Source organism: Nicotiana tabacum, chromosome 1, assembly GCF_000715075.1.
Source record: "Nicotiana tabacum cultivar K326 chromosome 1, ASM71507v2, whole genome shotgun sequence".
NCBI classification, from domain to species: domain Eukaryota; kingdom Viridiplantae; phylum Streptophyta; class Magnoliopsida; order Solanales; family Solanaceae; genus Nicotiana; species Nicotiana tabacum.
The window spans coordinates 192,796,188-192,868,276 of record NC_134080.1 but is presented as its reverse complement, the minus strand read 5'-3'; the positions used below and the strand labels follow the sequence as shown (position 1 = coordinate 192,868,276).

Sequence of the window (72,089 nt, the reverse complement as noted above, 5' to 3'; positions counted from 1 at the left end):
AATGAGCCATACTTGAGGTGTTTTTCCTATCCACAAGGAAACCTGCATAGTCAGCATCAGCATATCCTACTAGATTAAAGTTGCTACTTTTAGGGTACCAAAGAAAAAGATCAGTAGTGCCTTTCAAATATCTCTGTATCCTCTTGACAACAGTCAAATGGAATTCCTTAAGATTTTCTTGAAAACGAGCACAAAGCCCTACACTGAAAACTATGTCAGGTCTGCTAGTAGTAAGATACAAAAGTGAGCCAATCATACCCCTATACAACTTCTGATCAACAGATGAACCAGGTTCATCTATATCTAATTTAGTAGCTATTGCAATGGGTGTGTTTATTTCTTTTGATTCATCCATTTTAAACTTCCTAATCAACTTCTTTGCATATTTTTGCTAATTGTCATGGTTCTATTTGGGGTTTGTTTGATATGTAAGCCTAAGAAAAAGTTAAGCTCACCTATCATACTCATTTCAAATTCACTCCCCATTAATTTGGAAAATTCCTTACTCAGTTTGTCAGTGGTTGCCCCAAAAATTATGTCATCAATATATATTTATGCTACAAGAAAATCCTTACCTTTTTCCCTCATGAGTAGAGTACTATCAATTTTACCTCTCTTGTAGCCATGTTCAAGCGGGAATTTGGACAGTCGTTCATACCATGCTCTAGGAGCCCGCTTGAGTCCATAGAAAGCTTTGTCTAATTTGTACACATGTTTCGGACACTCCTTTATCTCAAACCCTGGAGGTTGTTTGACAAACACTTCTTCTTTTTGTTAGCCATTTAGGAAGGCACTTTTGACATCCATCTGATGAAGAGTAAATTCCATGTGTGCTGCAAAGGCTATGAGGAGTCTTATTGCCTCCAGCCTTGTAACTGGAGCAAAGGTCTCATCATAATCTATGCCCTCCTCTTAGCTATGACCTTGGACCACCAGCCTTGCCTTATTCTTTGTAACTGTTCCATCTTCATCAAGCTTGTTTCTGAAGACACATTTAGTGTCAATTACTGATCTATCATTGGGTCTTGGAACTAGATGCCAAACTTGACTTCTTTCAAACTGATTGAGTTCATCTTGCATTGTATTTACCCAATCTCCATCTTGCAAAGCCTCAACAACATTTTTAGGTTCAATAAGAGATAAAAAAGCATCAAAAGCACACAAATTCTTTAATTGTGATCTAATTTTAACTCCAGATGTTGGATCAGTAATTATATTCTCAATGGGATGAGAACTTTGATACTTATAAGGTTTCACAACCAATTGGTTTTTATTTGATGTTTCTCCTATGGTCTGTTGCTGAGGAACGGGCTCATGGACAAGTTCCATTAGGGGATTGGTTTCAGTTCTTCTTTGTTTAGTTCTCCCTGTCAGGTGCCCTGGATGGAGGAACATGTTCCATTACCTGTTCCTTCTTTTGGTGCATCTTCAGGTTGAGCTGTGATTTCACTCAATTCTTTTACCAGCCCAATAGCTTAATCTTCATGTTCCTGTCTCTCAGAAAGAATGTTAGTTTTGTCAAAAACTACATTTATACTTTCTTCTACACACAAAGTTCTTTTGTTGTACACTTTATAAGCTTTACTATGTGAAGAATATCCCAAGAATACTCCCTCATCACTTTTGGGATCAAACTTACCTAGGGAATCCTTTCCATTATTGTGCACAAAGCACTTGCATCCAAATGCCCTAAGATGGGATATATTTGGTTTTCTCCCTTTAAGTAACTCATAAGGAGTCTTCTCTACAAGATGTCTAGTCATACATCTATTAATGATGTAACATGAAGTATTTACAGCCTCTGCCCAGAAGTTATGGGGCAGTTTATTAGAAAGAAGCATAGTCCTAACTATATCTTCAAGAGTCCTATTCTTTCTTTTAACTACTCCATTTTGCTGAGGAGTCCTAGGGGCAGAGAAATTATGATCTATACCATGCTCATCACAAAATTTAGCAAACTTAGCATTTTCAAATTTAGTTCTATGATCAGACCTAATTGATGCAAGTTGATTACCTAGTTGTTTCTGAGTTTTTCTAATAAAGGCAGTAAATATGCCAAATGCTTCATCCTTAGATGTTAAAACAATACCCAAGTAAACCTAGAATAATCATCAACTAGTACCATCACATATTTCTTACCACCTCTGCTCAATGTTCCCATTGGACCACAGAGATCCATATGAACCAATTCTATCATCCTGGTTGTGCTTACCATTTTCTTGCTTTTAAAAGATGATCTTAACTGCTTCCCCCTTGCACAGGCCTCACAAACTATGTCTTCCTTGAACTTGATGTTAGGTAATCCTACCACCAATTCCTTGGAGACTAATTTGTTGAGTTGATTCAGACTTGCATGACCAAGTCTTTTGTGCCACAGAAGGGGATCATTGTCCAACACACTCATGCAAGTGAGTTCATTTTCAGAAAGAGTGGACAAATCTACAATGTAAATATTGTTAACTATTTTTCCCTATTGAAAAGCTATGGTACTTTGAGTTTTGATGATTTGCCAAACAGTCTTGAGGAACGAGTTGTGATCAATTCGTTAGGTTCGGCTCTCATGAGGAATATGGCTGATTCGTAGGGGGAACAATGTAGAGATCTGGTTCTCAAGGGGAATATCAATTCTACGTTTGTCGTCATCAAAAAGGGGAAAATTGATAGGTTTTCAATATCTTTGCCTTTTGTTTCGATGATCTAACAAACTTAATGCCAAGAACCAGATAGGGAACCTGACTCACTTGGATTTCACTGCAACTAACGGATTCCAGCCAAATGTGAACTTGCTACAACTTCAGGAGGTAGGAACCCAGACAAGGACCTGATACTCTTGTGGGTTCCTCACGACAGTACAAAGTCAATTGGACACAACTGGAAATGAAGATTCTGCCGTACTGCACTGCTTCCAGTGCCCACTCATTCTCCGGTCAACTAAAGTACAATGATTCAAGTTACTCAACTCAATATAATCTAGGCAGTGTGCACAAGTACCATATTAGGAACCTGATCCCTTAGTGCTCTCCTAATAGAAGTACAAGTCAACTATACAGCTGGAACACAACCGAGTGACTGTCTGCAACTGCACAAAGAGGAACACAACAGGGACCTGGTCCCTTAGGGTTCTCTGACAGAAGTACAAAGTCAACTACAGCTGGAAAGCAACTGCAAAAAGTCACTGCCTACAACAGTACAACAGATAGAGCAACAGACAGTGCAACAGTCACTTTCCATTAAGATTGGACATCACCATTGTGAATTGACATCACTAAGGTAATATCTTGTGTAGTATAAACCTCATGCAAGGCACAAGATTCTAGTTCAATGCTTGCAAAATCAAAAAGGAAAATATTCTCTCAAGTGTTCAAGAACCTCTATCAAGAACAAAGCTGTTGCAACCTCAAGGACCTGATCCAAGATCGAAGATATCTTAAGTCCTTAGGTTTGTAGAGTCTTTGTAATTTGTTCTTCATTGTAACTCCTATCCAACTTTCTTAGAAGCATTGATTAGGTTGAGTCATAAGAAAAAGCCTTTGTAACCATAGTGTGACAAGTGGCTTGTGGTGGAAACATCACAAGTTAGTCAAAGCCTTTGTAACCGTAGTGTGACAAAGTGCCTTGTGGAGGAAATACCACAAGTTAGTCAAATTCTTTGTAACTATGATAGTTGTAAAGTGGCTTGTAATAAGGAGATTGCAAGTTAGTGAAGTAAAAGCCTACAGGTGTAGGTCGTGGTTTTTTGATCCCCTTGTGTGGGATTTTTCCACGTAAAAATTCTCAACCTTATTTACATTCAGCTTTACTAGCATTCACTGCAGAACCAGATAAGGAACCAGGTACTCTACTATTTGGTGGACTCACACAAACTTATCACTGTACCAAACTGATATAGGACTAGATCGTTATATAGTTTGGTTCATCAGTACTTTCAGAGGAAACACATAGAGAACCCGGTTCTCTATACAGTCTGGTGGACGCACAGTCTCTAACAAGTGGTATCAGAGTAGGTTCTTCCTATCAGGCTAACACCTAGGAAGGATCCTCATGGCTGCTCCACCAACTCTTGAAAGGAGAAAACCAAAGAAGGAAAAGTATCGGGTACTTAAAGCTTCTAACAATGATTCGAGTGAGAAAGACAGTTACATAGCTTACTTAACCAAAAGGTTTCAGAAGATGATCAGAATAAATGGAGAAGTGGTAAAAAGGGACAGCTCTAACAAATCAAAGAACGATGATCTTTGCTACAAGTGCAGAAAGGGTGGACACTTCATGAAACATTGTCCTCTCTTGAAGCAATAATTCTCCAAGAACTTCAAGAGAAACAGATCTTCAAAATATGAGTCAATTTTGCACTCATGACCAAATGTGATGATGATGATAAGGACAAAGAGGAAGATGGGGTAAGTTTTCTTGATGTTCAAAGAAATTTGAAAACTTACTCTAAGAAAAAATTTATGTCCTTAGCAAATATGTTGATTGATGCCTTTCACAACCTTATTAATGAGAAGAATTCTTTAATGGAAGAAATTGGTGGCATTGAACAAGAGAGGGATTATATGAGAGTTTCCATTGTAGACTTAGAGGAAACCATTGAGAGTATGAAGAAATAAAAGAAGTTTTTAACTGAGACTAATGCTAACATTGAGCACGAGAGAGATGACCTATTGGCGGTAGTTGTAAACTTAAAGGGAACAATTGGGGAACTTAAAATGAAAAGTAGGCCTGAGAATTCTGAAAAGGGAAAGGAAGCTGCAAGTGAGGCACACATTAAGCTTGAAAGTGAGTTGAAGTCAGTGAAGTCTAGTCTGTGCACTGAGCTTGAGAGAAAGAAACAACTTCAGGAAGAACTAGGAAGAGTGAAAAGTGATCTTGAAAAATCACTTAAGTGGACCTGGTCCTCTGATGCTATCACTACCTTGTACATAAACAATGGGGGAAACAGGCAGGGAATCAAGTTCCAAAGGGAAAAGATTCCCTACAACACTTATAGCAAGTACGTCACTGTACCTGACAATTGTCTTTGCACTCACTGTGGCAATACTAGACACTTTAAAGAAAATTGTAAGGTCAGAATTCAGTCGTTGCAGAAAAATAAGGTTTTTGCTGAAAAAGTAACTGCTGCTACGGAACCTGGTCCTTCACGCAAAAAACGTATAATGCCTACTTGGACCAAAATAACCCTTATTCACCTCTTTTCTCATTGCAAGGACTCCTATAAAGTTAAAATTCAGTCGTTGCTGAACAATAAAGTTTTTGTTGAAAAGAGGCATATTGATGAGGAACATGGTTCCCAGAAAAGAAAATATTTGTTGCCTGCATGGGCAAAAAGAAGTCTGATCCACCCGTTCTATCATTACAAGGGACCCAAACTTGTTTGGGTTCCTAAATCTAACTCTTGATTTTCTAGTGCATGGAACAGTGAAAGGGAGCAACCTACAATGGTACATGGATAGCGGCTGCTTAGAGCATATGACTGGAAGTACAAATGAACTCCTTTCACTTAAGGCCCTGCAAGGAGAGAGTGTACCCTTTGGAAATAACTAAAAGGGGTACACTCTAGAAGTAGAAAGGATTGGGATGTCACTCACTCACTCAACTGAAAACGTGCACTCTATCAATGGCCTAAAGTAAAGTCTCTTGAGTGTTTCTCATATATGTGACAAGGGAAATAAAGTGGAATTCTTGTCCAAGATATGCACAGTCACAAATCTTGTGACTAGTGAGGTGGTGTTGTGGCCAAAAGATACAAGAATGTCTACAATGCTGAATTTAAGTCGTAGCATGGTGGTGATCTAACATGCCTAAGTGTCATTAATGATGATGCTGAATTAAGGTGAAGATGACTGGGCATGTGAGTTTCTACTTGTTGAACAAGTTGGTTATGGAGGACCTGGTTCATGGGCTGAAGCAGTCAACACTGCTTGCTACTTAACAAATGCATGATTAGGTCCCTCCTCAAGAAGTCTCTCTATGAACTGCTCAATGGGAGAAAAGCCAAGTTGACCTACCTGAGAGCCTTTGGATGCAAATGTTTTGTTCTCAACAATGATGGAAAAAGGGTCACAAAACCAAACAGATAAAGATGGAGAATTCACAAATGCTCCTGGTAAATCTATAGATATTGCAAATGGAAAGACTGATTTGATGAGTCAAGTCAAGCAGAAGGATGAAGGAGATGCGGTAGAATCTCCAAAATGGCATAGAGGAACCTGGTCCCTCGATGATTGGCTATGTTAAGAAGGAAAGGTACAATTCTAAATAGTGTTTTTCGGTGACATCTAACTCAAATCTATACTATTACACGTATACACATACGGCAGTTTCAGGACAAAAATAAGTAAGAGTGACTTTGCACTTCTAGGAGTCTTTGCTCAAAATTTTCAAAAACCGTCAAGGAACCTGGTTCCTGTGACTCAAGTTTGTAGTCTCTTCATTACTTATATGCCTTTTTAGCTACTGAAGTGATATGCAATTAATTTGTTTCTGCCTTTATCCTTCCTCTCATTCTACCTTTTGAAGTCCAAAATGTTAAACCTTTCTGAACTGACCCGCTACCCCAAAAAGGAACTTTTCTATCTTACACCCAAATAAAATCTATTCTTTTTCTTCAAAACCAAAATCAACCTTGTCTCAAAATAATCATTCTTTCAAAATATTCCAGGAGTGAACCCAACTCTCTCACTTTCCAAAACAAAAACCTAACTCCATCAGAATCAAAACCCCAATAAGTCTTTGGTAGATTTTGATAAAAGATTAACTGAAAGGGAACATGGTAGATCTAATATTCTAGAGCGTGAGGCTGAAGTTGTGGTTGGATTTGTGGAAGTCTTGAAGGATAGAGAAAGTGGTAAATGTGAGGACTAAATTAGGGACCTAATCCCACAAGTCCTTCTCATGAAGTCAATTTTAATGATGATCTCTTTCTCTTTGAGTTATGTGTTTAAACGAACTTCTGTTCCAGTAAAGAGGATTGAGAAAAGTAGGCTGATTGATGATGAAGTGGTGTAACCTACTGATGTGGTGACTGTGGAAAATAGAGAATGAAGTGAAATAAAATCTCCTTTTGTGAGAAAGAATTAAAATTAAAAAAATGGAGAAAAGAAAGTTGGCTGAGAAAGATGCAGCAGATGATAAAGGTAAACAGATTGAGAAGATGAAGAGGGAGACATGGCTGCTCAGGGATAGAAAGGGTAGTGTAAGGGAGGAACCTGGTTCCTTACAGAAGAAAAAGGTTGAGCTGTTAGGTTTGGAGGGAGAAGACGTTGAAGTCTCAAAAGGTGCTATAAGGAAGAGTGTTGACTCTAATACCGCTGAAAAATGGAGGAACTTCTCGACATTGTTGAGTTCCAAAAATTGGAATCACCTTTTTGTTCCTACAAGTCCCAATGTTTCTGAAGAAGAAGTAAACACTTCTATGTTTTATGTGATACTATGATGCTATATGTGCATAGGACTGAGTCTGATCTTGATGAGACAAAGCTTGGGGAGATTCTTGGTGATCTGATTGATGGCTCAACATACTCAGATAGGTTGAGAACCTGGTCCTCGAGGACTTTTTGACAGAATAGAATGCTAAGTTGAAGGGTGAGAATGAAATATTGAGGAAACAGGTAGAGTAACTGAGAGATAAAATGATCATTGATAAAAGGAGAGTAAATGAACGAATGGACAAACTCATCATGGCCTTAGCCCCTTACTTTTCCTCCTGCCCAGTGATCCGTGTCTTTCACTCCTTCCAAATTCCCTTGAATTCTTATCCTCTTTTGATCCCTATATTTGATGTTAAGTGGTTTAAATTGTCATATTATGTATTGTTGAAGGTACTATGCTTTTATTATAATTACTCCACTATGGGCAATCACTCTATTTTGTGCATTGACATTCACTTGTTGTTCTTGTTATTATTTATGTTGTGTTGCCCAAGTGGCCTGAGTTAATGTTGCTGAACTTCTTTTTGGTGGTACTTCTTCTATTATTCTTTTCGATGATGCCAAAAGGGGGAAGTAATATAGGTGTCCACATGGGGGAGGAACAGAATCGAATTGATATATGTGTTGTGCATGAAAGATGGTTCTGCTTCGCAGGGGGAACGTGTTGATAATATGTTGATTATAGGTCTGATCCACATGGAAACATTTGAGGAATATAGTTCTCAAGAGGAATAATAATTTTAGGTTTATCATCATAAAAAAAGGGGAAATTGATCTAAGTTACTCTATGTCATATTTTGATGATGACAAACGTTCTCAACATACTGGGTACGGACCGGATGTGATCAGTGCAGATAAGTAACCTCATTCTCAAGGGGGAATAAATCTAGGTCTCAACATACTGGGTACAGACCGGATGTGATTAGTGCAGATAAGGAACCTGATTCTCAAGAGGAATAATTATGGGTTTGTCATTCATCAAAAAGGGGGAAATTGATAAGCTATGGTACTTTGAGTTTTGATGATTTGCCAAACAATCTTGAGGAACCAGTTGTGATCAGTTCCTTAGGTTCAGTTCTCGTGAGGAATATGGCTGATTCGTAGGGGGAACAATGTGGAGATCTGGTTCTCAGGGGGAATATCAATTCTAAGTTTGTCGTCATCAAAAAGGGGGGAAATTGATAGGTTTTCAATATCTTTGCCTTGTGTTTTGATGATATAACAAACTTAATATCAAGAACCAGATAGGGAACCTGACTCAACTGGATTTCACTGCAACTAACGGATTCTAGCCAAATGTAAACTTGCTACAGCTTTAAGAGGTAGGAACCCAGACAAGGACCTGATACTCTTGTGGGTTCCTCATGGTAGTACAAAGTCAATTGGACACAGCTGGAAATGAAGATTCTGCCACACTGCACTGTTTCCAGCGCCCACTTATTCTCTGGTCAACTAAAGTACAATGAATCAAGTTATCAACTCAAGACAATCTGAGGAGTGTGCACAAGTACAAGATCAGGAACCTGATCCCTTGGTGCTCCCCTAACAGAAGTACAAGTCAACTATATAGCCGGAACACAATTGAGTGACTATCCGCAACTGTAAAAAGAGGAACACAACAGGGACCTGGTCCCTTAGGGTTCTCTGACAGAAGTACAAAGTCAACTACAGTTGGAAAGTAGACAGAGCAACAGACAGTGCAACAGTCACTTTCCATTGAGATTGGACATCACCATTGTGAATTGACATCACTAAGTAATATCTTGTGTAGTATAAACCTCATGCAAGGCACAAGATTATGGTTCAATGCTTGCAAAATCAAAAAGGAAAATATTCTCTCAAGTGTTCAAGAACCTCTCTCAAGAAAAAAGCTAATGCAACCTCAAGGATTTGTTCCAAGATCGAAGATATCTTAAGTCCTTAGGTTTGTAGAGTATTTGATATTTGTTCTTCATTGTAACTCCTATCCAGTTTTCTTAGAAGTATTGATTAGGTTGAGTCATAAGAAAAAGCCTTTGTAACCATAGTGTGACAAAGTGGCTTGTGGTGGAAACATCACAAGTTAGTCAAAGCCTTTGTAACCGTAGTGTGACAAAGTGGCTTGTGGTGGAAATACCACAAGTTAGTCAAATTCTTTGTAACTAGGATAGTTATAGAGTGGCTTGTGATGAGAGCATCACAAGCTAATTGAAGTCTTTACAATAGGGTTATTGTAAAGTGGCTTGTAATAGGGAGATTGCAAGTTAATGAAGTTAAAAGCCTACAGGTGTAGGTCGTGGTTTTTTGATCCCCTTGTGTGGGATTTTTCCACGTAAAAATCCTCGGCCTTATTTACATTCAGCTTTACTAGCATTCACTGTAGAACCCGATAAAGGACCAGGTACTCTACTATTTGGTGGACTCATACAAACTTAGCACTGTACCAAACTGATATAGGACTAGATTGCTATACAGTTTGGTCCATCAGTACTTTCAGAGGAAACATATAGAAAACCCGGTTCTATATACAGTCTGGTGGACGCACAGTCTCTAACACCTGCAAAACAATCTTGTTAGTGGTAAGATTAATCTTAAAATATTTGGTAGAGGTGAATGCTACCAGGTTACCTCTGTCACATAGTTTTGATACACTGATTAGGCTATATTTCAAGCCATCTATCAAGTAGACATTCTCAATGGAATGTGAGTCTGTCTTACCTATCTTTCCAACCCCAATGATTTCAGCTTTCTTCCTATTTCCAAAGGAGACATTACCTCCTTTTAGGTCCTCACGTGAAAGGAACTGGTTCTTACTTCCAGTCATATGCTTGGAGCAACCACTATCCATGTACCATATTTAGCTATTTCCCTTCACTTGGACCTACAAAACGAAATCAGGGATTAGTCTTAGGAACTCAAACTAGTTTGGGTCCCTTTCTATAGGCAAATGGGTGAATTAAATTCCTTTTGGCCCATTCAGGTAGCCTATTTTTCTCTTGAACAAAGGTTTTGTTCTTTTGACTGTCCTTTTCTTTTACATTACATTCACTTTTGTAATGACCAGTCTTGCCACAGTGTGTGCATATTTTGTTTTCAGGAAGTGTGATGTATTTGCTTTTAGGATCCCACTTAGGTGCTGGGGTCTCATAGCCAAGTCCTCTCTTGTTGCTACTGTGGTGCTCTTGTAGCCAGGATAATGCATCAGAGGACTTATTCCATTTGCAAGTTCTATCTAGTTCATGTTTCACCTTGCCTAGATCTTCTTTAGGACTCTTATCTGCTCATCTTTCTTGAACAACTCATCTTTCATTTTTCCTACATTTTCTTCTAAGGTGAGATGTGTGTGATCAGTTTTCTTCTTAACTATTCCTCATTTCAGTTTTAAATTTCCAGATCTAAGTTCTAAGACACTGGTAAGTTCAAGAACCTGGTTCTTCAACTCAACATTTTTACTATCACTTTCACTAGCCCTAAATTCCAGATTTTTGCACTTGGCTTTTAGGATCACACATTCCCTAGACAGTCATTCCTTCTCATTGTTTATGACCTCAGACTCATCAATGAAGTCTAGAAATAATTTAGATAGCCTTTCTTTAGACAAAAATTTAATCATGTCTTTGAGATGAATAACACTTACCTCTTGTTCATCGTCTGATTCTCTAATGGCCATAAATGCTTGTTCATCTCCAGCTTCATCTTCTGAATCCTCATTTGATGTTTCTCCCCAAGCAGCAACCATAGACTTTGTTGATCCTTTGTTCCTTAGTGGTTGAACCTGTTCCTTCTTCCTGTTTCTTCGTTCAGTCCTTTCCTTCTTCCATTCAATTCCCCACTGGGGACAATTCTTGATCATGTGGTCAGTCTTACCACATTTGTAGCATCCCTCGTTGGTTTGTTTTTCAGGAGCCCTTAGTTTGTTGAAGGTTTCACCTCTTAAAGAACCCTTTCCTTTCATTAGATACTTCTTGAAATCCCTTGTGATCATAGCCATTTCATCATCCTCTAAGTTTGCACCTTCAGCTATTCTGAGAGCCATGCTTCTTTCCTTCTTGGGTGCATCCATCTTCATGGTTTGCCTTCTCAGTTCATAGGTAGTGAGATTTCCAATCAGCTCATCCAACTTAAGAGTAGCAATGTTCTTTGATTCCTGAATAGCCGTGATTTTTCTTTCCCAAGTTACTAGCAAGACCCTAGTCAAGATTTTCTCAACCTTGTCTTCTTCAAGGATAATTCTTCCAAGAGACTTAAGTTCATTTGTTAGTGTTGTGAACCTTGTGTACATCTCTTCGAAAGTTTCTCCTTCATTCATGGTATAATTCTTATATTGAGAATATAGCAGTGTTCCTCTTGATCTCTTTACTTGAGGAGTACCTTCATGGACCACTTGTAGAATGTCCCATATCTCCTTAGCAGTGGTACAACTTTTAATCTTGTTGTACTCATCTGGACCTAGTCCACACACAAGCCATTTCTTGGCCTTGGCATTATTTTCCCATTTCTTCAAATCGTCAACAGTACAGTCAGCTCTTGTTTTTGGCACGTCCACTCCTTCAGCATTCTTCTTTGTAGTAGCCAGGGGACAATCAGTAACTATGTCCCAGAGTTCATAGTCTTTTCCTATGATGTGGTCTCTCATCATGTTCTTCCACCAGGAATAGTACCGTCACTTAAAGAGTGGAGGCCTAGCAGTGGATTTCCCTTCCCAATTTCCAGGTGGTGCACTCATCTTGATCTGTTCCTAAGGTGTTAGCCTCTTTAAGGATAACCCGCTCTGATACCAATTGATATTTTAGACTTCAATAACACAAGAGGGGGGTGATTTGTATGGTACCCAATTTTTGCTTAACTTGATTATAGAAGGACCTGATTCTTCTATGTGTTCCAACTACTACTGTTGCGGAATAATAAGTACAGAAAATAAAAAACACAGAGATTTTTACGTGGAAAACACCTGGATCAAAAGGTGAAAAAATCACGACCTATTTTCCAGTAGGATTTTCCCAAACTCTCTACTAAAATCACTGAGCCAAAATCTGCATTTACAAAAACTTTTTTTTAAACCTAGGATTAACTCTAATCCTGCTGTGGCACAGAGCCTCAACTTTTGCGACAACTTCAAGTTAAATCTAACTTAAAAACTTTAAGTACTTAATACAATTGCTTCTATAAAAGTTGAAAGGTACAATGTAAAATCACCTACTATTTGAACTAGAGTAAAAGATAGACACTTGGAACTGGTTCTTCTATCTGGTTCAAGTAGCTTCAGGATTGCATGCTTGAATCACACATAAATTGCTTGCAAAATTGCCTTGCTATTTTGCTCTCAATTCACGCTTAACTTCTGCTTATGTGCATTACCTGTAACACTGATATTTAAGGAGTTAGCAATCAGAGATTGACTACGATACAATTGCTACTCTTCCATGGTTGAAGAGTTCTAGTTGATCTCATACTTTAACTTTATCATTTTCCTAAACTATGTTCTCTTTGTGTAAGAAGTCTTTCTCCCTATCCAATATGCAACTTTTTCAATCATGATTAGGAGATATTACTTTTGATAAGTTAGATTTATCTCCTTCACGTACATCTCACATGTTTGGGTTGATCACGACTGTGCTTCACAAGATGGACATGGTCCATGTTTGAGTTCTTTTGTCAGTTTTCAAAACTTCACATTTACTTGGGCCAACACTTTTCCAGTACCATTGGCCTTCAAGGGCCAACACCCACTCCGCCAAGTTCTCACCATGTACCTCTTCTAGGTTCATCAGGCAAGCTGCTAGGGGGTCTTTTGTATTCAGTGCCTCATCTTCCTCCTCCAAAATCACATCCACATCTTCTATCAGAGAGCAGTTAGAAAACTCACTGGTCGTCGCATAGACTTTTGCACATTGAATGTTATCTCTTGATCGTTCAGTCTCAACTTTAGTTCCCTAGTTTCAATATCAATTAGAGTTCTCCTAGTGTCCAAGAATTGTCTTCCCAATATTATGGGAATCTCCTCATCAACCTGGCAGTCCATAGTGAGAAAATCTAGCAGAAAAGGGCATGGATGTGGGTCTTGCTTTTCCAATGACTAACCTTTTATAGATAGAAAAAGGCATCAAGATTATGCTCGCCTCCAAATCACACAATATTTTTGCAAAAGCATAGCTGCCTATTATGCATGTATTGTGGAACTTCCTGGGTCGGATAGCTTCTCAGCTATGGGTCTTGTCATGACAACATTACATGTCTGAGTTAGTGTAACAGTTGCCAAGTCTTGAAAGTAGAACTTGCGAGACATCAAGTCCTTCATCATTTTTTCATAACCATGCATCTCCCTCAAGGCATCAATCGGTGGAATGTTTACCTAAATCTACTTCAACATCTCCATTAATTTCTTATAATCCTCGTCCTTCTGATATTTGGTCAACCTCTGCGGGAAGGGTGCCGGCGGTCGCTTATTTCTTGTGACTTGAGTTCGATCCTGCTCAGGCACTTTTTCTAGCACCTTATCTTGCACTTTCCTTTGCAACCTCTTTTTCCTTGTTCATTTCCTCCTAGGCTGGCTGGACTCTTACTTCTATTATCTCAGTTGACTCATCTACCTTAATTGGTACTGCCCCGAGTATCTTAGTTGGTCGGCTTTCGCGAGAAATTTCTTGCTCTAGATCAAGATCTCTACCATTTCTCAGACTCACAGCCATCAACTGCTTTGGGCCCTGCTCTTTTGGGTTAACATGTGTGTCCGCAGGTAATGTCCTTTGAGGATGATTGTTAAGGGCCATGGATATTTGCCTTAGTTGAATCTCAATGCCCTTGATAGCTAAGTCGTGTGGTACTACCTTTTCGTGCATTTGGTGTGCCTTTTTTTGCATCTGGTGGACCTTTTCTTCCATTTTCCCGCTGGACCCAATGCGTTATTGCAATGTTTCAGCTGGTTTCTGCGTGAAACTTAATATCTCATCAACTTTCTTGGCAATCTTATTGGGTGGGTAGAACTTGTTCAAGAACTGCTTGACTAATTCCTCCGAAGTGTTGATAGAGTTTATGCGGAGTGAATTGAGCCAAGTCTGAGCCTCTCCCGTCATTAAGAATAGAAACAAAAACAGTCTTATTGCTTCCAATGTCATAATCGGTTGCCTTTTTGTGACACAAATCGACAGGAAATCTTTTAGATGATACTGTGGATTTTCAATATAAGACCCCGAGAACAGTCCCTTGCTCTGCAACAAATATAGCATGTTGCTTGTAATTTGAAATGATTCCGCATATATCGGAGGGAATGCAATTGCGGTTGCCAGGTTTTTAGCGGTGTGTGCCCAATCATACAAGGCTGCTTCTGGCAGAAGAGGTTCCACACCCTAATTATTCGGGTCATTCACATTGTTTTGGTTGTTTATTATGTCACCCATGTCTAGTTCGATTTGTTCTGTTGAGTTCTATTTTCGTTTGTCTTTCTTGTTTGCTCGATTTAGTGCCATGAAATCTTTCTCAGGGTCCGGTAATGCTTCATACAATTCACCAATTCTTGGGGAGTTTCTAGGCATGCACCTGTAACACACAAGACTATAAACGTTAGAGTTTCAATATAATGAATTTCAAGTCGAGAAAGCTGAATAAACTACAAATTCTAGCAATTATTTTAGCCGTAATTAATAACACCGTGAATTCCCCTACAACGACGCCAAATTTTGATCATTCAACTATGCCTCCTAAGAGGTCTAGCGGTTTGCATATTTAATCTGGTTTACAAGTCCGGAGTCGAATCCCACATGGAATTAACCTACTAATTACAACCAATAGATTCACACGAATTCAAGTAATCAACCTTCAAAAATATTAAATAATGATTTGAATGTTTACTAAGTAAGAGAAAAGTAATTAAAATGCAGTACTAAGTTATAACTAACAGATGAAATGTTGTGGACATGATTTGGAAAAGTCTAGGGTTATAATTTTCCCTATTGTCGGAATCCTTCCCGCTACGTTTTCTATAAATTTGCCTAAGTATTCTCTACCGATTGTGAGTACTTTGGGTGTCCTAATTCTCTTCAAAGTAACTACCATAACTTACTAGACGTATTCTTCCAAACTACGCTAGCTAGCTCTAATTCACCACTCACTAGGATCGCACGAAAGTTTCGTTATTCCTAATCCCACCTTTAAACCCTCTGTATTGATTCCTCACATATGTTAGGAGTGATATTGTTCAAAAACTACCTAAATATGTACCCTTTTCCAAGCAATACACACTAAATAGGCACAGTCGGCTGAGAGCTCTTCAATCAACCACAATGTAAACGTACTTGAACAAGTAGAGAAAAATCAAAGGCAAATCTATATTAAATGTAGTAGAAAATCATCTCACAATAGGTTCCATCAAACTCTAGATTAGAAAATTTAGCTACTCATAAATGTATCAACAATTATCATAATGTTCAAAGACATTAAACTATAAAGTACAGAGATAAACGGAGGGAAACTCGTTTGATTCTTGCTCCACCGTGCTCTGTAGCCTTTTTCTTCTCCAAAATAGTGTCCCACCCTTGCATCACTCGTTTGGGGAGTATTTATATGTTAGGGCCGAAATCCCTCAGTCTAAATCCGAGTTGGAGTCTTTTAACCAGCGACTTTTAGTTACCGGTCTATAGACCTCGCGAAGCCAGGCATATAGTACGGTCTACCTGGCTAAAGAGTTGGCTCTGCCTGGCCTGTAGCGCGGTAAAACCGGCTATAGAGCTGGCTTTACTTGGTCTGTAGCGCAGTAAGGCAGGCTATAGAGCTGGCTTTATTTGGTCTATAGCACAGTTTGGGTACTTGATGCTTTTGTGCTCTATTTTTGTGCAACTTTCATTTGGCTCTTTCTTCCGATGCTCCTATACATAAAACAACATAATTTAGCTCAAATGTCGCACAATTAATCACTAAACCAACAAAATATAGGGCGAGTAATGTACTATAAATATAACATTTTGGCCGAACATCAAATATCAACACAAATTTTTTTTTTTCTATTTTATGACAATGTTTATTACTGAATACGGTGTTTATTATTGAATACATGTGACCACATTAAATTTAATACCACCCTTTTATTTAGCACGGTGCTTAGGAATAATACGATGCATTCACATCACTATTAGTGGCTCATTTTGTTGTGGTGTAAACTCAAATTTAATTGTACTTGTGTTTTATGCTAGATTCCTATTGAATAAATCCTTGATTACATTCACCTTGCTGGAAAAGAAAAAATATAAATAAAGGTATATCGTATGGCATTTATGAAAAAATCATCTTATATTACACGAAAAAAAATCAAAAAATAATAATAATCCACAAATAAAAAATCAATCAGCCAACAATGACATTTTCTAACTCTGAATTATACAAATAAGCTTCAAGAGATTTAACTTCATTCTTTATAAGGTGTTGGATTTAATAAAAAGATTTAAATGGGTTTTCTTTCAATAATATAAGTAAGAAATAAAAGAAGATAAAAACAAGAAAGAGATAAATCATTTCAGAGGGAACCCGCCATAAGGAGAACTGAAGAAGAAAATTAAAAAAAAAAAAAGGTGAAAAAATGAAGAAAAAGCTTAGAATATAAAGAAAATAAAGAAAAAAATTAAAAAAAAGGGTAAGCTTAATTAGGCATTATACATGGTTTGGTAGGGCCAATTTGATCGCTATTATTATCTTTCACGCGCCATTTGGCGAGGTACTTCACACATTTAGTCAGATAAGCATCAGAGGTTTTTAAGGAGAATATAATTGAGGGGGTTTTGAGAACACTGGATAGTTAAAGCAGAAAACTAACTAAAGTTTAATAGTTTATAGTTTAAGGGAGTTTTATGGTATTAACACTATAAATTAAATTTTGAGTGATTTTATGGTGTGGCTCACACAACTGACATTAGTTGTGGGAGACCTCTTTTTATCTTCCAAATTTGTGAATGCATATCTTGCACATTTGGGTCCACAACAATTTGGGACCACAAAATTGTGAGACAAAAAGGAGGTCTCAACTAGCCTCAATTGTGCGAGGCACAAAATAAAAAATTTCATAAATTTTAAGAGAGCTTATTTTTGCTATTCTTTACTGTTACTTTTGACTTTTCAGTGAAATTTTTGCAAACAGGAAATATTGGAATCGTCCATCCCAATGTTTATGGGAGTATTATCTCCGTTTTAAATTTCCAAAAACCGAAGTGACAGTTCACCTCAAATATCCCCTTGTTGATCCATTTACACGCAAAACCTCTTTTATCCTAATTCCTGTTAACAGTTATTTATCATAACAGAAATTTCAAAGGTTTTTATCTTATTTCTATTATAATTGTCGTTGGTTAAAGAATACGGCGGGAAGAAAATAATAATGATGATCAACACCCGCCACCATCAACCACCACCCCACCATCTTCAATCACTCAACCTTCAACTCCAAGAAAACATTTTTTTCACCTAAATCTATCATCTACAATTCTTCATTTCCAATTTTTTTTCTCACAATAGACCAAATTTTTCCCTGTTTTGTTATTGTAGGAAAATATGGCTATGGTTTCAAGATTATTGGTACTGTCATTGTTTATCATGTTAGTCTCTTTGGAAAGAGATGGTAAATTGGCACAGCGTAAAGGAATTGTTATGGCTATTGAGGAAGATGGCAAAGCGCTATGTAGTAGTGTAAATCTTGCCGAATTTCTTCCTCCTCCTTATGGTGGTCTTGAAAATATGGTTTGCCAACCTGTTTGGAATTCTTTCCTGCTTCGTGTAAGTTCTACTAACCAAGATTTCCGAAAGGATTTAAGTTATATAAACTAACATGATATCTTTACATACTACTCCCTCCGTCCCAACTTATGTGAAGGTATTCGGATTTCAAGAATCAAAGGAATTATCCTTTGACCGCAATTTTCTTATGTCTTTTAAATATCTTGAATTATTAATTATTACTATGACTTATTGTACTTTTTATGTAGTTTCTAAATATGTACGGCCTTCGTTTCAAAAAAATTGTTTTTGTTTGATTTGACACAAACTTTAATAAAGAAGAGAAGAATTTTGAGATACGTGGTCTTAAATAAGCCATAACATTTGTGTGGTTGTAAAATTTTTGAAACTTATCGTTTGAAATCTATTATATCACTTGTGCAAATATAAATGCTTCTTATTAAGAAAATATTGAAAGGTGCCAATCTTTTTTAGATAGAGAGAGCCAATTTTATTCAAAATACTGAAAAGTTCATATATCCTAATGAATGGTCAAATTTATGAAGTTTGAAACTATTGTATATATGATACTGAAATTAGTTCACCTTATTTGAAATTTGATTAATATAGTACCAGAATTCATATATGTTTGGTACTTTCTAGATTTTCATTATTTATGCGCTTCACTTTCAAGTAGCTTGTACTTCACTTCTCGCTTTTCATTTCAAGCCTTATGCATTTTATAAGAGACGAAGCCATGATTTGAAGTAATTGGGTGGGATTCTAGCCTTTTTATGTATTGGGTTCTAAAGTAAGAATTTATACATATTCAATGGATTTCTTAAGACAAATATAAGGTATACACATAAGTTTCTAAAGTAAGAACCCGTTAACGAAGCTCTAGTTCTGCCCCTCGACCTTAGCTTGTTGCTTTTTTGCGAGTACTGCTTTTGTTAGTCAATCGTTTTATCATGCTAAATTGGTTGCAGTAATAACTTCTGCATAAATTGTTACAGTACTCACAGACTAAAGACAATGTCGTCACAATCATATTATCAACTGTGTACACAAGTGGATGGGTAGGAATGGGATTCTCGCGCGATGGAAAGATGATCAATTCTAGCTGTATGGTCGGGTGGATAACTCCAGGAGGACAGGGAAAAATCAAGCAATATTATGTAGAGGGCTTAACACCTTCAAAAATCAAACCTGAGAAAGGTGAGCTGCCATTGACGAGCATTCCACCCATCGTATATCTTCAAGGTGCCACAATATACGTGGCCTTCCAATTGAAGTATCCAAATCGTCTCAAAAACCAACCGATTTTACTAGCTTTTGCAACCAAGTATCCTCATCATCACCATCTTACTGTACATGATGACAAAACGACTAAACTGTTCGACTTCTCTTCAGGTTCGTTCATATCTTAGTCTCTTTACTCGAGCAAAATTTTCTTTTACCATTAGAAATAGCGACAAGAGGGTCAAAACAGAAGTAATTAATCAATTGTGGTTCTTGGAGCTGCACCTTTGAACACCTTATGTTGTCGAGAGTTTGCTTACTAAACACGCCTTGCTGACATGGAAGAGCGCCTGTTTCTCACCCGCCTGTTTCTCTTCTTTTTTTCATTTCCACTGAAATGTGTATTTTTCATTGATGGGAGCTTTGGAGCAATGGTAAGGTTGTCTCCATGTGACCTATAGGTCACGGGTTCTAGTCGTGGAAGCAGCCACAAATACTTGTATTAGGGTAGGTTGTCTGCATCACACACCTAGTGGTGCGGCCCTTCCCTGAGCCTTGTGTGAATGCAAGATGCTTTGTGCACCGGGTTGCCGTTTTCCTTTTTTGTATGTCACGCCAAAAACGAGTGAACATTCACACACTTTTGTTGGCATTGTTGAAGTTTGGCAAAATACCAAAGTCCCACATTGGTTGGGAGTTAAGTTTGGAGGGGATTTTTCCCCTATAAAAGAAGGCCTAATGTTTAGGATTGAGACACACCTCTCATTTGCCTTCTCATCTGTTTAAGGCATTTGTATCTTCTCTCTTTAGTATTATTTCACTTGTATTTTTGGAGTGAAATAAAATATTGGTTGTGTCCGAGGAGTAGGCAAAATTAGCAGAACCTCGTAAATTCTGGTGTTCCCTTTATTGTTGCTTTATTGTCTTATTTATTATTTGGTGGCTGTCATAATTTTGGTATAGTAGTTGTGACTTATTCACACTTTATGGGGGACAATAAACAATTAGCCGAACCTCGTAAATTCTGGTGTTCCCTTTATTGTTGCTTTATTGTCTTATTTATTATTTGGTGACTGTCATAATTTTGGTATAGTAGTTGTGACTTATTCACACTATATGCATTTGGCTTCCGCAACAATTGGTATCAGAGCCAAGGTACTGTCTAAGTATGCTCTGTGGTTGCAGCATAGTCTGATCTTCCACATCAGAAAAGATTTATTTTGGTAACTGAGTCAAGGTTCTGTCTGAGTATGCTCTGTAGTTGCAGCTTAGTCTGATCTTCTACATCAGAAAGGAAATAATTTTGATTTGTGTCGTCAGCTATTAAATAATATTTGTGTCAAATATGGGGGACAATAAACAAGAAGAATCTACATCAAGTGTCAACAATACGTCATCATTGGCATCTTCGCTTATGACAAGAATTGTGTCAAATGCGAAATTTACGGTAGAAATTTTTGACGGGTCCGGACATTTTGGGATGTGGCAAGGCGAGGTTCTAGATGTCCTTTTTCAACAAGGGCTAGATCTGGCCATTGAAGAAAAGAACCAGATGTTATTGGAGAAGAAGATTGGAGAATTATCAACCGTGTTGCTTGCGGTACCATTCGATCCTACCTTGCTAGAGAGCAGAAATATCCATACACAAAGGAAACTTCTGCAAGTAAATTATGGAAAGCACTGGAGGATAAATTTTTGAAGAAAAACAGTCAAAATAAATTGTACATGAAGAAGAGACTGTTTCACTTCACCTATGTTCCTGGTACCACGATGAATGAACATATCACCAGTTTCAATAAGTTGGTCACAGATTTGCAAAATATGGATACAACTTATGATGATGGTGACTTGGCCTTAATGTTGTTGGCGTCACTTCCTGATGAGTACGAGCACCTTGAAACTACTCTACTCCATGGAAATGACGAAATTTCTCTCAGAGAAGTTTGTTCAGCTTTGTACAGCTATGAACAAAGAAAGCGAGAAAAACAGAAGGGCGGAGAAGGAGAAGCACTGTTTGTGAGGGGTCGTCCTCAAAATCAAACGAGGACAAAGAATGGAAGATCCAAGTCAAGATCCAGACCCAGCAAAGATGAATGTGCCTTTTGTCGAGAAAAAGGGCACTGGAAGAAAGACTGTCCGAAGTTGAAGAATAAGGCCAAACATAACAATGGAAAGGCTATTATGGATTCAAATGTAGCTGATTGTGATGATTCAGACTTCTCATTAGTTACAACAGAGTCATCAACATCATCAGACATATGGTTGATGGACTCGGCTTGTAGCTATCATATGTGTCCCAACAGGGACTGGTTCGTGGAATTTCAAGAAGGAGAATATGGAGTCATCCACCCAGCAGCCCTCTTACCTCATATGGCATTGGTTCAATACGATTAAGGAACCATGATGGAATGATCAGAACATTGATAGATGTTCGATATGTACCGGATTTGAAGAAGAATCTCATCTCTATGGGAGCCCTAGAATCAAAAGGGTTCAAAATCATTGCAGAAAATGGAGTGATGAGAGTATGCTCCGGTGCAGTAGTGGTAATGAAGGCTAATCGGAAGAATAATAATATGTACCGTTATCGTGGCAGTACAGTTATTGGGACAGCGACAGTAACATCCAGTGACGACAAAGAGGCAGAAGCAACCAAGCTATGGCACATGCGCTTGGGACATGCTGGAGGAAAATCCTTGAAAACTCTATCAGATCAAGGATTGTTAAAAGGAGTAAAGGCTTGCAACTTGGAGTTTTGTGAGCATTGTGTTAAAGGGAAACAGACAAGGGTTAAATTTGGTACAGCGATCCATAATACTAAAGGCATTTTGGATTATGTACACTCTGATGTTTGGGGTCCTTCCAAAACACCTTCATTGGGTGGGAAGCACTATTTTGTAACCTTTGTTGATGATTTTTCCCGAAGAGTATGGGTGTATACAATGAAGAGCAAAGATGAAGTGTTGGGAATTTTTCTCAAATGGAAGACGATGGTGGAGAATCAGACAGGCAGGAGAATCAAGTGTATTCGCACAGACAATGGAGGTGAATACAAAAATGATCATTTCAATAAGGTCTGTGAAAATGATGGCATCATCCGACACTTCACTGTTAGATATACACCACAACAGAATGGAGTGGCAGAACGTATGAACCGGACCTTGCTGGAGAAGGTACGGTGTATGTTGTCCAATGCTGGCTTGGGCAAAGAATTTTGGGCTGAGGCAATTACATATGCATGCCACCTCATTAATCGTCTACCATCTGCTGCTATTGATGGCAAAACACCATTTGAAAAATGGTACGGAAAACCTGCTGTAGATTATAACTCTTTGCACGTGTTTGGCTCAACTGCATATTATCATGTGACGGAGTCAAAATTGGATCCAAGGGCAAAGAAGGCTATTTTTATGGGAATTACTTCTGGAGTCAAAGGATATCGCTTATGGTGTCCTATGACAAAGAAAGTAATATTCAGCAGAGATGTTACCTTTGATGAATTTGCTATGGTAAATAAGGTAACAGAAGATACCAAACAAAATGAAGGTGCTTCTAAGCAGGTGGAGTTTGAGGGAAAATTTATTTTTCCTACACAAGAAGCAGAGGAGGAAACAAATGAAGATTACCCTCTGGAAGGAGAGCCAGTAGAGGAGATTCCAACTCAGGAATCTCAACAACAACTTGAATCAATAGCAACCAGCAGGCCAAAAAGAACAATAACGAAACCTGTTCGTCTCATAGAGACGGTTGCTTGTGCAACCTCAATTGTAGCTGATGATGTTCCTACTACTTATAAAGACGCTGTCCAAAGTTCAGAAGAAGATAAGTGGAGAATTGCCATGAATGATGAAATACAGTCCCTTCATCAGAATCATACATGGAGATTGGCCAATCTCCCGAAGGGAAAGAAAGCAATTGGGTGCAAATGGGTATTTGCAAAGAAAGAAGGATTTCCTAACCAATTAGATGTTCGCTACAAAGCAAGATTGGTGGCCAAAGGATATGCTCAAAAGGAGGGAATTGATTACAATGAAGTGTTTTCTCCAGTTGTAAAACATTCCTCCATTAGAATTATGTTGGCTTTGGTAGCACAATTGGATTTGGAACTAGTTCAGATGGATGTAAAAACTGCGTTTTTACATGGAAACTTGGAGGAGGAAATCTACATGACTCAGCCAGAAGGATTCAAAGTTGCTGGAAAAGAAAATATGGTGTGCAAACTTGAAAAATCGTTGTACGGATTGAAACAATCTTCTAGACAATGGTACAAGCGATTTGACGAGTTTATGTTGCGGCAAGGGTACAAGAGAAGCAAATACGATCATTGTGTGTATTTGCACAAGCTTAAAGATGGTTCCTTTGTATATCTTCTCCTATATGTTGATGATATGTTGATAGCTTCCAAGAATTTGGAAGAAATTGATAAGTTGAAGATTCAACTGAAGAAGGAGTTCGAGATGAAGGATTTGGGTGAGGCAAAGAAAATTCTTGGCATGGAGATAATTAGAGATAGACGTTCAAAGAAACTCTGTTTATCTCAAAAGGAATATTTGAAGAGAGTACTTCAACGTTTTGGCATAGATGACAAGACTAAGCCAGTTAGTACTCCACTTGCTTCCCATTATAAGCTAAGTACTACTATGTCGCCAATGGATGAAGCTGAACGAGAGTATATGTCAAAGGTACCATACGCAAATGTTGTTGGTAGCTTGATGTATGCAATGGTTTGCACAAGGCCTGACATTTCACAAGCTGTTGGAGTTATTAGCAGATATATGCACAATCCAGGGAAGGAGCATTGGCAAGCTGTGAAGTGGATTCTACGGTATATTCATAATACTGTAGATGTCGGGTTAGTTTTTGAGCAGGAAGACAATCAGTCTGTAGTTGGATATTGTGACTCAGATTTTGCAGGTGATATGGACAAACGAAGATCAACTACTGGTTATGTGTTTACTTTTGCAAAGGCACCAGTTAGTTGGAAGTCTACTTTGCAGTCAACAGTTGCTTTGTCTACAATAGAGGCAGAGTACATGGCTATTACAGATGCTGTGAAAGAGGCAATTTGGCTTCAAGGATTGCTAAAGGAGCTTGGTGTTGAACAAAAAGGTATCACAATTTTTTGTGATAGTCAAAGTGCTATTCAATTAGCGAAGAACCAAGTTTATCATGCAAGGACGAAACACATTGATGTTCGGTATCATTTCGTACGAGAAATCATAGAAGAAGGTGGAGTCACGGTGAAGAAAATTCATACTACAGAGAATCCTGCTGATATGCTGACAAAGGTGGTGACTGCGGTCAAGTTTCAACATTGTTTGGATTTGATCAACATTGTTGAACACTGAAGATTGAAGATGAAGACACAACCAAAATTTGTTATTTAGAGAGAATTGAAAATGTGGAATTTTGCCAAGGTGAAGATTTGTTGAAGTTTGGCAAAATGCCAAAGTCCCACATTGGTTGGGAGTTAAGTTTGGAGGGGATTTTTCCCCTATAAAAGAAGGCCTAATGTTTAGGATTGAGACACACCTCTCATTTGCCTTCTCATCTGTTTAAGGCATTTGTATCTTCTTTCTTTAGTATTATTTCACTTGTATTTTTGGAGTGAAATAAAATATTAGTTGTGTCCGAGGAGTAGGCAAAATTAGCCGAACCTCGTAAATTCTGGTGTTCCCTTTATTGTTGCTTTATTGTCTTATTTATTATTTGGTGGCTGTCATAATTTTGGTATAGTAATTGTGACTTATTCACACTATATACATTTGGCTTCCGCAACAGGCATGAACTGTCAAATATGCGTCTAATGAACTCATGTCTGATAATATAATATGTTCAATAGGTCAAATCTTAAGTTATGATATCTAAATGAAAATCAGTGCAATGTTTAACGGGTTGTCGATGTATTTGACCTTTTTTTACCTGCATCTTTGTATTGACTGATATCACTGATTAATTTTCTTCAAGAGGAAGGGAAATTGCACTTAATGAATTGTCTTTATAATGTTTTCAATTTACTTTTCATTTGATTGATTCAATTCAATATATACATGTTAGCTTTATTCTCTGTTTTTGAAATGCAGTCTGTATTGCTTGTAAGATATTTGATTACTTCAACTGGGCTACTTTTCTCTTCTCCTCAGGTACTTCATTTGATGTTAATGCTGGTGCACCTAATAACTACATTTGCTCAACAAAGACTCATGGCGTGTTGGGTATATTGGGATGGGGACTATTCTCCCCCTTCGGAGCAATTTTTGCGAGATACTTAAAAAAACAAAAGTTTTGGTATTACTTTCATGTATCCGCTCAGTTCATCGGATTCATATTAGGACTTGCTGGAGTGGTTCTTGGACTTCAACTTCACAACAAGCTGCAGGTTCATATTGCAGCACATGAAGGCATTGGCATTCTTGTTCTTGTTCTTAGCATTCTTCAGGTTTTTCTCTTATCTGAATCAGCAAATTGATTTCTCAAAAGTTTTTTAACCTTACGCCGGAGGGGATCCTAACTAACAAGAATTTTCTGTTGTACTGTATTGTGCTTTTATATTTTTCTCTTGTTGTGTGGGAGTTAGGTGGATATTTCCCATGGATATTATCGGTTAGATAGCTTTCTTCATTTAAAAGATTTATAACTTTTTACTACACTTTTATTTTATGTTGGTAATGATGATGATGATATGAGTTGAGCTTAAGAAAGAAATGGGATTCATAACGCCAATTCCAACTTGTTTGATACCGAGGCATAGTTGTTATTGTAGCTGCTTAGGAAGAATTTCCCAGATACCTATGAGTGAGGCCTATTTGGGCCGTTCTATAAACACGTTGGCTAAACCTATTGATAGGAGGGGTGAAATTTCAGTTTCTGAATTTCTATTAATTGAGGCTCCCCGGGGTACTATTTTGTGCTGTTCCATAGATGAGCAATCTCAAGCCAGCCTTACCACTATTAATTTGATGATTCCTACTAGGACCTACCCAGCGAGAATTAATTATTGGGGACAAATAGAATAGCAGCAGTACCAAACTGCATCATCAAATATCAAAGAGAGAAAATAGTTGAAATGATTACAATCCTCATTCTGAGAAACTGATGTTTTTCTTCTTTTATATTGTGTCACAATTTCTGATGTCATGTATCTCAGATCATGGTAAAAGCCTATTTTACTAACACTGCCACTCACTATCTAATTGCCAACTCAGTAACTAGGAAGAGCTATGTGTCCCGGGGATTGTTCAGAACTCATAAATTTAAAATCCTGGCTCCGCCTCTATATGCAGGTGTTAGCGTTCTTTCTACGACCAGATAGAGACAGCAAATACCGCAAGTGTTGGAATTTGTATCATGGTTGGACCGGGAGGATTGCCCTTTTCTTTGGAGCTGTGAACATAGTTTTGGGGATGCATTATGCTGGCGCAGGGGAAAGCTGGAAAATAGGTTATGGATTTCTTCTCGGCACAATAATGCTGGTGTGTATCGTTCTGGAAACGCTGTTGAGGCTTAAGAAACTGGACGAGCCAACTCTTCCTCCAACCTATCCCATGAATTCAATTTAGAAGAATTGTTTAATTGTTGATCAAATGCCTTTGCTAGTGCTTCTCTTTCTGAACATGTTAAAAATTGAACTTCCAGTTTTGTATATTACAAATGTTTTTGGTGTTCTTGAAAGGTTAAATGTATTGGCAATTTTGTTGGAGTGAAGATTGGTTTGTAGAGATTGAATGCAAAGTTGTATGTATTGATCAATGTGTATTTTCCGTGTTTGTAATGAGCTCAATCCATACAAGAACACTGTCAATAAACAATGTAAGAGTGCAATTCCAACAGGTGCAATATACTAAGCAAATAAACCAACTCACAATTACAAGACGGAAATGAGCTAAAAGGAAATACACAGTAGAGAAATAGAAAGAGGATGAGAGCAGAATTGCAATTATACTTGTAATTGAATATGATTTAAGTGAATCCTGTCATGGTCCACATTTATAGTTAACGTTTTTGTTTTTAGGAAAAAAACCACTCGCAAAATAATAATTGAAAAATATATATTTTTGTGTATATATACATTTCCATATGTTATATACAAATTTTACACATTGTTACGGCTACCGGATATAAATAGTTTCACAATATCACTTATTGTGCAAAAGGCAACAAAACGAAACCAAATTCTCTCTCAAGAAACCTGGGAAACAGTTACCTCAAAATAAAATTCGAACAATCACAAAACCAAAAAAAAAAAAAATGTACAATTAAAACAAAATAAAGCGATTAATGCCTTGAAATCCATAATCCACAATGAAGCATCAGGATTTTCAGCTGCTGGTTTGCCTTCTTTTATTACAATATATCCTCAATGATATGGCAAATATTAACAGTAGCAAAAGGCTGATTGGAATGGCCACAGACATAGCTATCACTTTAGCATTTGACTGACTCCCTGAGCTTCCTGCAACATTAAATTAAGGGCAAGTTACATATTTAGCCGATCAACCAAAAATAATTATATTCCTTAACAAAATGTACAAAAGATGTATAAATATATTGTATATATTATATGTATATTATTTTGCGCCAATGTGTCGCTCTATAATTATAATTTCAGCGTGGTGGTTTATTTCTAAGAATAGTGTTGCAATTTTACCGTTATACTAACTACTAAGTAAAATTAAGCGACTATAAGTAAAATTAAAAACATTATTTTGATGCATGCGCCCCGTGCAAATCTGGTTATTACCTATCTAGAAACCCGATTTTTGCAAATAGAGGCGGACCCATGATTTGAAGATTACTGGGCAAATGAGCGAACTGCTCAAATTTGGACTTTTAATCGTAAGAGCTCCCAACAAAATATATGATCATTTTTAACACATATATATTATATATTCAGAATTTTTACCGAGGTGACCCCTCTTCTCCAAGTATAGGTCTGCTTCCGTTACCCAACTGCATTCACTCTCCCATAGCGAATAAAAGATGAAAGAAGGGAAAAACATCTTCCTTGAAAAATCTTACCTAATTAGAGTCCAATTAATAGGAAAAAGTGACCTAATTATCCAAATAAAGCAAAAGTTAAGATCCAAATTACCCTGTTTTTTCGTGTGATAAAGCAGAACAAAATTCATATATCACGAAAACAAGATCATGAGCAGAACAAGAATCTTTACCTGTAAGACAACGAATTTCTTTGCTCATAGAGTTTTCAAATCCACAAAACTCGAATTTATCTTCACAAGCTGTACAATCAGGCACGTCCCATGTCAAGTAGAGAAATATTTAGTACAAGTATAGCAAGATATATTGAAGGTCAGCCTTGGAGTATCTGGTAAAGTTTGCTACCATATCATCAGGAGGTTATGTGCAGAGACGGATTCAAAATTTAAATTTTATGGGTTCAAATTCGAAATGCTACCACATCGCATCTAATTTACTCGGTTCAAAATCTATTTTTGCACTTAATTAGCTGGATCTTTTAACACATACATAGGGTCTAAACCGAAGTTATTAGGTTCAGATGAACCCATAACTTCTTCATTGGCTCCGTTCCTGGTCATGTGTTTGAGCCGTGGAAACAAACTCTTGCAAAAATACAAGACTGCATACAATAGATCTTTGTGGTCCGGCTCCCCCGCGCATAACGGGAGCTTAGTGCACCGGACTAACCTTTATATAACAAGATATAATGCAATTTGGAATTTAAAACGCAAAGTATGTATTCCTTTTTCTTGATTATTTGATCAACTTTTATCCACTGATATTTCCTCTTAGATCGTGCAAGAGGACTTTCCAAAGTCAAGAGTTTTAGAGGGTTTAAATGTTTATTTTATAATGAAGAATGAAACATTCATACATACACAATCTATGTAACTCAGAACACTTCCCTTCCGCTGATGTAATAATTTTTTAATAAAAAAATCCAACAATCTTAGAAACTTATGCTTTTAACTTTCACCGTCACCCCAATCAAAATCAATATTTTGTGCTATTGAATTCAGAGTATTTAAATCTTGAACTTGTGATGACTTGATAAGTCATCTTATAATTTAAAATTAAATTCTGTGTTCCGAGGCCTTTAAAACTTCATTTTTATCCTTTCTTGATTTGCGTGCGCAATCCAGACGTGTTTCCGGAAAGCTTTTATGTTAAAAGTTGATGAAGATAGTAATTTTTGCGTTTAAAAGTTGATTTAGTTGACTTCGGTTATCGTTTTGAGTGAACGGACCCGGACTCGTATTTCGAAGGTCCCGGTGGGTTCGTATCGAAATATGGGACTTGGGCGTATGCCCGGAATCGGATTCGGAGGTCCCTAGCTTGAGTTATGAGTTTTTGTTAAAAATTGTAAGTTTGAAAATTTAATGGTTTTTAAGAGATTGTTAATGTTTGATCTTGTCGACATCAGGTCCGTATTTTGGTTCCGGAGCCCGGTATAGGTAGCAAATGCCACATCTGCAGCTGTGTAAAAGGGACTTAGACGAGATTTTCATCCATTGTTCAAATTTTCAAAACCTAAAACACAATAGGCGATTTTCCAAAGACCATTTCTTCCCCAAATCATAGGTAAGTGATTCTAAACTAGTTTCTTTCAATCTTTCATCTTATTTTACAAGATTTCAACCTAGAATCTAAGATTTTCATGGTGGAATTGGGGATTTTTGGGTAGAAACTAGGGATTTCGAAATTTGGGGTTTTAGACCTCAAATTGAGGTCGGATTTCAAAATCAAATATATATCTGCGCTCGGGGGAGAATGGGTAATCGAGTTTTGGTCCGAATTTCGGGTTTGGACCAGGGGGCCCGGGTGTTGACTTTTGTTGACTTTTTCAAAAATGGCCTAAATTGAATTCCTTGTAATAGTGGGTAGTTCCTACGACTTAAATTGAATTGTTTGATTGGTAATTACTAGATTCTATTGGTCTGTAGGCTTGTGTGAAGGAAAAAGCAGTGATTGAGCTTTGAGTTGGCCGTTGGAGCGAGGTAAGTATTGTGTCTAACCTTGGCTTGAGAGATTATGTATTGTTGCCTATTTGCTACGTGTTGGTTGTTGAGTACAACGCATAGGTGAGGTGACAAGTACCTATGCGTTGTTGTCGAGTCATAGCATGCGAGTGAGTCTTATTCTTGTAATCGTGGTATTCTTTAATGGCACGTATAGGTGATGTCGTGCCATTTTATATTCATTATCATCGTTTCTTTCATTTATTATGGTGAGATTGAGCGTAAAAATATGAATGGTGATGTCGTGCACTTGTTTTTGATAAGTTTAATATTTTCATTGGTGCAAAGCATGTTGTTTGCTGTGTTTCTTTACTGTTACCATTTCCATGATCTTGTACTCCCCTCAACATGTTTCCCCTCTCCCGTTATTATCTTTTTAGCTTTTATTAGTTGTTATTGCTCATATATTTTTTAACTGCACAGGTTTATGTTTGTGTCTTGTCCTAGCCTCGTTACTACTTCGTTGAGGTTAGGCTCGACACTTACCAGTACATGGGATCGGTTGTACTGATATTACACTATGCACTTTCTATGCAGATTTCGGTACTGGACCGTGTTGACCCGAGTTGAGCTGCTAACTTCAATCCCACAAGAGACCCAAGGTAAATATGATGGCTTTCGCAGACCCTGGAGTCCCCTTCCAGTTATTTCAGTTTACTATTTCTTTTATTCGAAAACAGTTGTATTTTCCTTCAGCTACTATTTGCAGTGACTCTTAGAAGTTTGTGAATTGTGACACCAGATTCTGGGTAGTTGTGTATAAATATTTGGGTTATTATGAACTTCCGCACTTCATTAATCTGTTATGATATAATTGATGTTATTTACTGCTTCGTTTAGGAGTTAACATATTTAATTTCTAATTGTTGGCTTGCCTAGGACCTGAAAGGTTAGGGCTATCACGGTCCCAACGGTGGAAAATCCGGGTCGTGACAAGTTGGTATCAGAGTACTAGGTTACTTAGGTCTCACAATTCACGAACAGGCTTACTAGAGTCTGGGGGATCGGTGCGGAGGCATCTGTACTTATCTCCTAGTGGCTACAGAGTTTAGGAACAATTTCACTTCTATTCTTCTCTGTCGTGCGATTTTGTTCCCTCAATACTAATCGAACTCTTCAACTCTTGTCCTTCGCAGATGGCAAGAACAAGTACCGCGTCTTCAGTTGAGAAGCAGCCAGAGCCCCCAGTGGCAGCTTCTACGAGGGGCAGAGATCGGGGCTGAGGCCGTGCTAGAGGGCGAGGTAGAGGTAGGGCTCAACCTAGAGCTCGAGCAGCAGCACCAGTAGTAGTTCCTTAGGTAGAGTTTGATGATGAGGTTCCAGCCCAGACTGTTCCTGCCGGACCGGCTCATGTCCCAGAGGGTTTCATTGCTGTGCCCGTACTCATTGATGCTTTGGTCCGTCTAGTGGGCCTCATAGAGAGTGTGGCCTAGACCGGCACATTTCCTATAGCACCAACCGTTTCTCTGGCTGGGAGAGGAGCACAGACTCCTGCTACTCACACTCCGGAGCGGATGGCTCCCCAGTACCAGACTCTAGCAGCTCAGCCAGTTGGAGCAATTTAGCTAGTTGTTGCGGCACAGGCCGCTGGTGGATTAGCTATGTTTTCCGAGACCTTATTGAGATTGTACAAGTTCACCAAGTTCTTTCTAGTTCATTACAGTGGGGCAGCTGCTGAGGACCCACAAGATTAACTTGACCGCTGCCATGAGGTGCTGCAGAACATGGGGATAGTGGAGACCAATGGGGTCGATTTTGCCATATTCCAGATGATAGGGTTCGCCAAGAGATGGTGGAATGACTTTGTGTTGACTAGACCAGCTGTGTCGCCTGCTTTGACTTGGGACCAGTTCTCTCAGATATTTCTTGAGAAGTTCCTTCCTATTACACTGAGAGAGCACTATCACAGGCAGTTCGAGCGTCTTCAGTAGGAGAATATGACCGTCACTCAGTACGAACTTGATTTGTTGATTTGGCCCGTGATGCTCTTATTATACTTCCTACCGAGAGAGGGAGGGTGAGGAGGTTTATTGAGGGACTTGCTCAGCCTATCAGATTGCAGATGGCTAAGGAGACTAGGAGTGAGATTTCTTTCCAGGATGCAGCCAATGTTGCTAGGCGAGTTGAGATGGTTTTAGCTCAGGGGAGTGGTCAGGGGTTTAACAAGAGGCCATGTCATTCCGATGGATTTAGTGGGGCCTCATCTGGAGGTCGAGGTGGTACTTTTGGCAAAGGTCATCCTCCCAGGCCGTTTCATTCAGTAATTCAGGCTTCTCACGATGCTTCAAGTGGTTGTGGCCCTCATATGCAGTATTCCGATCAGCTAGCCTACAGTGCACCACCAGCTCATATCAGTGCACCTCCGCTCTAGAGTTTTCAGGGTGGTTACTCAGGCCGCCAGGGTCAGTTTCAAGGTCATCAGCCACAACAGCCGAGATCTTGTTATACTTATGGCAATCCGAGGCACATTGCTAAGTTTTGCCCTCGAGCATCGAGCAGTTCTCAGTATCAGAGTTCTTGCGCCATGGTCCCGGCACCGGGTGTTCCACCGCCTGCTTACCAAGCTAGAGGTAGGGGTCAGACAACTAGAGGTGGAGGTCAGGCCGCTAAAGGTGGAGGCTAGCCAGACAGGGCCCGTCCTCAAGATGTAGTTCAGAGTGGTGGGCCTCAACCCTGATGCTATTTTTTCCAGTCAAACATGAGGCTAAGTCATGTGATGCGGTTATCATATATACGGTTTCAATTTGCAGTAGGGATGCCTCGGTATTATTTGATCCGAGTTCTACTTATTCGTATGTGTCATCCTATGTTGCTTCATATTTAGTTTTGCCTCGTGGTTCTTTGAGTGATCATGTGTATGTTCCCACACCTGTGGGGGATTCTATTATTGTAGATCATGTATATCGTTCATCTGTGGTCATTATTGGGGGTCTTGAGACTCGTGTAGATCTCATACTTCTCGGTATGGTTGATTTTAATGTCATTTTGGGGATGGATTTGTTGTCACCATATCATGCTATATTGGACTGTCATGCCAAGATAGTGACATTAGCCTTGCCTGGGTTGCCTCGATTATAGTGGAGAGGGACTCCTGGTCATTCTACCAGCAGGGTTGTCTCTTATATAAAGGATCGGTGTATGGTCGAGAAGGGGTGTCTAGCTTATCTGGCTTATGTTTGTGATTCTAGTGTAGAGGTTCCTTCCATGGATTCTGTACCAGTTGTTCGAGAGTTTCCAGATGTATTTCCTGTAGACCTGCCGAGGATGCCACCCGATAGGGATATTAACTTATGTACTGACTTGGTTCCAGGCACCCAACCCATTTCTATTCCGCCATACCACATGACCCCTCCAGAGTTGATGTCGCACCCCCTTTTTCTCGCGAAATAGGGCTTGTGACATTTGGAAGGACAACTCGTTCCCTCTTAGGAATTGGGTTTTGGAACTTGAAGAGTCGCCACTTAATGATTAAGTGCATTAGGACACTAAGAAGGGTTTGAGTTTGAAGAACCAGAGTTTGGGTAAGGGCTAGAAATTATCTCGAGGGGAAGGTGTTAGACACCCCTCAAGATCCACTAGTGTGGTTCCCGGCCATGTTACAATTGTGACTTCACATAATCAAATAAGCAATTAAGGGCCTCAAATAGAAGGGGATTTTCACATATTATTGCAAGCAAATTGAGAGTTTGAAGAGAATAAGGAAAGCAGAAATAGTTCGGACAATAAAACAAGTTAAAAGAGAGGGGGTTCTAGGGTTACAAACAATATGGATCACATCAATGCAATACCCGGTAATCGCTCCTCAGAAGAGGGGTTGCGCGTGGTATTAGTGCACCGGTTATCATATCAATATCTACCATTCCCACCCCGTTAAGGTAGTAAAGCACAGAATGGTGTCGTTACTTATTGCATGCTAGTACCCGCCCCAATCCTATCAGTCCCGCAGGCATTTGGGACTACTAGTCCTAAAGGAAAGGAAATTTGGCTTTTCAGAGTTTTAAAAGGATAAAATTCTAGGGCGACAATCAAAACATATAAGGCAGGTATGGGGAGAACACATAACAGTTTAAAGGGATCAAATAGGCCTCCTCATTTAAAGAGACAAATTGGCTAGCATGACTTACAAGTACTGGTTATGGTCTGAAATCAAATTAAAGCGTAGGATAGGCTGATTCATCACATGTTTCTCAGATGAGGAGTCTGAATTAGCCTTCCCTGATTGTAATTTATCATAGACTGATGCAGTTAATTAATTACATAATGGTTTGCCTAAGTGAGACCTATAGGCATGATATCTAACAGTGCTTACTCCGATTTTAAAGAAGGCTTACTGATTGTAGAAAACACGTAAGCTCTGCAGACGTTAAGCGACATTACCACTGATTTTAGACTTGTATATGAAATAAACGAATCAGATTCAACTGGTTACTCCTATAGGCATGATTTCTAAGCGTTGTTGGTTTTAAGACGATTATAAAAGTGCATGAGTCATATAGACATGGTATCTAGAATGAAATTGATTATTACTTAACCTACAACTGTTTGCCTAATGATAGATGTAAAATGCAGAAATGCAGAAACTATAGGCAGGATTTCTATATGACGTGCATGAATGCAGAAAACTATAGGCAGGATTTCTATATGACGTGCATGAATGCCAGAAACTTATAAGCAGGATTTCTATATGACGTGCACAAATGCAGAAAACTTATAGGCAGGATTTCTATATGGCGTGCATGAATGCAGAAAACTTAGAGGCAGGATTTCTAATGCGGAAGTGCAGAAATTGTAAATAGCAACACCTATGAGCATGCTGTCTACCCTTTGCATATATGAGTGAACACCCTCCCTTTTTCACTAGAACCCCATAGGTTATTACAACATATTACATACTAGAATGAATTAAGAAAAGTAAAATTACATCAGAAGTTAAGCTACAACCAAGGAGCCTAATTCAGACTCAAGGTCCAACAATATGAGGTGAACCAACTTCCAGGATTAGGTTTCCAAAGCCTTCTCTTATTTGGGATGTGTCAAAGTTCCTCAAGAGCCTCAAATGGACTCCGGGCAGTGCTTACAACCCAAATATATTGCAGAATTAAGAGCATAGTGCAGTGTGGAAATGCCAACCCTCAAATGTCCAAGTTCAGAGGGAACTCAAGGTCCCAAAGCAAGGCTCATAAGAGGGGGGAAGAACTTAGAATCTAAGAGTATGTGTAAGTGCATAGAGGGGGAATTAGGGAGTGCCATGGCAGGCTGGTGGTCATGCCCAGCAATCAGGAGTGTTGGTACACCTCTGACTAGCTAATTAGCCATTTTTGAGAGTTGGGATCCATTGATGATCAGGTTCAGACCTAAGCGGCAATTTGGGATGCTGTCAAGCCATGAACCTTAACTCAAACACATAGAAGGGGGTAGGGGTATAGGGAGTTCATAACAAACAGCAGATGCAAAGAGAGAGTAGCATTCTCAGTATAGAACATGAACAACAAAGTAGACAAGAGTGCATCAACGGTAAAATAAACACATAGGGATGGTGCTAAAATCGAAATTAAGGCATACCAGTTTCAGGAAAATAAATAAGTGAAAGTTGAAGTCTTGTAAACCAAATTGCAAGCAAACAGAAGATCTCAAAAGAGAGTAGAGTATTGAAAGAGTATTGTAATTGAGAGGTGTGCGTGTAAAGTGTTGAACTGAAGGTTCAAGGTGTCTAAGTGCAGAAGGGTCGTGCCCCTTTTATAGTGCAGAAAACAAGTAAGAAAAGGTAAGGAAATAGTTTGCAATCAATCACACAGAATCTTCCTTCAGTTAAGGGATTCTGATTTCAAACGGGTAGAAGACAATTAAGGAAAGAATAGGATTAAAATCTTTTCCAAAGTAACACAAGAAGGGCAAATACATAGAAACTATTTAAGGAAAGAGTTTGATAGCAACACAGTTTGTGCAAATAAGGAAAGCCAATCAATCATCAGCCAGTAAAAATCAGAAATTGAGTTTTAGTACGAATGAATCCAATCAAAAAAGGTGAAGAAAGGTTTAATCAAAGAAAATCAGTAACAATCAATCAAACCCCCATTAGAGGATTTCAGAATCAATCATTAGTTGGTAAACCTTTTGAAAGCAGAGTTTCTCATATATAAAGCACACAAATATGTGAATCAAGAAGGAACTGTCATGTTACTTAGAAAATAGTCTAACATAGAAAGGTTCAGAATCATAAGCAAAGGGATACGAGTTCAGTTTGTGGACTCATAATGAGTCTGAGAGTCCAGGGTCCCAAAGTAGAACCCTAGTCCAAGATAAAACTTGCCAAAACCCCAAGCCTAGGGTTTTCAAATTTAATCAGAAGCAGAGACGAAAGGATAGATAACAGGCTCAGAGGTCTCTTTCAGAGACTCATGAGAAACAAACAGACATGATACACAGTCAAGAGCATAGAGAACACATTTTGAGAAAAACTCAGAACTTAAACAAGTTCAGAAGAAAAAGTGATACAAATTTAAGAAGACGTAGATGAAACACATTTAGCAAGAACACGAACAGAGTCCAGTAAAGCAAACAAAATTGAAGAACTTAACAGTAAACACATTTAGTAGAAGAGTAATGAAAACATAACAAGGATAATCATGTGAGCACATGAGTAACATGTATAAAAGAAAAGTAGAAGGACAATACATGCGTAGTAAAAAGAAGTCACACGAGCATGATATATACAAACACACATAAATAAAAGAAGAAGAAGAATCAAAAAGATGTTTTTTTTAAAACCTTTCAGAAACCCTAAATTGCAGACAAACGATTTTGAAAAGAAAATTTGGGGAAAACATTTTAAATGTCAAGTAAAGCATAGATACAACACAGATCTAAGCAAACAAATAGAGAAAAACCTCTAATAGCTTAGGGTTTCGGCGAAACCCTAAAAATGAGAAAGGCTTGGAAGAAGGTCCGATCTTGAGTCGGATGAGTTAGAATCAGGCTCCTAATGCTTGAATATGCCGGAGCATGGCCGGAGAAGCCATAGAACTGCATATCTAACAAGGATCTGAAGATAGCCATCGGAGTCGGGCCTAGAAGCTTCGAACAACCATGGTTTGATGGTGGAGAGGGTGAGTACCAACCATCCATAGCCTGAGAAGCCATGGATTCTGGTGAAAGGCGGTCGAAAAGGGGTAGGAGGAGGCTAGGGTTCCGAAGAGTTTTGAGAGAGTTAGAGAGTTCAGAGGCGGTTGAGAGGTGGAAATGAAGGATTAGGGTAGGTTATTCGAGTTTAATTATGGAAGGGTGAATTATGGTCGTTGATCTGTATGATCAACGGCCTAGATCTAAGAGGGTAGGTGGGGAACGAGTTGGGTCATTTAAAATCGGGTCGTGGGTTGGGTAAAAATTGGAATTGGGCCGGTTTGGTTGGGGTTAGGATTGGGGTCAAATTGCGGTTAAAATTGAAATGAAATGGGGCTGTAATTGAAATGAAATGGGGCTAAATGTTAAGTAGCCAGTTTTTCCTTTTATTTCATAAAAAATAGTAAAAATGATTTTAAAAATAAATTAAAAGTACTGAGCCAATTAATAATACATAAATATCAATTTAAAAATATTGGAACCAATTTTACAATTATAAAATGTTATTAATCTTAAAGTAGGCTAGAATTGCAATTATATGCAATTTAGTCTTTTAAATACCAAATATAATTTGTAAAAATGTACAACAATTATCTTAACTATATTTTGGTATAAGTATGGGAATAAAATAAATTATTCACCAAAATTGATGATTTTGGGAATAATTATGGATTTTGACCTGCTAAAATGGATAGTAAATTGATTTTAAAAACTCTTCAAAAGATCGGAAAAATACTAAAACACTTGGGTAAGCTTATGTATGCATATATATGCTATTTTGAAAGTATTTTGTATATAAAAATACATAGAAAAGAAATTGGGTATCAATAGCTGCCCCTCTTTACCCGGGAAGGATGAAAGAGTTGCCGGGTAAAGATATGATGGCCAATTTTTGATCGAATGAAACGATTTGAAGAATTTTGACCGAGTTTTGGTTTCTGAGCTGCCTACATATCCCTGGTCTTATAGAAATCAGGCCATATGTAGTTCAGGATCCATTGGCGGAATATACCGATGGTAATTTCGAAAAGCGGACGCGATGTTTGGGTTGAGAAGGATGGTCAGAGTCTAATAGGCTACGGGAACTGGAGCGAGATCGCCCATGCTGAGATGGCCATTGCTAGACAGTTTACCTGCAAGGGAGCATACATTGTGCATAAATTTAAATGTGATGCAAGTTCCCATTGGACCATGAATGCTGTCCTCGGACGGTTAGGATGACGTCCTGGGCCATGAAGCGTATGATAAAGGATTCGCAGGCTATGGAATGATGTTCTCGGGCTATGAGAATGATGCCTCCGAACTATGATGCCTTTGAATGATGATATGCAAGAGATAAAATGAGGTCCTTAGGCCATGGCATGGCATTCTTGGGCTATGCAAATGGTGCCTCCAAACAATGACGCCTTTGGACAATTTGGCGATCTTTCAGCCCTTGAAATGCAGAAGGTGGCGGTATTTTAACCGATACAAGACATAAATAAAAGGTGGCGATATTTCAGCCGATGCAAAAGTGATAAAGTGGCGATATTTCAGTCATGCAAGATGGAGACAGTGATTAGTCTCGGAAGGCAGAACAGTAGCCTTATGCAATACAGAGCAATGTAGGATGGAGACAGTGCTTAGTCTCGGAAGGCAGAAAGGTAGCCTTATGCAATGCAGAGAAATGCAAATGGAGGTAGAGCTTAACCTCGGAAGGCAGAAAGGTAGCCTTATGCAATGCAGGAAATGCAGATGGAGGTAGAGCTTAACCTCGAAAGGTAGAAAGGTAACCTTATGCAATGTAGGAATGCAGATGGAGACAATGCTTAGTCTCGGAAGGCAGAAAGGTAGCCTTATGCAATGCAGGAATGCATATGGAGACAATGCTTAGTCTCGGAAGGCAGAAAGGTAGCCTTATGCAATGCAGGGAAATACATATGGAGACAATGCTTAGTCTCGGAAGGCAGAAAGGTAGCCTTATGCAATGCAGGAAATGCAGATAGAGATAATGCTTAGTCTCGGAAGGCAGAAAGGTAGCCTTATGCAAGGAGTAAAAGGGCAAAATGATGATAGAATTTTCTTAGCTGATAGCGGATCAAAATATTGCGACTACTGGGGATACTGTGTCTACTGGGAGCACTGTGTGCGGATAGCAGTTGTGAGTAAGTGCAACGGTCCTGAGAGTTATATTCCTGAGCAATGTGAGTCTCGTGAGTGTATAGTATGTTTGGTGATTTTGCAACTCAAGTGCCTGTATTCAAAGAAAAATCGTGAGTTTTGTAAAGAAGGGAGGTTAGTTCGTATTCCGCTGGCTCTGCTTGACCTGCTCGGCTCCATTCCGATGATATTGGGCGTATCATTGGGGTAGCTTTGCTAAACGAAACGACTTTAGTAACAGGAATGCATGATTTAGTAAAGAAATGTGATAGTAAATACATAATTAAGAATAGTCTTCTTTAGATGAACTGACGACTGCAACGTGGTCCAAGATACTGCAGCTTCTCTCGCTCCGGAATTTTGAGGGTCCTCCCCCAAATTCTGCCCCAGTTTACCGGGCTCTGCTTCCGACGGCCGCTTGCATCGAATGGCTGAAATCACTTCGGAATTTTATGGGTCCTCCTCAAAATTCTGCCCCAGTTTCCAATAGCGGGGGAGATGAAATTTTTATTGAATTATGACCGAACCCATAGGGCTGCCTACGTATCCCCTCTTAAACGGGAATCAGGTAAGACGTAGTTCAAATTACATCATATGAGGAAAGCATTAAAGTTACACATAGTATCGCTTCACTACATCTGAATTGATCGGCTTCGGCCAAACTTCACCGTCCATTTCTGCAAGTATGAGGTCTCCTCCGGTGAGGACCCGATGAACCATGTATGGACCCTGAAAGTTGGGAGAGAACTTCCCTTTGGCCTCCTCTTGATGTGGGAAAATCTTCTTTAATACCAGCTGCCCAGGTGTAAACTGTCTCGACTTGACTCTTTTGTTGAAGGCTCTGGCCATTCTGTTCTGATAGAGCTAACCGTGGCAAACTGCATTCATTCCCTTTCCGTCTATAAGAGCTAGCTTCTCGTAGCGACTCTCTACCCATTCTGCATCGTCAAGTTCGGCTTCCTGTATGATTCTTAAGGAGGAAATTTCTACCTCGGCGGGAATGACTACTTCTGTACCATAAACCAACATATAGGGAGTTGCCCCGGTTGATGTGCGAACTATGGTGCGGTATCCCAACAAGGCAAATGATAACTTCTCATGCCACTGCTTATGCTTTTCTATCATCTTCCTCAGTATCTTCTTGATATTCTTATTGGCAGCTTCTACAGCTCTGTTCATCTGAGGTCTGTAAGCTGTAGAATTCTTGTGTTTGATCTTGAAGGTTTCACACATGGCTTTCATCAGGCCGCTATTGATATTGGAACCATTATCAGTGATGATTGACTCCGGAATTTTGAACCGACAAACAATGCGGTCGCGGACAAAATCTGCTACCACTTTCTTAGTCACTGCTTTGTACAATGCTGCGTCAACCCATTTGGTGAAATAATTAATTGCCACTAGAATGAACTTGTGACCGTTTGATGCGGCAGGCTCGATAGGTCTGATAACATCCATTCCCCAAGCGGCGAACGGCCATGGCGAGCTTGTTGCAGTAAGCTCGTTTGGAGATACCTTTATCATGTCTGCATGTATCTGACCGCGATAGCATTTTCGGACATACTAGATGCAGTCCGTTTTCATAGTCATCCAAAAATAACCAGTTCGGAGTATTTTCTTGGCTAAGACAAAGTCGTTCATGTGCGGACCGCAGGTCCCTGCGTGAATTTCCTCCAATAGCCTGGATCCTTCCTTTGCATCGACATACCTTAATAACCCCAAATCAGGAGTCCTCCTATACAAGATTCCTCCACTATGAAAGAAGTTGTTAGATAATCTCCGAAATGTGAATTTATGGGTAGGATTTGCGAGTTCTGGATATTCTCCTTTCGTCAAATATTCCTTGATATCATGAAACCAAGGTTTTACATCCGCTTCTTCTTCTACATGAGTGCATTAAGCTAGATGATCATAGATCTTTACCGGAATAGGATCAATGAAGTTTTGGTCTGGGTGTTGTATCATGGATGATAGGGTAGCCTATGTATCGACAAACTCATTCTGAACTCTGGGAACATGTTGGAACTCTGTCTTTGTGAACCTTTACCTCAATTCCTGTACATGATGCAGATAAAAGAGTATATTGGAGTTCTTGGTTGCCCATTCTTTTCGGACCTGATGTATAAGTAGGTCTGAATCTCCGATCACTAGCAATTCCTGAATGTTCATATCAATTGACATCTTGAGCCCTAAGATGCAGGCTTTGTACTCGGCCATGTTGTTGGTGCACGGGAACCTAAGCTTGGCAGACACCGGATAATGTTGACCAGTTTCTAATACTAGGACTGCTCCTATGTCAACTCCTTTGAAATTTGTTGCTCTATCGAAAAACATTCTCCAACCGTCATAGGATTCTGCAATGTCTTCCCCTATGAAAGATACCTCTTCGTCGGGAAAATATGTTTTTAGAGGCTCGTATTCTCCAACCACGAGATTTTTAGCAAGATGATTTTCCAGCGCTTGTCCTTTGATTGCCTTCTGAATCACGTAAACAATGTCAAATTCACTTAGCAGGATTTGCCACTTGGCTAGCTTGCCAGTGGGCATGGGCTTCTGAAAGATGTACTTCAAAGGATCCATTCTTGATATGAGATAAGTAGTATAGGCACAGAAATAGTGCCTCAACTTCTGAGCTACCCAAGTCAGGGTACAATAGGTGTGTTCCAATAGAGAATACCGGGCCTCGTACGGGGTGAACTTCTTGCTGAGATAATAGATGGCCTGCTCCTTTCTTCCTGTTTCATCATGCTACCCCAGAACACAATCGAAAGCTCCATCCAATACTGTAAGGTAGAGTAATAGAGGTCTACCCGGCTCGGGCAGGACCAAACCTGGCGGCGTTGAAAGGTATTCTTTGATTCTGTCAAAGGCTTTCTGACAATCATCCGTCCATTTGGTAGCGGCGTCCTTCTTCAACATCTTAAAGATTGGCTCACAAATAACAGTGGATTGAGCTATGAACCGACTGATGTAGTTAAGTCTTCCCAAGAAACTCATAACCTCTTTCTTGTTCTTCGGTGGTGGCAATTCTTGGATGGGTTTGACCTTTGACGGATCCGTTCTATTCCTCGACGACTCACAATGAACCCAAGTAGTTTTCCGATAGGAACCCCGAATGCACACTTGGCGGGATTCAGCTTCAAGTTGTACCTCCTTAGTCTATTGAAGAACTTCCTCAGATCTTCCACCTGGTCATTTGCTCTCTTGGATTTGATGATGACGTCGTCTACATATACCTCAATCTCTTTGTGTATCATGTCATGGAAAATAGTAGCTATGGCTCTCGTGTAGGTGGACCCAGCATTCTTTAACCCTAAAGGCATCATCTTGTAACAATACATCCCCCACGGCGTAATGAAAGCCATTTTCTCCGCGTCTTCCTCATCCATCCATATCTGATGATACCCAGCAAAACAATCAACGAACGACTGTAGTTCATGTTTGGCACAGTTGTCAATTAGAATGTGTATGTTTGGCAAGGGGAAGTCGTCTTTCAAACTGGCCCGGTTGAGATCCCGGTAGTCGACACAGACTCTAACCTTCCCGTCCTTCTTTGGCACTGGCACCATATTGGCTAACCATGTTGGATACTCTACAACCCTGAGAACCTTGGTTTTGACTTGCTTGGTGACTTCTTCCTTGATTTTCAAACTCATGTCAGGTTTGAACTTCCTGAGCTTCTATTTTACTGGTGGACATGTCAGATCGGTTGGCAATTTGTGAGCTATAATAGATGTACTGAGACCAGTCATGTCATCATAAAACAAGGCGAATATGTCCTCATATTCCCTTATAAATTCCATGTACCCTTTCTTTTCTGATGGTGACAAATGAACGCTGATTCGTGTTTCTTTGACATTTTCTGCATCTCCCAGGTTGACAATCTCAGTTTAGTCCAGGTTAGACTTAGGTCTGTTCTCAAAACCCTCAACCTCTTTAACAACCTCTTCTGGTATATCATCTTCTTCTGAGTTCATATCCGTTTGTTGCGTTGCCTCGTCGCACGTCACAATCGTCGGTTTATCAAGATAAGTAATAGTAATGTTGTGTGAATAAAGTAAATGATAAAAAGTAATAAGAGCAAGATTTATAAGAAACTGAAATGCTTTGATAAGTTTTTATAACTGTTTTCAACATTGGAGCTCTTATTTCAATATTAAAAATGCGGAAAGAAAGTCAATTAGCGAAAAAATAAAGATAATGCATGGTGCTTTGTTCAACCTTGCTACCCCGAAGCTTTTGGGGCCCTGGTGGTTCTGATGGACCAATTGTTGAGGCATGCCCCTCGGCTCACAGCTTGTATAGAAGGGCTTTCCTCCCCCTCCTCATCAAAAATGACACAACAGTCCATATTATCATCTTCCAAAAACAAATTCCTCATTGCCGCCAGTGCTTCCTTTTCTCTCGACCCATATATGACATTGGCGGGCTGGAAAGTCTGTTCCAAGCGAGGTATTGGATGCTCCAGTGAGTAGTAGGTACTATGCCATGGTGGCGACCAATGGTTGAATTCCTCCAAAGTGTATTCATATCCCAAACCGAAAGTGGTACCGTGTTTCTTCAACTTGATAGGCTTAGCGATTCCTTGGAGATTCTTATCAAGTCCCTTGCCAGGTTCGTATCCACACCAATTCAGTATACTTTCAATTTTGCTATCCTACCATTTGTCCTTGTCCACGGCATTGACTCGCTCAATGTGATGGTAGGTTTCTCCGCCTATCTTCCTTCTTCATCCGATTGTTGGGATGGTCTGGCGACTGTATATGGGATTGCTACTATCGCCGTGAATAATTACCTCTTGGTGGTTCCACTCGAATTTCACTGCTTGATGCCGGGTTGATGCCACAACCCCAATGGCATGGATCCAGGGTCGTCCCAATAGCAAGTTGTAAGATGTTGGGACATCTATCACTTGAAAATCAACGTCGAACCAAGTGGGTCCCATTTGCAGACACAAACTGATTTCCCCAATAGTGGACCTTTGGGATCCATCGAAAGCTTTGACATTGATGGCTCCATCCTTGATCTTATGCAAGCTCATTCCCAATGTTCTGAGAGTCACCAATGGACAAATATTGAGGTTGGACCCTCAGTCAATCAGGACTCTGGTGATGAAATGATCTTCGCACTGCACAATGATGTGCAAGGCCTTGTTGTGGCTTAGCCCTTCAGGTGGCAGCTCATCTTCGTGGAAAGTGATTTTGTGACTCTCCAATACTTGCCCCACCATGTTTGCCATTTCTCCTCCAGTTATGTTGTTGGGTACATATGCCTCGCTCAGCACCTTTAATGAGGCATTCTTATGTGCGTCAGAGCTTTGTAGCAGAGCCAAGATAGAGATCTGGGCTGGCATTTTGTTCAACTGATCAATGACCGAATACTCTTTGGCTTGTATCTTCCTCCAGAGATCATCAGGACCGGTTTCAGTGATGGTTGGTCGTCTAGAGTCTTACTTACTGGACTCGGCTATGTGTTCTGGGGTATAAACCCTGCCGGTTCTTGTCATACCCTATGCTTCAATTGCTTCTCCAGATTTGGTTTTCCCTTTCCTTCTCGCCTCGGCGGTGTAATCCCATGGTATGGCCTTTGGGTGGAATGGTGTTACGGTTGTCATGGCCACCGGGATGGGTACCTTTGCCTTGGATGGTAACACAGCCACTTCGAATGGTACAGGTGTCTTTGGAGACCTAAACTCGACCTCAATAGGTTCTGGTGTCTTTACAGAAGAAGGTGCTTCGAATTCAAGTGGTATGGACATGTTTACTTCAACGTTTTCAAAAGGCTGGATCTGGACCACAATTGGATTGAGTGTGACCGTTGGTTCCTTTGGCTCGTCACCTTTAGCAATCAATCCGATCAACCCTTTGGAGTCCCAATCGTCCTCTATCTCAATCATGTGAATGCCCATACCCTTGTGGTCAGGCAGAGGGTTGTTGCGGACATTCGGAGCTGGCTCCTTTGCTATGATGATCTTGTTGTCAATCAAATCTTGGATCTTATTCTTCATAGAGCGGCACTCATCAATGGTATGCCCCTTCATGCCGGAATGGTATGCAAAGGTTTTGTTTGGGTTGACCTATTGGGAGGGGTTTTCGGGGTTTATGGCAGGAATAGGGGTGATGTAACCAGCAGCTTTGAGCCTTTCATACAGCTGGTCGATAGGTTCGGCAATGGCGGTATACTGTTTGGGGGGTCTGCGGTCGAAGTTTGGTCAGGGTCTAGGAACGTTTTGGCGCATGGGAGGTGGTTGAGTATTGTAGGTTTGGTAGACATGTACGGGTTGGGAATATCTGGGCGAAGTGGGCTGATATGTGGGAGGTGGAGGTGATTGGTAAGTAGGTGGTGGAGTTTGGTAATAGGGCGAGGGTGCTTGGTAATTTAGGGTAGGTTGATATGTGAGTGGAGGTATTGGGTAGGTTTGGTATTCAATTGGGGATTTTGTTCTTTGTGCAACCATCACGGTGCTCACGTCCCTTTTCTTGGACGTGCCACCAGACTGTAGAGCCTTGTTGGTGGCCTGCAAAGCTTCAAAGTTAGTGACCATACCACTTTTGATACCTTCCTCGATCCTTTCCCCTAGCTTGATTATGTCAAAAAAAATTTGGCTTTCAATCAGCATTAACCTTTTATAGTACTGTGGGTCTTGAGCTCTTGTAGGTTTGGTAAACATGTGCGGGTTGGGAATATCTGGGTAAAGTGGGCTGATATGTGGGAGGTGGAGGTGATTGGTAAGTAGGTGGTGGAGTTTGGTAAGAGGGCGAGAGTGCTTGGTAATTTAGGGTAGGTTGATATGTGTGTGGAGGTATTGGATAGGTTTGGTATTCAATTGGGGATTTTGTTCTTTGTGCAACCATCACGGCGCTCACGTCCCTTTTCTTAGACGTGCCACCAGACTGTAGAGCCTTGTTGGTGGCCTGCAAAGCTTCAAAGTTAGTGACCATACCACTTTTGATACCTTCCTCGATTTCATACAGCCGGTCGATAGGTTCGGCAATGGCGGTATACTGTTTGGGGTATCTGCAGTCGAAGTTTGGTCGGGGTCTAGGAAAGTTTTGGCGGGTGGGAGGTGGTTGAGTATTATAGGTTTGGTAGACATGTGCGGGTTGGGAATATCTGAGCGAAGTGGGCTGATATGTGGGAGGTGGAGGTGATTGGTAAGTAGGTGGTGGAGTTTGGTAAGAGGGCCAGGGTACTTGGTAATTTAGGGTAGGTTGATATATGCGTGGAGGTATTGGGTAGGTTTGGTATTCAATTGGGGATTTTGTTCTTTGTGAAACCATCACGGCGCTCACGTCCCTTTTCTTGGACGTGCCACCAGATTGTAGAGCCTTGTTGGTGGCCTGCAAAGCTTCAAAGTTAGTGACCATACCACTTTTGATACCTTCCTCGATCCTTTACCCTAGCTTGATGATGTCGGAAAATTTCTGGCTTTCAATCAACATTAACCTTTCATAGTACTGCGGGTCTTGAGCTCGGACGAAAAACCTGTTCATTTGCTCTTCTTCTAAAGCAGGTCTGACCTTAGAGGCTTCTAATCTCCAACGAGTAGCATACTCACAGAATGTTGCTGAGGGTTTCTTCTTTAAGTTCTGGATGTAGAACACATCTGGTGCATTTTCAGCGTTGAACTGAACCTGTCCATGAAATCGGATGATATACTTACCCAATTTGACCACTTCCTAGGGTCTTGGTTGATGTACCAAGACAAAGCATCTCCTTTCAGACTTCTCATAAAGAGTTTCATGCGAATCTTTTCATCCCTTCCTACTCTGACCAGCTTGTCGCAGTACGTCCTCAAATGGACTCTAGGATCCGCTGTTCCATCAAATATCTCGAACTTGGGAGGTTTGTACCCCTCAGGAAGTTCGACATCTGGCTGAATGCAAAGGTCCTCGTAATTCAGTCCCTCAATCCCCTTGCTTCTTTCGACACCCTAAACTCGGCTAGTCAGCTTCTTGAGTTCCGCGGCCAAATTCCTGATAAGAGAGTCAGATTCTGGTGTGCTTGAAATAGGTTGAGTATAGTGTGGTGTGGTTTCCACATAGATGGGGGTGTTGTGGGGATGATCATTTGTGGAGTTTAGTGGTTCAGGATGAGCAGTGCTGAAGTGTGGCATGTGTTGCAGTAGTGATGGGGAGCGGGTTGGTTTTGTGGTTTCGGGATGCTTTGTGGAGGTGTGGGTTTTTGAGTGTTGGCAAAGTTGACATTTGGGTTAGTGAGGAAAAATGACAAATTCGCCAAATTTCGAACTTGGTCCAGTTCTTCCTGAAACCTCAATAACTTCTGTTCGAGCTGGGAGGCACTTTCCTTGGAAACCTGAATACCCTGAGGAACCTCTACCCTTTCAAATGAGTTCTCCTTTATGATGTTGTTCAAATCCTCCATCTTTCCCTTGTTCTTGTTTCTGATGGACTCGGGGGAGGAGGAGGTGGAGGGCCCTTCGATCTTGTGGAGTATGATGACGATGTCAGAGTTCACGAACTAACCTTTGGGGAGGGGAATAAACAAAGGTAAAAACAAAAAGGTAGCAAGTTAGTGCGGATTATGAGAAGAAAATGTTGCAATATTTAAACACATAGTGCAAGAATATAAATCGTGTTCTAATTTGGGAGCCTCGTTGTGCCCGAGGTAGGCCTAGCGACAAGTTGATTTGGAGAACTTATAATGCTAAATGCCTCATTTTATTGATAAAAAAATAAGGCGAATCCCAAAACGACACTAAAATAGCAGAAAAAATAAAATTTTACTAATGGTCGTTGGCCTTATTACATTTTTAAAACAAAAGAAAAGACTCCTCACTACTTGGTCCCAAAAGGACCTTCCCCAGACTCGGCATCTTTAGCTCCATCGAACAGCTTCACCAGCTCACGTAGTCCCAACAGCAAATAGGCTCTAGCCAAGTGTCCTCCTTCATTTCCCTCATCGTTCTGGCAGTTTTCAATCCTCTGGATGAACTTCCTTTCCAATTCCACTAAACCCCGCTCCAAATACCCTAGTCGCTTGTTGGCGCTGACAGCCATATCTTTCCATTCTTCAATCAACTTTTGATGGGCTTCTTGAATCTCCCGGTGCTCACTTTCGCATTCCCATATTATCTTACGCAATTGGTTGTACTTGACATGTGCTTCAGCCTTTTCATCGATGATCCTGTGACCTCCAACAAACCCAGGTTAGCCCAGACCATTGTGATTATCCTCCTGCTATCTCGAATAGTATGGGGTGCAGCCAACATGTTATCTATCTGGATCGATAGTATCTCTCCCCATGATGATCTTGCAATGCCACATATACTGAGCTTGGCACTTATAAGGACTGTCATCAGCTTGGAAATTATCCCGGAAGTGACTCATCTTGTTGACCCTTGGTATAACCTGCTTTCTACCCACCTGTTTCATGACCCGAAGGGGAACATAATGGTAGGTTCCTCTTAAATCGATCAGTATCAGAAACGGCGCGTCCCTGGATCGGGCGATGAACTCGTCAGTAGGGAACCATTCAAACATCCATTGTATTTGATCCTCAGTCAGATTTTCAAACAGCTCTACCCTTCCTTTGGCATCTTCTAGCTGAGCAAACATGTCGGGCATGTAGTTCATTCTCCTTGGTTGATGGAAGGCTATATGATCATCCCAGTCTCTCTACTGAATCTCTTGCCGATATTCACCCCTTTGGAGATGCTCCATGAGCCAAAGCTAGAGTAGCTAGTTGCAGCCTTCAAAGTGTGGGGCTCCTTGTTGACACTTTTCCAAGGCTCGGTACATTTCTGCAATGATCATGGGCACTATGCTAAAGGGTTGCCCACCAATTCCCTCCATTAAGGTTTTAGTGACCATATCTAGCCTGGTGTGAATCCTCGCTTTCTTCATAGGAAACACTATCATCCCCAAGAAGCAGAACATAAAGACAAAGACCTTTCTATGGATATGCCCCAATGAGGTGAGGGCAAATTCATCTAGGTAAGTGCGGTAGGACTTACTATGGCCATACCTTTCGTACAGATAGTTGAAATAAATGTAGGAATCCTTCAAACAGGTCAAGTCTGTGTTTTTATTTAGTCCCATCATTTTGAGAAAACCCCTACCCTTGCGATTTTTCGGCATAAGTAAACCTGGAGTCTCCCATGGAATACCAACTAATCCTCCTATTTCCTCGAGCAGAGGTGTCATCTCAATCTCCCTGAAGCGAAACAGAGACCTATCACAGTCCCAAAACAGAGTAGCAGCTTCTATGACTTTGTTGTTGGATTGGACCTCCAGGAGAGAAGGCAAATTTCCTAGGTATTTCCGAATAAGAGCCTGATCACTAGAGTGAAGATCCTCTTACCAGCTTAGCAACCTTGGGTGGATGTTGGTGACCATGCCAAATCTGGGGACTTCGTGCCTCATTTCTGCAAACAAAGTGTTATACCCTTACCCCACCGGACTCGACTATTTAAACCAATAATTAGCATAAGCAGTATTTAGTTCTCCAAATAATTGCACAGAATATGGTAACGTCCATTTGGGTTCCTAGGAAACCTAGTGGACTTTGGACAAGGCTATCTTAAAGAGTCATTATGTGGACAACATAACTGACTCGGCTAGGTTTTGATAGTGATGCATGCACAATTGAATAGAGTAGGGTTTCTATAAGGTATTAGACTGGTACCCTTGAGCGGACAACTCAAGAGGGAAAGGCACGGAACCGTCGACTACACCGTTGATCGACTGGTTTTACCGCAAATATGCCTTTGCCAAATTTAGGGGGTAATAATATATTGGAAGGGCGCAACCACTCATTATAAGTGTTGCTATGGTATTTTGTTTGGCATGAGTGGAATATGATGTTGAATATGCAGTTACAAGTTGTCATGTATTTGCACGTTCATAAAGGAATGATTACAATAATTGCTCATAATTACAACAGTATTGAAGGAAAGCAGTAAAGGAAAGCATTAAAGAAAAGAAACAAGGAGCCAAGTTAGTTTCGTAATAGAAGAGAAATAAAGACATTAAATAAAGGCAATAAAGAAGCAGTAAAGTCACAAATAACATGAAATATTAAAAGCCTAAAATAAATATCCCCAGCAGAGTCACCACGCTGTCGCGCCCCCTTTTTTCTCGCGAAATTGGGCTTGTGACATTTGGGAGGACAACTCGTTCCCTCTTGGGAATTGGGTTTTGGAACTTGAAGAGTCGCCACATAATGATTAAGTGCATTAGGACACTAAGAAAGGTTTGAGTTTGAAGAACCAGAGTTTGGGTAAGGGCTAGAAATTATCTCGAGGGGAAGGTGTTAGGTACCCCTCAAGATCCACTAGTGTGGTTCCCGACCATGTTACAATTGTGACTTCACATAATCAAATAAGCAATTAAGGGCCTCAAATAGAAGGGGATTTTCACATATTATTGCAAGCAAATTGAGAGTTTGAAGAGAATAAGGAAAGCAAAAATAGTTCGGACAATAAAACAAGTTAAAAGAGAGGGGGTCCTAGGTTTACAAACAATATGGAGCACATCAATGCAATACCCGGTAATCACTCCTCAAAAGAGGGGTTACACGTGGTATTAGGGCACCGGACACCATATCCATATCTACCCTTCCCACCTCGTTAAGGTAGTAAAGCGCAGAATGGTGTCGTTACTTTGCATGCTAGTACCCGCCCTAATCCTATCAGTCCCGGGGGCATTTGGGACTACTAGTCCTAAAAGGAAGGGAAATTTGGCTTTTCAAAGTTTTAAAAGGATAAAATTCTAGGGCGATAATCAAAACATATAAGGCAAGTATGGGGGGAACACATAACAGTTTAAAGGGCTCAAACAGGCCTCCTCATTTAAAGAAACAACTTGGCTAGCATGACTTACAAGTACTGGTTATGGTCTGAAATCAAATTAAAGCATAGGATAGGCTGATTCATCACATATTTCTCAGATGAGGAGTCCGAATTAGCTTTCCCTGGTTGTAATTTATCAAAGACTGATGCAGTTAATTAATTACCTAATGGTTTGCCTAAGTGAGACCTATAGGCTTGATACTAATAGTGCTTACTCCAATTTTAAATAAGGCTTAGTGATTGTAGAAAACACATAAGTTCTGCAGACGTCAAACGACATTACCACTAATTTTAGACTTGTATATGAAATAAACGAATCAGATTCAACTGGTTACTCCTATAGGCATGATTTCTAGGCGTTGTTGGTTTTAAGACGATTATAAAAGTGCAGGAGTCATATAGACATGGTATCTAGAATGAAACTGATTATTACTTAACCTATAACTGTTTGCCTAATGATAGATGTAAAATGCAAAAATGCAGAAACTATAGGCAGGATTTCTATATGACGTGCATGAATGCAGAAAACTATAGGCAAGATTTCTATATGACGTGCATGAATGCCGGAAACTTATAGGCAGGATTTCTATATGACGTGCATGAATGCAGTAAACTTATAGGCAGGATTTCTAATGCAGAAGTGCAGAAATTGTAAATAGCAACACCTTTGAGCATGTTGTCTACCCTTTGCATATATGAGTGACCCCCTCCCCCTTTTTCACGAGAATCCCATAAGTTATTACAACATATTACAAACTATAATGAATTAAGAAAAGTAAAATTACATCAGAAGCTAAGCTACAACCAAGGAGCCTAATTCAGACTCAAGGTCCAACAATATGAGGTGAACCAACTTCCAGGATTAGGTTTCCAAAGCCTTCTCTTATTTGGGATATGTAAAAGTTCCTCAAGAGCCTCAAATGGACTCTGGGCAGTGCTTACAACCCAAATAGAGCATAGTGTAGTGTGAAAATGCCAACCCTCAAATGTCCAAGTTCATAGGGAACTCAAGGTCCCAAAGCAAGGCTCATAAGAGGGGGGAAAGACTTAGAATCTAAGAGTATGTGTAAGTGCATAGAGGGGAAATTAGGGAGTGCCATGGCAGGCTGGTGGTCATGCCCAGCAATCAGGAGTGTTGGTACACCTCTGACTAGCTTATTAGCCATATTTTGAGAGTTGGGATCCATTGAGGATCAGGTTCAGACCTAAGCGGCAATTTGGGATGTTGTCAAGCCATGAACCTTAACTTAAACACATAGAAGGGGTAGAGGTATATGGAGTTCATAACAAACAGCAGATGCAAAGAGAGAGTAGCATTCTCAATACAGAACATGAACAGCAAAGTAGACAGGAGTGCAGCAACGGTAAAATAAACACATAGGGATGGTGCTGAAATCGAAATTAAGGCATACCAATTTCAGGGAAACAAATAAGTGAAAGTTGAAGTCTTGTAAACCAAATTGCAAGCAAATAGAAGATCTCAGAAGAGAGTAGAGTATTGAAAGAGTATTGTAATTGAGAGGTGTACGTGTAAAGTGTTGAATTCGAAGTGTTAAACTTAAGGTTCAAGGTGTCTAAGTGCAAAAGGATCGTGCTCCTTTTATAGTGCATAAAACAAGTAAGAAAAGGTAAGGGAATAGTTTGCAATCAATCACACAGAATCTCCCTTCAGTTAAGGGATTCTGATTCAAACGGGTAGAAGACAATTAAGGAAAGAATTAGATTAAAATCTTTTCCAGAGTAATACAAGAAGGGAAAATACATAGAAACTATTTAAGGAAAGAGTTTGATAGCAACACGGTTTGTGCAAATAAGGAAAGCCAATCAATCATCAGCCAGTAAAAATCAGAAATTGAGTTTTGGTACGAATGAATCCAATCAGAAAAGGTGAAGAAAGGTTTAATCAAAGAAAATCAGTAAAAATCAATCAAACCCCCATTAGAGGATTTCAGAATCAATCATTAGTTGGTAAACCTTTTGAAAGGAGAGTTTCTCATATATAAAGCACACAAATATGTGAATCAAGAAGAAACTGTCATGTTACTTAGAAAATAGTCTAACATAGAAAGGTTCAGAATCATAAGCAAAGGGATACGAGTTCAGTTTGTGGACTCATAATGAGTCTGAGAGTCCAGGGTCCCAAAGTAGAACCCTAGTCCAAGATAAAACTTGCCAAAACCCAAAGCCTAAGGTTTTCAACTTTAATCAAAAGCAGAGACGAAAGGATAGATAACAGGCTCAGAGGTCTCTTTCAGAGACTCATGAGAAACAAACAGACATGATACACAATCAAGACCATAGAGAACACGTTTTGAGAAAAACTCAGAACTTAAACAAGTTCAGAAGAAAAAGTGTTACAAATTTAAGAAGCGGTAGATGAAACACATTCAGCAAGAACACGAATAGAGTCCAGTAAAGCAAACAAAATTGAAGAACTTACAGTAAACACATTTAGTAGAAGAGTAATGAAAACATAACAAGGATAATCATGTGAGCATAGGAGCAACATGTATAAAAGAAAAGTAGAAGGACAGTACATGCGTATTAAAAAAAAGTCACACGAGCATGATATATACAAACACACATAAAGAAAAGGAGAAGAAGAATCAGAAAGATGTTTTTTTGAAAAACCTTTCGGAAACCCTAAATCGAAGACAAATGATTTTGAAAAGAAAATTTGGGGAAAAAACTTTAAATGTCAAGTAAAGCATAGATACAGCCCAGATCTAAGCAAACAAACAGAGAAAAACCTCGAATAGCTTAGGGTTTCGGCGAAACCCTAGAAATGAGAAAGGCTTGGAAGAAGGTCCGATCTTGAGTTGGATGAGTTAGAATCAGGCTCCTGATGTTTGAATATGCCGGAGCATGGCCGGAGAAGCCATAGAACTGCAGATCTGTGAAGGATCTGAAGAGAGCCATCAGAGTCGGGCCTCGAAGCTTCGAACAACCATGGTTTGATGGTGGAGGGGGTGAGTACCAACCATCCATGGCCTGAGAAGCCATGGATTCCGGTGAAAGGCGGTCGAAAAGGGGTAGGAGGAGGCTAGGGTTCCGAAGAGTTTTGGGAGAGTTCAGAGGCGGCTGAGAGGTGGAAATGAAGGATTAGGGTAGGTCATTCGAGTTTAATTATGAAAGGGTGAATTATGGCCGTTGATCATTATCTAAGAGGATAGGTGGGGAATGTGTTGGGTCATTTAAAATCGGGTTGTGGGTTGGGTAAAAATTGGAATTGGGCCGGTTCGGTTGGGGTTAGGATTGGGGTCAAATTGAGGTTAAAATTGAAATGAAATGGGGCTAAATGTTAAGTAGCCATTTTTTCCTTTTATTTCATAAAAATAGTAAAAATGATTTTAAAAGCAAATTAAAAGTACTAAGCCAATTAATAATATATAATATCAATTTAAAAATTCCGAAACCAATTTTACAATTATAAAATGCTATTAATCTTAAAGTAGGCTAGAATTGCAATTATATGCAATTTAGTATTTTAAATATCAAATAAATTTGTAAAAATGTACAAAAATTATCTTAACTATATTTTGGTATAAGTATGGGAATAAAATAAATTTTTCACCAAAATTGATGATTTTGGGAATAATTATGGATTTTGTACTGCTAAAATGGATAGTAAATTGATTTTAAACACTCTTCAAAAGATTGGAAAAAATACTAGAACACTTGGGTATACTTATGTATGCATATATATATGCTATTTTGAAAGTATTTTGTATATAAAAATAGATAGGGAAAAAATTGGGTATCAACAGTTGAAAGAGTTGAAGTAACAGTTGCAAGATTTGCTTGATAAGGGTTTTATTAGACCTAGTGTCTCACTTTGGGGTGCACACGTGTTACTTGGAAAGAAGAAGGATGGATCGATGAGGATGTGCATAGATTATCGGCAGTTGAACCAAGTCACTATGAGGAACAAGTATCCATTGCCGAGGATTGATGACTTATTCGATCAGTTTTCAGGGTGCCCAGGTATTTTCGAAGATTGATTTGAGATTTGGCTACCATCAGTTGAGGATTAGGGCATCCGATGTCCCTAAGACAGCTTTTCGGACTCGGTATGGGCATTATGAGTTTCTAGTGATGTCATTTGGGCTGACAAATGCCCCAGCAACATTCATGGATTTGATGAACCGGGTGTTCAAGCCCTATATGGATTCCTTTGTGATTGTTTTTATTGATGATATCTTGATTTACTCCCGTAGTCGAGAGGAGCATGAGTGTCGCGCCCCCTTTTTTCTTTCCTAAGCGGAAATCGGGTTTATGACACTTGGAAAGACAACTCATTCCTTTTAGGAACTGGATTTGAATTTGGAGAGTCGCCACCTAATGATTAGGGCACATTAGGACACCAAAAGAGTTTGATTTGAATAACCAGAGATAGGGTAAGGGCTTGAAATTATTCTAAAGGGAAGGTGTTAGGCACCCCTCAGAATCTACTAGTGTGGTTCCCGGCTAGATAATTATTGTGAATTGAGGTGCAATTAACGTATAAGAAAATAATAAGGGATTTCAACACATAATGGTTTGAAAGTAAACAAGTTTTGAAAGAACAATTAGAAAAGCTGATTTTTTAGAATAAGGAGTTAAATTGTTAAAAGAATAAAGAATAAAGGAAAGAGGGTCCTAGGTTTATTAAAAAATATGGATCACCCCACACAATGTCTGGTAATCACTCCTCAATGAAGGGATACATGTGATATTATCGCGTGGTCATCATATCCATATCTACCCTTCCCACCCCCTTAAGGTATTAAAGCACATATTGATCTCGATTACTTATTGCATGCTATTACCCGTTCCATTCCTATCAATCCCGGAGGCACTTAGGACTACTAATCCTAAAAGGGAAGGATGTTGTACTTATTTGGAGTTTCAAAGGTAAAAATTCTAAGGCGACATACAAAAACACATATTGCATATGAAAGGGGAAAAACATAAGCATATAGGCTCAAGTATACCTCCTCGAACAAACATATAAAGTAGCATGTCTCACACATACTGCTTAGATCTAATTGAAAATCATTAAAGATGAGGGAGATGAGATTGTTGAGGCAGTTTTAGTTTATTGCATAACTCAGATAAGAAGTCCGAATCAGGTCTGCCTGCTGGTTGTAGTGATTAACAGATTTAGTTTTACAGTTATTATTTTAAGGTTTGCCTAAGTGTTCAGACGGGGACCTATAGGCATTATATCTACTGAATTTAAAAGGTGATGAGATAGTAGAAGCTTGAAATAAATTATTTGAAATCCTATGAGCATGCTTGTTAAACCTTGTTAAGCGAAGGAATTAGGTTATTAAGAGGAGCAGAATGAATAAATAAAAAAAAATGAACTGGTTATAGGTTATGCAGGTAGTAGTATCTAATATTACTGACTTTAATTCCTAGGAGCATGTTATCTAACATTGAATGCGAATGACAGCGAATTAGATTGATTTAAAAACCCCTGTAGGCATGATTTTTATGCATTACTCATTTTAAACGTTATAGGCATGGCATCTAAATGAAGTTTGAATATGAAGAATTAAAAGTACCCTATAGGCAGGTTTTCTACATGAAGTTGAATATGCAGCATTAAAAGTACCCTATAGGCAGGTTTTCTACGTGAAGTTCGAATATGCAGAAGTTAAAACACCCTATAGGCATGTTTTCTACCCTTGCATGCATAGTTACCCAGCCCTTTTCACTAGCCAGCCCCAAGTATTTATTGCAATTTATTACAAACCAGAATAACAAATTACATCAGAACAGAAAAATACAAAGAAAGTACAACCAGAGGAGGCCTGATTCTTGACTTCCTCTTTAAGTTACAAGATAAACTAACTCAAAGACCATTGATCCAAAGCCTTTCTCCAATTTGAGTGTGTCAGATTTCCCTAAGAGACTCAATAGGACTCCGGGCAATGCTCACACCCAAATTGTATTACCAAAATAGGGACAAGTGCAGTGTGGAAGTGCCAGCCCTCAAGTGTCCAAGTTCAGAGGAAGCTCATGGGTCCCAAGGCAAGGCTCACAAGATGGGGGGGCAGAACTTAAGTCTAAGGGAGAGTGCAGGTGAAGAAACAGAGTAAAGAAGAGGGAAAGAGGTGCTGGGAAACAGTTACAGAGTTAAGGACTTCACACAAAGGGGTTCAGGGATTGGGGATTGCAAAGAGCCTATGCACTTAGGCATTAGTTAATTCTGGGCATGCACAGCAATAAGGAGTGTTGTTATGCTTACAAAATCAAGCAGCATACACAATCACATAATGGTAACATAGAGGTTATGATCCCAAGGGAATCGCGTTTGAGTCATAGACAGCAATACTTAATACTGTCATGCCTCAAGCAAAACATCAGTATCAAACATATTGGGGTAGGGGTTACGACACATAATAGATTCAAAACATGTAGAAGGAAATTACAGCATGCTAAATTAAGTACTGGAGTAAACACAAGCAGTAGGCAAACAAGAAGGCAAAAGTATTAAGTAAACATATTGTTATGGCACTGAAATCTTAATCAGAATATACCAGTTCAAAGAAGCAAAATATAGTAAAAGCGGGTAGCAGGACTTTGAAGACAGGCCACAGTACAAGTAGCAAGAGGGAATATTTTGAGTGTAAGTGATTTCATAACTAAGTGTGTCCCCTCTGTGTTAATGAAAGAGCAAGGTATTTATATTTTGAATACAGGCAAAAAATAAGGAAAGGATCATAGTTTAGCAGTAATTATGGAACTATGTACCAATTAAAATCAAATCAGTATAAGGACTTCCTTTAATTAAGGAGTTAAAATCAAACGGTAATGGGCAGAAAACATTTAAGGAAAGAAATCAAGTAAGCATCATGTGCAGAGTAGACAATTAGGGGTAAGGGCATAGAAGTTTAATTAAGGAAAGAATCTTTGAAATACTCGGTTAGCCAAATAAGGTAAGAAAACAGTAAAGTTGCAGCATATGGAGACAACTGAAAATCGGTTCATAGCAAATCAAGAAGTCAAGGATTTCAAAATCACTGATTTAAGGAGAGTGACATGGGTTCCCAAGAATAAAAAAGTAAACCAAGTTAAAGACAAGAGAATTGAAAGTCTAAGGGGAAGTTTTCAAACCAATTAAAAAAACCCAGGGAAATCAGTAAAACAAGGAAAGAATCAATTACACGAGTGCAATCAGAATTACACGAGAGGTTTGAAATCATTGTAGGTCATTTTAGAAGGGAATTTGGCGTATAAAAGAGTGCATAAACATTAGGCATACGAGGCTAAACTTGTGACAAAGAGAATAACAATCACAAAATCAGTAGCTGGTAATTATCACAACATGGTAGTTACATAGGTCAACTTAGTAATAGGGAAAAAGGGTATCAGAAGCATGCAAAAGTCCGGGTAAAAAGACTTTTTCTGAAAAATATAGTCTAGTTTCAATGCTTGCAAGAAACCAAATCACACAGAGAAATAGAAGTTGAAACAAAAAAAACTTTGAATCCAGTCGAGCTAATTCAAATAGATGAAGCAGTTTTCAAAAGTTCGAATAGGTCCAGAGAAATTAGGGTTTTGAAATTAATCGAATTCAGAGCATAACGAACAAGTAAATCACATAGCATGTAGTCTTAGGACTCGAATGAACCCAAAATTTTAGGGTTTTCACCATCAATCGGGTTCTAGAGGCGAAAAGCAAGTAAATCGGACAAATACTAACAAAATAGATTCAGAAATCTCAAAAGGTCAAAACCCTTAACATGCAAACTCGAGTAAAAGAACAACATAAGGAAACACAGTAGAACATGTTAGAAAATCGGAGAAAGCTTCGAAATAACTTAACAGAAACTCAAATAGGAAAAGTTAAGGGTTTTTGAAGGTAGAGTTTTGAAAGAAACCTTGAGAAAGCATTTAAAAGTTTCGAGTAAACATAGATCTAAAACAGATCTAAAGAAATCGGAAGAACATCAAAGGTTAGGATTTTAGAAGAACCCCAGATGGTGAGAAAGTCTTAGAAACCATCGATCTAAGCAGGAGAAGTCAAGAGTCCGGCTTGAATAGCCATGGCTAGCCGGAGCAAAGTCAAAGATGACCGGAGACAGCCATAAGAACTGAAATTGACCAAGGTCTGGACCGAGCTTTCTCGATCTGGCCTTGAACCATAGTACTCGAACACACAGAAGCCAAGGGAAGTGGATACATGCCTCCAATGGCTTCGGAGGCCATGGATTTGAGAGATTTTCAGGTGGTAATTGAGGGTGGCGGCTAGGGTTTGAGAGGGGATTGAGAGACGATTGAGAGAGAAGGGGGGTTCAGAGGCGGTTGTAGGCGAGAAATGGTTAGGGTTGGGGGTAGTTGGGAATTAATTAAGGAAAGGGTTGGTGGTGGCCGTTGATCATTTTGATCAACGGCCTGGATTGAATGGGTAGGTAGGGGAACCGGGTGGGTTGTTCTAATTGGGTCGTGGGTCGAGTATGGATAGGATTTGGGCTGGGTAATTGAGTTTAAAATTGGGGTTCAATTCAGGCTACGATTGAAACACAATTGGGCTATATTTTAAATAGCCACTCTTCCCTTATTTATTATTTAAAAATAGTAGAATAATTTCTGGAAATAAATTAAAGGTACTAAAATAATTAATAACACATAATTGTCAAAAATAAAAAATATTGGACCTAATTTTTATAGACCTAAATGTAATAAATCTAAAAGAGGCTAATGTTGTAATTATATGCGATTTAGCTTTAAAAATACTAAATAAGTCTGTAAAAATATGCAAAAATTACATAATCTATATTATAGTATAAATATGAGAGTCCAATAAATGAATCACCAAAATGATAATTTGGGAATAATTATTGGGTTTTTTCTGGATAAGATAGGACAATAAATTAATTTAAAAATTAAGAAAAAAAAATAAAACATTTGGACATACTTATATATATATATATATATATGCTATTTTGAAAGTATTTTTCATACTAAAAATATATAAGGAAAAATTGGGTATCAACAGCTACCCCTCTTTACCCGGGAAGGATGAAAGAGTTCTCGGGTAAAGACATGATGGCCAATTTTGACCGAACGAAATGGTTTGAGGAGACTTAGGCCGTGCTCTGGCTTCTGAGCTACCTACATATCCTTGGTCTTGTAGGAATCAGGCCATATGTAGTTTAGGATCCATCGGCAGAGTATGCCGATGGAGACTTTTCAAGAACGGACGCAATATTAATGATGGGGTGAATGGTCGAAGTCTGATAGGGCTGCGAGAACCGGAGTAGGATCGCTCCAGTCGAGACGGCCGTTGCTTGCTGGATTTCCTGCAAATAAGCAATACAAGCATATATGGTGCGTAATTTAAACATGATGCACATTCCTGTCGGACCATGAATGTTGTCTTTGGACTGTTAGGATGACGTGCTTAGACCCTGATGTCTTGGGCCATGAAGCGTATAATAAAGGATTCGCAGGCTATGAAATGACGCTCTCGGGCTATGAGAATGATGCCTCCAAACCATTATGCCTTTGAATAATGATATGCAAAAGATTAAAAGGGGTCCTCGGGCCATGGCATGGTGTTCTCGGGCTATGAAAATGGTGCCTTCGGATAAATTGGCGATCTTTTAGTCCATAAGATGCAGTATTTGGCGATCTTTCAGCCTATGCAATACAGTAGGTGGCAATCTTTTAGCCGTGCAAAATGTAGAGGCGGTGATCTTTCAGCCATGCAAATGTAAAGGTGGCTATCTTTCAGCCACACAAATGTAATTAAAGTGGCGATCTTTCAGCCATGCAACCGTAAATAAGACGGTGATCTTTCAGCCATGCAAATGTAAATAAAATGGTGATCTTCAGCCATGCAAATGTAGATGGAGGTAGAGCTTAACCTCGAAAGGCAGAATGGTTGCCTTATGCAATGCAGAAATGCAGATGGAGACAGCGCTTAGTCTCGGAAGGCAGAATGGTAGCCTTATGCAATGCAAGAATGCAGATGGAGACAGAGCTTAGTCTCGGAAGGCAGAATGGTAGCCTTATGCAATGCAAAAATGCAGATGGAGATAGTGTTTAGTATCGGAAGGAGAATAGTAGCCTTATGCAAAAAATAAGATAGCAAATGGTAATAGAGCTTTCTTAGCTTATAGCAGATTGCGATATTGTGACTGTTGGGGATATTGTGCCTGATGGGGACACTGTTGTGTGCGGATAGCAACTGTAAGTAAGTGCAATGGTTCTGAGAGTTGTATTCCTAAACAGTGTTTGTCTCGTGATTGTTTAGTATATTTGAAGATTTTGTAATTCAAGTGCCTGCATCCAAAGAAAAATCGTGAGTTTTGTAAAAAGGGGGCAGTTAGTTCATATCCCCTGTTGGCTCTGCTTGACATGCTCGGCTTTGAAATGATGATATTGTATGTATCATTGGGGTAGCGTTGCTAAACAAGGCAATTTCAATAATAGACATGCGTGATTTAGTAAAAATATGACATAATGATAATAATAATAATTTTTTAGATGAACCGATAACTGTAACGTGGTTCAGGACATTGCAACCTCTCTTGCTACGGAATTTTGAGGGTCCTCCTCAAAATTCTGCCCCAGTTTAATGGGTTGATGTTTTTGAATGTTGCTTGTGATGATTGGCTTAAATCAACTTCGGAATTTTGATGGTCCTCCTCAAAATTCTGCCCATTTTCCAATTGCGGGGGAAAATGGAAATTTTATTGAATTGTGACCGAACCCATAGGGCTGCCTACGTATCCCCCCTTAAACGTGAATCAGGTTAGGCATAGTTCAGTTTACATCATATAAAGGAAGCATAATATTACACATAGTAACGCTTGACTGCATCTGAGTTGATCGGCTTCGGCCAAACTTCTCCGTCCATTTCTACAAGTATGAGGGCTCCTCCTGTCAGAACCCGGTGAACCATGTACGGACCCTGCCAGTTGGGAGAGAACTTCCCTTTGGCTTCCTCTTGATGCGGGAAAATCTTCTTTAACACCAGTTGCCCCGGTGTGAACTGTCTCGGCTTGACTCTTTTGTTGAAGGCTTTGGTCATTCTGTTCTAATAAAGTTGACCATGACAGACTGCATTTATTCTTTTCCCATCTATAAGGGATAGTTGCTCATAATGACTTTCCACCCACTCTGGGTCGTCGAGCTCAGCTTCCTGTATGATTTTTAGGGAAGGAATTTCTACTTCGGTGGGAATGACAGCTTTTATACCATAAACCAGTATATAGGGGGTTGCCCAGTTGATGTGTGGACTGTAGTGCGATACCCCAATAGAGCAAATGACAACTTCTCGTGCCACTGTTCATGCTTATCTATCATTTTCCTCAATATCTTCTTGATATTCTTATTGGCGGCCTCTACGGCTCCGTTTATCTTAGGTCTGTAGGCTATAGAATTCTTATGCCTGATCTTGAAAGTTTCATACATGGTTTTCATTAAGTCACTGTTGAGGTTGGAGACACTATCGGTAATGATTGATTCTGGAATCTTAAATCGACAAACGATGCGGTCGCGGACAAAGTATGTCATGACTTTCTTAGTCACTGCTTTGTAAGATGCTACTTCGACCCATTTGGTGAAATTGTCGATTGCTACTATGATAAACCTGTGCCCGTTGGAGGCGGCAGACTCGATTTGTCCAATAACATCCATTCCCCAAGCGGCGAACGGCCATGATGAGCTTGTTGCATTAAGCTTGTTTGGAGGTACCTTTATCATGACTACATGTATCTGGCAGCAGTGGCATTTTCGGACATACTGGATGCAGTCCGTTTCTATAGTCATCCAAAAGTAACCAGCTCGAAGTATCTTCTTTTCTAAGACAAAGCCATTCATATATGGACCACATGTCCCAGAGTGAATTTCCTCTAGTAGCCTGGATGCTTCCCTTGCATCAACACACCTTAGAAATCCCAAATCAGGATTCCTCCGCTGTGGAAGAAATTGTTGGACAACCTCCGAAGGGTGCGTTTCTGAGTAGTATTTGGTAGTTCTGGGTATTCGCTGCTTGCCAAATATTTCTTGATGTCATGAAACCAAGGCTTTTCGCCTTCTTCTTCTTCAACATGGGCACAATAAGTTGGCTGATCATGGATCTTTACTGGAATGGGATCAATGAAGTTCTTGTTTGGATGTTGTATCACGGATGACAAGGTAGCCAATGCATCGGCGAACTCATTCTGGATTCTATGAACATACTAGGATTCCGTCTTTATAAACCTCTTTCTCAATTCCTGTACATGATGCAGATACGGGAGTATCTTGGAGTTTTTGGTTGCCCATTCTTCTTGTACATGATGTATAAGCAAGTCTGAATCTCCAATCACTAGCAATTCTTGAATGTTCATGTCGATGGCCTTCTTGAGCCCTAAGATGCAAGCTTCGTATTCGGCCATGTTGTTGGTGCACGGGAATCTGAGTTTGGCAGACACCAGGTAATGTTGACCGGTTTCCGATAGTAGGACTTCTCCTATGCCAACTCCTTTGAAATTTGCTGCTCCATCGAAAAACATTCTCTAACCATCATAGGATTCTGCAATGTCTCTTCCTATGAACGATACCTCTTCGTCGGGAAAATAAGTTTTTAAGGGTTCGTATTCTTCGTCCACGGGATTTTCAACAAGGTGATCTTTTAGTGCCTGTCCCTTGATTGCCTTCTGAGTCACGAAGACAATTTCACTCAATAGGATTTTCCACTTGGCTAGCTTGCCAGTGGGCATGGGCTTCTAAAAGATGTACTTCAAAGGATCCATCCTTGATATGAGATATGTAGTGTAAGCACAGAATTAGTGCCTCAACTTCTGAGCTACCCAAGTCAAAGCACAGCAGGTGCGTTCTAATAGAGAATACCAGGCCTTATACGGGGTGAACTTCTTATTGAGATAATAAATGGCCTGCTCCTTCCTCCATGTTTCATCATGCTACCCCAAAATGCAACAGAAAGCTCCATCCAATACTGCAAGGTAGAGTAATATAGGTCTACCTGGCTCGGGCGGGACCAAGACGGGTGGTGTCGACAGGTATTCCTTGATTCTGTCAAAAGCTTTTTGGCAGTCATCACTCCATTTGGTAGTGGCGTCTTTCTTTAACATCTTAAAGATTGGCTCACAGATAACTATAGATTGTGCTATGAACTGGCTGATGTAATTAAGTCTCCCTAAAAAACTCATCACGTCCTTCTTGTTTTTTGGCGGTGGCAATTCTTGAATAGCTTTGACCTTTGATAGATCTAGTTATATTCCTCGACGACTCACAATAAACCCAAGTAGTTTTTCGGTAGGAACCCCAAATGCACATTTTGCGGGATTCAGTTTCAGGTTGTACCTTCGCAATCTATTGAAAAACTTCCTCAAATCTTCCATGTGATCAGTGGCTTTCTTGGACTTGATAATAACATCATCTACGTACACCTCTATCTCCTTGTGTATCATATCATGGAAAATGGTAGTCATGGCCCTCATGTAGGTGGCCCCTGCATTCTTTAACCCAAACAGCATCATCTTGTAACAGTACATTCCCCACGTCATAATGAAAGCCATTTTCTCAGCATCTTCTTTATCCATCCAGATCTGATGATACCTAGCGAAACAATCTACAAATGATTGCAACTCATGCTTGGCACAATTGTCAATCAGGATGTGTATGTTTGGCAAGGGGAAGTCGTCTTTCGGACTGGCCCGGTTGAGATCCCAGTAGTTGACACAGACTCTGACCTTCCCGTACTTCTTTGGTACTGGCACGATGTTGGCTAACCATGTCGGGTATTCTACTACCCTGAGAACCTTAGCTTTGACCTGCTTAGTGACAACTTCCTTGATTTTCAGACTCATATCAGGCTTGAATTTCCTGAGCTTTTGCTTTACCGGCGGACATGTTGGATCAGTTGGCGATTTGTGAGACATAATAGACGTACTTAGACCAGTCATGTCATCATATGACCAGGCTAATATGTCCTCATATTCTCTTAGAAATTTTGTGTATTCCTTCTTTTCTGACGGTGATAAGTGGACGTTGATTCGTGTTTCTTTGACATTTTCTGCATCTCCCAAGTTGACAACTTCTGTTTCATCCAGGTTGGACTTAGGTATGTTCTCGAAATTCTCTACTTCTTTAACAATCTATTCTAGTATGTCATGTTCCTCTGAATCTATGTCCGTTTGTTGCGTTGTCTCGTTGCATATCACAGTCATCGGTTCATCAAGATAAGTAATAGTAATGTTGTATAAGTAAAGTAATGAAAGAAAATGATAGTAATAAGTGTTGATTCATAAGAAAACTCAAAATGCTTTGATAAATTGCATAATAGTTGTTTTGAACATTGGAGAGCTCAAAATCCCATGTGTACTCATATCCCAGACCAAAAGTAGTGTCATGCTTCTTGAGCTTAATGGGCTTAGCGATTCCTTGGAGGTTCTTGTCGAGCCCTTTGCCAGGTTCGTACCCACTCCAATTCAGTATACTCTCGATCTTGTTATCCCACCATTTGTCTTTGTCAACAGCATTTACCTGTTCGATGTTATGGTAAGTCTCTCCTCCCAGCTTGTTTCTCCCCTCGATTGATGGAATGGTCTGGCGACTGTATATAGGATTGCTACCATCGCCGTGAATGATCACTTTCTGGTGATTCCATTCAAACTTTACTGCCTGATGCAGTGTTGATGCTACAGCTTCGGCATTGTGAATCCATGGCCGTCCCAATAGTAGATTGTAAGATGTCGGCACGTCTATCACCTGGAAATCAACATCGAACCAAGTTGTCCCCATTTGCAGACACATACTAATCTCCCCAATGGTGGACCTTTGGGAACCGTCGAAAGCTTTCACGTTGATGGCTTCATCCATTATCTCGTGCAGTCCCTTACCTAACTTATTGAGTGCTACCAGTAGGCAAATGTTGAGACTGGAACCCCCGTCGATCAAGATCCTGGTGATGAAGTAGTCCTCGCATTGCACAGTAATGTGCAGTGCTTTGTTGTGTCCCAACCCTTCAAGTGGTAGCTCATCTTCATGAAAAGTAATTTTATGACTTTCCAATACCTGTCCTACCATGTTAGCCATTTACCCACCAGTGATGTTGCTTGGCATGTATGCTTCACTCAGCACCTTCAATAGAGCATTCTTGTATGCCTCAGAATTTTGTAGCAAAGCAACTATGGAGATTTGCGACGGTGTTTGTTCAAATGGTCGATGACTGAGTATTCCTTGGCCTGTATCTTTCTCCAAATATCGTCTGGACCCGTCTCAATGATGGGCGATCATTTGGAGGCATGCTTGCTTGACTTATCTAGGTGTTCTGGGATATAGATCCTACCAGTTCTCGTCATACCCTGTACGACAATAGTTTCCTCGAACCTAACCTTGCCTTTCCTCCTTGTCCCAGCTGTATAGTCCCATGGTATAGCCTTTTTGTGGAATGGTGTCATGGTCAACATTGCCACTGGGATCGGGGTGGCTATCTTTACTCCGAATGGAGCATGGGCCTTGGGTGGAAAACCTACAACTTCGAATGGCATAGGTGCATTCGCTGGAGACACGAATTTGACCTCAATTGGCGTTGGTGTCTTTGCAGATGGTGTTGTTTCAAACTCAAGTGGCACGGACATATTTACCTCGGTGTTCCCAGAGGGTTGGATCTGGACCAAGATTGGATTAAGAGTAACTAGTGGCTTCTATGGGTCATCACCTTTTGCGATCAACCCGATGGACCCCCTCGGGATCCCAATCATCCTCAATTTCAATCATGTGAACGCCTCCACCCTTATGGTCTGGCAGAGAGTTATTGCGGACATTCGGAGCGGGTTCCTTTGCCACAATAATTTTTTTGTCAATCAGAGCCTGGATCTTGTCTTTCAGAGAATAACATTCGTCGATGGTGTGTCCTTTCATGCCGGAATGGTATGCACAGGATTTATTTGTATTAACCCACTAAGAAGGGTTCCTCAGGAGTTATAGTAGGGATATGAGTGATATAACCAGCAGCCTTGAGTCTCTCGTATAACTGATCAATGGGTTCGGCAATGGCTGTATACAGTTTAGGAGGTCTGCGGTCAAAATTTGGTCGAGGTCTAGGGAAGTTTTGGAGTGTACGAGGTGATTGATAGTGGGATGGTTGAGCATTGTAGGATTGGTAAACATGTGCGGGTTGGGAATATCTGGGTGAAGTAGGCTGATATATGGGTGGTGAAGATGATTGATAAGTGGATGGTGGAGTTTGGTAAGAGGGTGAGGGTGCTTGGTAGTTTGGAGTAGGGTGATATGTGAGTGGAGGCATTGGATAGGTTTGGTATTTGATGGGATATTTGGTTCTCTGTGCCACCATTATGGCTTATGTCTCTTTTCTTGGACACACCACCGGACTGTAAGGCCTTATTTGTAGCTTTCAAGGCCTCAAAGTTCATAACCATACCGCTTTTGATGCCCGCTTCGATCCTTTTACCTAGCTTGATAATGTCAGAAAATTTGTGGCTCTCAATCATCATCAGCCTTTCATGATACTGCGGGTCCTGAGCCCGGACAAAGAATTTGTTCATCTGTTCCTCTTCTAAGGAAGGTCTGACCTTAGCAGCTTCGGACCTCCAACGAGTAGCATACTCGCGAAACGTTTCTGTAGGTTTCTTCTTTAGATTCTGAATGTAGAACACATTCGGAGCATTCTCCGTGTTGAACCTGAACCTATCCATAAAATCAGATGTCATGCCTACCCAACTTGACCACTTCTTTGGATCTTGGCTAATGTACCAAGATAGAGCATCTCCTTTCAGACTCCTAATGAAAAGCTTTATGCAGATTCTCTCATCTTTCCCTACTCCAACTAGCTTGTCACAGTATGTTCTCAAATATACTCTTGGATCCCCTATACCATCAAACATCTCGAACTTAGGAGGTTTGTACCCCTCGGGCAGTTCGACATCGGGATGTATGCAAAGATCCTCATAGTTCAGCCCCTCAATTCCCATGCTTCCTTCAACGCCTTGAATCTGACTAGTCAATTTCTTAAGTTCCTCAGCCAGGTTCCTGATGAGCGAGTCTTTATCATCAGACTCAGGTGTGCTTGAGATGGGTTGGGTGGAGGGTGGCATGGTCTCCACGTAGATTGGGGTGTTATGATGGGTGTGGAAGTGATCATTTGTGGAGTTTTGGGGTTCCGGGATGAGTAGTGGAGTATTGTTGGAAGTATGGCAGGTGTTGCAGTGGTGGTATGGAGCGGGATGGTTTTGTTGCTTTGGGATATTTTGTGGAGGCGTGGGGTTCTGAGCATTTGGGAAATTGACATCTGGAGTGGTGAGGGAAAATGACAGATTTGCCAGATTCCGAACCTGATCAAGTTCTTCTTGGAATTTCAGCAGCTTTTGTTCGAGTTGGGATGTATTCTCTTTGGAAACTGAGTAACATGACCATGAGTGACCTCTGCCCGTTGAGTTGAGTTCTCCTTTCTGGCATTGTTCAAATCTTCCATCTTCCTTTTTGTTCTTGTTTTTGACAGGACTAAGAGGAGGAGTGGGTGGAGGGCCCCTAGATCCGTGGAATAGGATGATATTGCCAGAGTGCACGAAATATCCAGTGGGGAGGGGAATAATAAAAACAAAAGTAAACAAAAAGGTAACAAGTTAGCGAGGATTATAAGAAAATGTTGCAATATTTAAACACATAGCGCACGAATGTAAATCGTGTCCTAATTTGGGGGACCTCTTTGTGCCCGAGGTAGCCCTAGCGACAAATTGATTTGGAGAACTTAAAATGCTAAATGCCTCATTTTATTGATAAAAGTAGACGGATCCCAAATCGACACTAAATAACAAGAAATAAAATGTCATTAATGGCCATTGGCCTTATTACATTTCATAAAGCAAAAGAAAACTCCTATCTATTTGGTCCTAGAAGGACCTTCCCCAGATTCGGCATCCTTGGCTCCGTCAAACAGCTTTCCCAGCTCGCGAAATCCCAGCAATAGATAGGCTCTGGCTAGGTGTCCGCTTCGTTTCCTTCAGCATTTTGGCAATCCTCGATTCTTTTGAGGAATTTCCTTTCCAGCTCCACTATGCCCCACTCCAAGTATCCCAGTCGCTTGTTGGCGCTGACAGCCATGTCTTTCCACTCCTTAATCAGCTTTTGGTTGGCTTATTGTATCTCACGGCGCTCACTTTCTCACTACCGGATCCTCTTGCGTAGTTGATTGTATTTAACCTGTGCCTCGGCCCTTTCATCTATGATCCTGTGGCCCTTATCAAGCCCTGGTTGGCCCAGACCATTGTGATTATCCTCCAACCAGCCTGAATAGTAGGGAGCACAACCAGCGTGGTACCTGTCTGGCTCGATGGTATCTCTCCCCATGACGATCTTGCAGTGCCACATATGTTGAGCTTGGCACTTGTAAGGACTATTATCAGCCTGGAAGTCAGCCCGAAAATGACTCATCTTGTCGACCCTGGGTATAACCTGCTTCCTACCGGCTTGCCTCTTAACACGGAGAGGGACGTAAGGGTATGTTCCTTTCAGACAGATCAGTATTAGAAATGGTGCATCCCCGGATCGGGCGATGAACTCCTCATTAGGGAACCACTCGAACATCCATTGTACCCAGTCCTCGGTTAGATTATCAAATAACTCTGCCCAGCCTCTGGCATCTTCTGGCTGGGCGAACATGTTGGGCATGTAATTCATTTGCTTCGGACGATGGAAAGCGATATGATCATTCCAGTCTCTTCGCTGAATCTCCTGTCAGTACTCACCCTTTTGGAGATGCTCCATGAGCCAAAGCTGGAGTAGCAAATTGCAGCCCTCGAAGTGTTTGGCTCCTCGTTGAAACTTCTCCAAGGCCCGGTATATTTTCGCAATGATCATGGGCACAATACTAAATGGTTACCCACCAATTCCCTCCATCAGAGTTTTAGTTACCAAAGCCAGCCTAGTATGGCTCCTTGCTTTCTTCATTGGAAACACTATCAACCCCAGGAAACAAAACATGAATACAAAGACCCTTCGGTGAATATGCCCTAGTGATGTAATGGCAAATTCGTCAGGATAGGTACGGTAGGACTTGCTGTGATCGTACCTCTCATACAAATAATCAAAAGGGATATAGGACTCTTTCAGACATGTTAGTTATGGATTCTTCTTCAAATCCATCATTTTGAGGAAACCCCTGCCCTTGCAGTTCTCGGGCATTAACAAACCCGAAGTTTCCCATGGTATACCGGCCAATCCTCCTATTTCTTCTAGCAAGGGTGTCATTTCAATATCCCCGAAGCGGAACACAGATCTCTCACAATCCTAGTACAAAGTGGCAGCTTCTATGATCTTGTTGTTGGGTTGGATTTCCAGGAGAGAAGGTAGGTTGCCCAGATATTTGTGGACAAGGGTTTGATCACTAGAGTGAAGATCCTCCCACCAGCTTAGCAATTTTGGGTGGATGTTGGTGACCATGCCGAATCTGGGGACTTCGTGCCTCATATTTTTGCAAGACAAAAAAGGATTAGGCCCTTACCCCCACCGTACTCGACTATTTAATATCAACAATTAGCTTAAAAACATTTAGTTCTCCAAATTAATGCACAGAATGTGGTAGTGTCCGTTTGGGTTTTGGGGAAACCCAGTGGACTTTGGACAAGGCTATCTTAAAGAGTCATTATGCGGACAACAAAACTGACTCAGCTAGGTTTGACCATGATGCATGGACAATTTAAATAGAGTAAGGTTTCTATGGGGTTTTAGACTGGTACCCTTGAGCGGACAACTCAAGGGAGAAAGGAACGGAACCGTAGACTACACCGTTGATCGACTAGTTTTACCGCAAATATGCCTTTTCTGGATTTAGGGGTGATAATATCGGAAGAGCGCAACCACTCATTATAAATGTTGCTATGGGATTTGTTTGACATGAGTGGAATATGATATTGATCATGATTATGCAATAATTAAAAACATGTTGGCACGTATTTGCACGTTAAGAAAGCAGTAAATATAGCAGTTTCATAATTTAAGGCAGTAAAGGAGGAAACAAAAGGAGAAGTCAGTTTTGCAATTGAAAAGGGAATTGAATTCTTAAAGAAATTAAACAAGTAATTTCACATAAAGGAGAATAAATTCACAATAATAGTCTGAAATGGTAAGAGCCTAAAAATCCCCAGCAGAGTCGCCATGCTGTCGCGCCCCCTTTTTTTCTTTCCTAAGCAAAAATCGGGTTTATGACATTTGGAGAGACAACTCATTCCTTTTGGGAACTGGGTTTGAATTTGAAGAGTCACCACCTAAAGATTAGGGTGCATTAGCACACCAAAAGAGTTCGATTTGAATAACCAGAGATAGGGTAAGGACTTGAAATTCTTCTAAGGGGAAGGTGTTAGGCACCCCTCAGAATCCACTAGTGTGGTTCTCGGCCAGACAATTATTGTGAATTGAGGTGCAATTAGCGTATAAGCAAATAAGGCTCAAATAATAAGGGATTTCAACACATAATGGTTTGAAAGTAAACAAGTTTTGAAAGAACAATTAGAAAAGCTGATTTTTTAGAATAAGGAGTTAAATTACTAAAAGAATAAAGAATAAAGGAAAGGGGGTCCTAGGTTTATTAAAAAATATGGATCACCCCACACAATGTCCGGTAATCACTCCTCAATGAGGGGCTACACGTGACATTATCGCATGGTCATCATATCCATATCTACCATTTCCACCCCGTTAAGGTATTAAAGTGCG

The 72,089-nt window shown here is 40.0% G+C and overlaps 1 protein-coding gene across 1 annotated transcript; it reads left to right on the top strand.

Annotated features, from left to right (window-relative positions):
• Nucleotides 1–17,702: 17,702 nt before the first annotated feature.
• On the top strand, nt 17,703–27,114 carry LOC107771253 (cytochrome b561 and DOMON domain-containing protein At3g61750-like). Its single transcript, XM_016590597.2, has 4 exons — nt 17,703–18,161; nt 19,118–19,514; nt 25,487–25,782; nt 26,627–27,114. The coding sequence occupies exons 1-4, from the start codon at nt 17,940–17,942 to the stop codon at nt 26,900–26,902; spliced, it is 1,191 nt and encodes a 396-aa protein (XP_016446083.1). The 5' UTR covers nt 17,703–17,939; the 3' UTR covers nt 26,903–27,114.
• Nucleotides 27,115–72,089: the final 44,975 nt, after the last annotated feature.

Excerpts from the sequence above, each read along its gene's own strand:
- LOC107771253 (XM_016590597.2), top strand. The coding sequence starts at position 17,940 with ATGGCTATGGTTTCAAGATTATTGGTACTGTCATTGTTTATCATGTTA. Across the intron at positions 18,162-19,117 it reads GGAATTCTTTCCTGCTTCGT|TACTCACAGACTAAAGACAA; the intron begins GTAAGTTCTACT and ends AAATTGTTACAG. Across the intron at positions 25,783-26,626 it reads TTGTTCTTAGCATTCTTCAG|GTGTTAGCGTTCTTTCTACG; the intron begins GTTTTTCTCTTA and ends CTCTATATGCAG.